The sequence below is a fragment of the Hylobates moloch genome, unplaced genomic scaffold, assembly GCF_009828535.3.
Source record: "Hylobates moloch isolate HMO894 unplaced genomic scaffold, HMol_V3 SCAFFOLD_8, whole genome shotgun sequence".
NCBI classification, from domain to species: domain Eukaryota; kingdom Metazoa; phylum Chordata; class Mammalia; order Primates; family Hylobatidae; genus Hylobates; species Hylobates moloch.
The window spans coordinates 29,504,861-29,576,949 of NW_026652283.1; the positions used below are offsets into that span (position 1 = coordinate 29,504,861).

General features: G+C 37.0%; 1 protein-coding gene across 3 annotated transcripts; it reads right to left on the reverse strand.

Moving 5' to 3' along the window:
* Positions 1-8,147: 8,147 nt before the first annotated feature.
* ALG10 (ALG10 alpha-1,2-glucosyltransferase) lies at positions 8,148-42,073 on the reverse strand. Of its 3 annotated transcripts, XM_032159952.2 has the most exons (4): positions 41,735-42,014; positions 40,342-40,539; positions 8,674-9,075; positions 8,148-8,572 (listed from the first exon to the last, which is right to left on the reverse strand). In XM_032159952.2, exons 1-3 carry the CDS (start codon positions 41,903-41,905, stop codon positions 9,070-9,072), a joined length of 375 nt encoding a protein of 124 aa, XP_032015843.1. In that variant the 5' UTR covers positions 41,906-42,014; the 3' UTR covers positions 8,148-8,572; positions 8,674-9,069. The 3 variants fall into 3 exon arrangements, with proteins under 3 accessions (XP_032015843.1, XP_032015842.1, XP_032015841.1); XM_032159951.2 differs by lacking the exons at positions 8,148-8,572; positions 8,674-9,075; positions 41,735-42,014 and adding exons at positions 32,156-38,635; positions 42,028-42,073; XM_032159950.2 differs by lacking the exons at positions 8,148-8,572; positions 8,674-9,075 and adding an exon at positions 32,156-38,635.
* Between the last annotated feature and the right edge of the window lie 30,016 nt (positions 42,074-72,089).

Consider the following 72,089-nt stretch of genomic DNA (forward strand, 5'->3'; position numbering starts at 1 on the left):
CCTTGTAGTATAGTTTGAAGTCAGGTAGCATGATGCCTCCAGCTTTGTTCTTTTGGCCTAGGATTGACTCGGCGATGGGGGCTCTTTTTTGGTTCCATATGAACTTTAAAGTAGTTTTTTCCAATTCTGTGAAGAAAGTCATTGGTAGCTTGATGGGGATGGCATTGAATCGGTAAATTACCTTGGGCAGTATGGCCATTTTCACAATATTGATTCTTCCTACCCATGAGTGTGGAATGTTCTTCCATTTGCTTGTATCCTCTTTTATTTCATTGAGCAGTGCTTTGTAGTTCTCCTTGAAGAGGTCCTTCATGTCCCTTGTAAGTTGCATTCCCAGGTATTTTATTCTCTTTGAAGCAATTGTGAATGGGAGTTCACTCATGATTTGGCTCTCTGTTTGTCTGTGATTGGTGTACAAGAATGCTTGTAATTTTTGTACATTGATTTTGTATCCTGAGACTTTGCTAAAGTTCCTTATCAGCTTAAGGAGATTTTGGGCTGAGACAATGGGGTTTTCTAGATATACAATCATGTCATCTGCAAACAGGGACAATTTGACTTCCTCTTTTCCTAATTGAATACTCTTTATTTCTTTCTCCTGCCTGATTGCCCTGGCCAGAACTTCCAACACTATGTTGAATAGGAGTGGTGAAAGAGGGCATCCCTGTCTTGTGCCAGTTTTCAAAGGGAATGCTTCCAGTTTTTGTCCATTCAGTATGATATTGGCTGTGGGTTTGTCGTAGATAGCTCTTATTATTTTGAGACACGTCCCATCAATACCGAATTCATTGAGAGTTTTTCTCATGAAAAGTTGTTGAATTTTGTCAAAGGCCTTTTCTGCATCTATTGAGATAATCATGTGGTTTTTGTCTTTGGTTCTGTTTATATGCTGGATTACATTTATTGACTTGCGTATGTTGAACCAGACTTGCATTTCAGAGATGAAGCCCACTTGATCATGATGGATAAGCTTTTTGATGTGCTGCTGGATTCGATTTGCCAGTATTTTACTGAGGATTTTTGCATCAATGTTTGTCAAGGATATTGGTCTGAAATTCTCTTTTTTGGTTGTGTCTCTGCCAGGCTTTGGTATCAGGATGATGCTGGCCTCATAAAATGTGTTAGGGAGGATTCCCTCTTTTTCTATTGATTGGAATAGTTTCAGAAGGAATGGTACCAGTTCCTCCTTGTACCTCTGGTAGAATTCAGCTGTGAATCCATCAGGTCCTGGACTCTTTTTGGTTGGTAAGCTATTGATTATTGCCACAATTTCAGAGCCTGATATTGGTCTATTCAGAGATTCAAATTCTTCCTGGTTTAATCTTGGGAGGGTGTATTTGTTGAGAAATTTATCCATTTCTTCTAGATTTTATAGTTTATTTGTGTAGAGATGTTTGTAGTATTCTCTGATGGTAGATTGTATTTCTGTGGGATCGGTGGTGATATCCCCTTTATCATTTTTTATTGCATCTATTTGATTATTCTCTCTTTTCTTCTTTATTAGTCTTGCTAGCAGTCTACCAGTTTTGTTGATCTTTTCAAAAAACCAGCTCCTGGATTCATTAATTTTTTGAAGGGTTTTTTGTGTCTCTATTTCCTTCAGTTCTGCTCTGATTTTAGTTATTTCTAGCCTTCTGCTAGCTTTTGAATGTGTTTGCTCTTGCTTTTCTAGTTCTTTTAATTGTGATGGTAGGGTGTCAATTTTGGATCTTTCCTGCTTTCTCTTGTGGGCATTTAGTGCTATAAATTTCCCTCTACACACTGCTTTGAATGCGTCCCAGAGATTCTGGTATATTGTGTCTTCGTTCTCATTGGTTTCAAAGAACATCTTTATTTCTGCCTTCATTTCGTTATGTACCCAGTAGTCATTCAGGAGCAGGTTGTTCAGTTTCCATGTAATTGAGCGGTTTTGAGTGAGTTTCTTAATCCTGAGTTCTAGTTTGATTGCACTGTGGTCTGAGAGACAGTTTCTTATAATTTCTGTTCTTTTACATTTGCTGAGGAGAGCTTTACTTCCAACTATGTGGTCCATTTTGGAATAGGTGTAGTGTGGTGCTGAAAAAAATGTATATTCTGTTGATTTGGGGTGGAGAGTTCTGTAGATGTCTATTAGGTCTGCTTGGTGCAGAGCTGAGTTCAATTCCTGGGTATCCTTGTTAACTTCCTGTCTTGTTGATTTGTCTAATGTTGACAGTGGGGTGTTTAAATCTCTCATTATTATTGTGTAGGAGTCTAAGTCTCTTTGTAGGTCACTCAGCACTTGCTTTATGAATCTGGGTGCTCCTGTATTGGGTCCATATATAGTTAAGAGAGTTAGCTCTTCTTGTTGCATTGATCACTTTACCATGATGTAATGGCCTTCTTTGTCTCTTTTGATCTTTGTTGGTTTAAAGTCTATTTTATCAGAGACTAGGATTGCAACCCCTGCCTTTTTTCGTTTTCCATTTGCTTGGTACATCTTCCTCCATCCCTTTATTTTGAGTCTATGTGTGTCTCTGCACATGAGATGGGTTTCCTGAATACAGCACACTGATGGGTCTTAAATCCTTATCCAATTTGCCAGTCTGCGCCTTTCAATTGGAGCATTTAGCCCATTTACATTTAAAATTAATATTGTTGGGTATGAATTTGATCCTGTCATTATGATGTTAGCTGGTTATTTTGCTCGTTAGTTGATGCAGTTTCTTCCTAGCCTCGATGGTCTTTACAATTTGGCATGTTTTTGCAGTGGCTGGTACCGGTTTTTCCTTTCCATGTTTAGTGCTTCCTTCAGGACCTCTTTTAGGGCAGGCCTGGTGGTGACAAAATCTCTCAGCATTTGCTTGTCTGTAAAGGATTTTATTTCTGCTTCACTTATGAACCTTAGTTTGGCTGGATATGAAATTCTGGGTTGAAAATTCTTTTCTTTAAGTATGTTGAATATTGGCCCCCACTCTCTTCTGTCTTGTAGCGTTTCTGCTGAGAGATCCACTGTTAGTCTAATGGGCTTCCTTTTGTGGGTAACCCAACGTTTCTCTCTGGTTGCCCTTAACATTTTTTCCTTCGTTTCAACTTTGGTGAATCTGACAATTATGTTTCTTGGGGTTGCTCTTCTCAAGGAGTATCTTTGTGGTGTTCTCTGTATTTCCTGAATCTGAATGTTGGCCTGCCTTGCTAGATTGGGGAAGTTCTCCTGGATCATATCTTGCAGAGTGTTTTCCAACTTGTTTCCATTTTCCCCGTCGCTTTCAGGTACACCAATAATACATAGGTTTGGTCTTCTCACATAGTCCCATATTTCTTGGAGGCGTCGTTCGTTTCTTTTTATTCTTTTTTCTCTAAACTTCCCTTCTCGCTTCATTTCATTCATTTCATCTTCCATCACTGATACCCTTTCTTCCAGTTGAACTCATCAGCTACTGAGGCTTCTGTATTCTTCACCTGGTTCTCGAAACTTGGCTTTCAGCTCCATCAGCTCTTTTAAGCACTTCTCTGCATTGGTCATTTTAGTTATACATTTGTCTAGTTTTTTTTCAAAGTTTTTAACTTCTTTGCCATTGGTTTGAATTTCCTCCTGTAGCTCAGAGTAGTTTGATCATCTGAAGCCTTCTTCTCTCAACTCGTCAAAGTCATTCTCCATCCAGCTTTGTTCCGTTGCTGGTGAGGAACTGCGTTCCTTTGGAGGTGGAGAGGTGCTCTGCTTTTAGAGTTTCCAGTTTTTCTGCTCTGTTTTCTCCCCATCTTTGTAGTTTTTTCTACTTTTGGTCTCTGATGATGGTGATGTACAGATGGGTTTTTGGTGTGGGTGTCCTTTCTGTTTGTTAGTTTTCCTTCTAACAGACAGGACCCTCAGCTGCAGGTCTGTTGGAGTTTGCTAGAGGTCCACTCCAGACCCTGTTTGCCTGGGTGTCAGCAGCAGTGGCTGCAGAACAGCAGATTTTCGTGAACCGCAAATTCAGCTGTCTGATAGTTCCTCTGGAAGTTTTGTCTCAGAGGAGTACCCGGCCGAGTGAGGTGTCAGGCTGTCCCTACTGGGTGGTGCCTCCCAATTAGGCTGATCGGGGGTCAGGGACCCACTTTAGGAGGCAGTCTGCCTGTTCTCAGATCTCCAGCTGCATGCTGGGAGAACCACTACTCTCTTCAAAGCTGTCAGACAGGGACATTTAATTCTGAGGAGGTTCCTGCTGACTTTTTGTTTGTCTGTGCCCTGCCCCCAGAGGTGGAGCCTACAGAGGCAGGCAGGCCTCCTTGAGCTGTGGTGGGCTCCACCCAGTTCAAGTGTCCTGGCTGCTTTGTTTACCTAAGCAAGCCTGGGCAATGGCGGGCACCCCTCCCCCAGCCTCGCTGCCACCTTGCAGTTTGATCTCAGACTGCTGTGCTAGCAATCAGCGAGACTCCGTGGGCGTAGGGCCCTCCAAGCCAGGTGTGGGACACAATCTCCTGGTGTGCTGTTTTCCAGTCCCGTTGGAAAAGCACAGTATTAGGGTGGGAGTGACCCGATTTTCCAGGTGCCATCTGTTACCCCTTTCTTTGACTAGGAAAGGGAACTCCCTGACCCCTTGTGCTTCCCGAGTGAGAGAATGCCTCACCCTGCTTCGGCTCAGCTCACGCACGGTGCGCTAAACTGTCCTGCACCCACTGTTTGGCACTCCCTAGTGAGATGAACCCGGTACCTCAGATGGAAATGCAGAAATCACCTGTCTTCTACGTCACTCACACTGGGAGCTGTAGACTGGGGCTATTCCTATTCGGCCATCTTGGCTCCACCCGCAAGTTACATTTTATATGTCACATGTGTTTACATTAAGCTAAACATGAGTTCACATTGATATCTTGATATCTTCAGTATATTTCCAAGTCTAATCTTTTATGACACGTATCATTCTAGCCTCCTTTCTTTGCTTATTTCTAACCTTCCATACCAAGAGTGAGAAACATCACTGCCAATTAAGTAAATACATCCCCTGTGTATTTACTTAATTTCTCAATTCCAGTATATATCTTTAGTGGTTTCAGAATTGTTAACCTATAGCTCTGTGAGAAACAACCTTATCTACTAGAATATAATGCTTATATTTTGTCTTTATTCCTACAGACCATATTCATTTCCAAATTCAGAACCATTTTCCCCCACTGTAGTAATACAGTTAGATTCTTTTGTTGCATTCTGAGTTCCATTCTAAGATTCCTGGACCTCCTAAATGACTTTTAAAGATTTTCATACAATAGAGTTAACTATTCGTACTGTAAAATTCTATCGGTTTTGACAAATGCATGGTGTCAGGCAGTCATCATTGTAGTATCATACAAAATCTTTTTCAACATCCTAAAAGCAATCCCTACATTTCACTATTTAACTCTCCTCCTTCCAAACCCTTGGCAAAGACTGATTGGTTTTCCAAGTCCAAATTTTGCCTTTTTCAAAATGTAACATAATTGGCATCCTATAGCACATAACCTTTTCAGACTGGCTTTTTTCATTTGGCAGCATGCATTTAAGATGCATCTGTATCTGTTTATACTTTGATAGCTCATTCCTGTTTTAGCGCTGAATAGCATTACATTATATGAATGTACTTGAATTTGTCTATTTACCTATGTAAAGACATCTTGGTGGTTTTCAGTTTGAGGCCATTATGAATAAAGCTGCTACAAACATTTGTATGTAGGTTTTGTATGACCTTAAGTTTTCAAAGCATTTGGGCAGATATCTAAGAGTGCAGATGCTAGATTATATGGCAAGACTATGCTTAGCTTTGCAAGAAACCACCAGTCTTCCAAAATGGCTCCACCATTTTTTAATCTCACCAGGAATTAATGAGAGTTTGAGTTGCTCTGCATACATGCCATCATTTGGTATTGTCAGTTTTTTTGTATGCTAAACAATCTAATAGGTGTATAGTGTTATCTCGTTGTTTTAATTTGCATTTTCCTACTGACACATGATGTTAAATGTCTATTTGTATGCTTCCTGTCTGCATATCATCTTTGATGACGTTTGTTCAGAACTTTTGCTCACTTTTCAATTGGGCTTTTTTCTTGTTGCTGAGTTTTAAAAGGTTTTTCTGGTATATTTTCGATATAAGTCTTTTATCATATATTTGTGTTGTACATATTTTCTCCCAGTCTATGAATTCTGTTATTGTTTTAACAGTGTCTTTTGCAGAGCAGAAATTTTTAATTTTAATAAGGTTTATTAGATTTTTATTTCATGGATCATACTTTGGTGCTGTATCTAAAAACTCATCAACAAACCCAAGGTCAATTAGATTTTCTCCCAAGTTTCATCCTCCAGAAAATTTATTGTTTTGCATTTTAAATTTAGGTCTCTTTCTTAGTCCATTTGTGCTGCTATAACAAAATACTTGAAGCAGGGCAATTTAGAAAGAAGACAAATTTATTTCTCACAGTTCTGGAGGTGAAGTCCAAGATCAAGGCACCAACAGGTTTGATGTCTGGTAAGGGCTCCATCTTGGCTTCCAAGAAGGTGCCTTGCTGCTGCATCCTCTGGAGGGGTGAAATGCTGTGTCCTCAATGGGTGGCATGAATGGCAGGGCAAGAAAGGAGAAAACTCCCTCTGTCAAGCCCTTTCATAAGGGCACCTTATCCCATTTATGAGGGCAGGGACTTCATGACTCAGTTACCTCTTTAAGTCCACACTTCTTACTACTGTTGCATTAGGAATTAAGTTTCAATATAAATTTTGACAAAAGCATTCAAACTATAGCAGACTCTGATCCATTTTACATTAATTTTTGTGAAAGGCCTGTACATATCTGTTGTAGGAGTGTTTGCTTGTGTGGCTGACTCACGTGGCAGCATTGAATCCCTCTCAATCTCTTTAAGCAGTGAAAAACCTCAGATGAAGGGTTCTACTCTCTGTAATTTAAACTTTAGCACAAAAACATTTTCTTGGGTATAACTCTAGATTTTTTTCAGTGCACATGTCTATGCTAAAATTTAGAGGCACTGGACACTTAAAAAGTTTCTCTATAACTTTACAGAAAGTTTCTGGCTTTCTCAAACTAAGACTAGATACCCCGCAGAAAATGAAACAGAAAATTTGAAATATTCTATATCTTATTTAAAAATTTTCATTTTCCTTGAGCCATGCAAAATTATAAACCAATGTTTATAATTATTTGGGGTTTAATAAAAAATGTTTATTGATCACATTTATAGTTAGTATTCTTAATGATAAAGTGAGATTTTTCTAGATTTATTTAAGATTCTATTTTCAATTTTTTTAAACATTTCCAATTCCAGTTAACTTACACAATTTTTTAAGTAGAAAAAAAGTTTTACTGAATACAGTTAAGATAGTTGGAAGCTGGGGTCCTAATTTCCTCCCTAATTTAGAAAACAAAAGAGATATTGGGGATACATTTAAGAATGAGCCAGGAAAAAAACTCAGACTCTCACTTCTACCGTAGCATTTTCAAGTAAGAAATCATACAGAAAACTGCTATAATATTGGCAACATGGAGTGAGATTATCAGTGAGGGAGGAAAACAGTATTTTTTTAATCAATCAAGAGGAAGTCCCACATGTTCCCAAGTGACACTTTTCATCATACTCCTTTTAATAACCAGAGGATGTACCTTTTAGTGCTGTGGCACCAACTCAGCCCTTTAGTAAATATGGAGCCTACAAATGTCAAGTAAAGAAAGCTGTCAAAATGGAATCAGAATCCTTTGAAAATATTCACCTCTGCAGTGATGTCATTCTAACCGTGCAACGCTTTTAACTTTTTAAAATGTTTCTAAATATTAAGCATGCCAAGCTCTGAATTCTAAGATACAATATCTCAATAGATTCAAATCTTAGTGGATTGGACCTTGACCTGGATATAAGGCTTTCCCTTTTATTAAAACTGAATTTAGACATAAAAGCTTTTTTTTCTCTTTCACTATGGAATAGGAAACTTGACTTACTTAGTGTCTAGAATCAGCTATGACTTTAAGAAACATTTTCTTGCCAGGATGTTGACACCCTTTATTAGTGTCTGCCGAATGGTAGAGAATATATATGAGGGAGAAATCCTCAGAAGATTCTAGCTTGTGGCAAATCTGATAGGAAACAGGTCAAATATCAATCATAGCATTGACAAGGAAGACAACTCTAATTAGCATTTCTATTTATGCTTAATTTTTCAGCATGTTAAGAGAGGGAACATGAAGATGAAACTAACTTCTTGTGCCAAAAAAAAAATCTGTTTTCTGGCAATTTCTGAAAGCATCAACTAAAACAAGAAATTATTAAATATAGATATGTTATTTTATATCATACTTACATAAGTATCAAATTTTGATTAAGGTCACCTTTAATCCATAAAAGAAAAAAAAACTAATATGAATGGGTCAAGAATAATAATAAAATGATAGGGGAGACTCAGGAAAACAATGGATGTTATTATATGATAGTAAGAGAAAATCACTGAGTTAGGATTCCGGAGGACTGATTGTTTGTTTTAGCTTGGCTGCTACATGGCTATTTGATTTTAGGCAAAGTGGTCACTTCATCTCTTGGATTCAATTTCTCCATCTGTTACATGGGGGTCACAGCATCTGAGATCTTTTCCATCTTTCAGTTTCTGTGAATATGTAAGAAGAAATAACACAGGTGAAAACATTTTGAGAAATATAAAATTCTACACAAGAGTAAGGTGTTACTGTCATTGGTGAAATTTCTTACCTAAATACAACAGGGGCAGATTTCACAGCTGTTACTGACAAGTGGGGAGATTCTGCAGGTGGGTCATGTAGACATGCTGCTTCAGGCTGAGCCTTGCAGGAGTGAGGAACTTCACACCCAAATAACTGCTGAGAGGAACAGTGCCAGTGATGGCCTCCATGCCTGGGAGTCTTTACAGCAATGTACACAGGACTAGGATGGCAACATTGCAAAACCTCATAATCTCGTAGCCCCTTCTTGAAAGCAGAAATATAATAGGACAATTTCCATAGCAGAATTTTACTTCCTTTAGCCTCCAAAAAGATAAAAGAATTCCCAGGCATCTCTACAGATTGGCCTTCTTCAACTGGCCTTCTAGCCCTTTAAGAATCAGCATTCTTATGAACATAGGCTTCTTTATTCCTTAAGAAAAAAAGATGAACAAAATGTGATTGGTTATTATTTACTAATGTTAACACATATACACTTCATCTGAGAAGTCTCAGCTCCAAGTGCAGTTGATGAGGGCTGGAAAAGTGGCAAAATGAACACTTGCTTCACTTCAAGTTTCCCTAGGCCCTTCTTCCCTACTGTGCCCACCCCCTTGCCCCCCACAGCTATTTAAAAGATGCCATTTTTATTTATTTATGTACTAACTAAATCGGTAATAAGTTACATGATCATCAAAATGATATAAAAAAATCTCCTATTAAACACTTTACCCTGTCTATCCAATTTATCTCCTGAGCCTTGCAATCAGCCTTTTTAGTTGCTTCTGTATCTATTCAGTGTTTCCCTATGTATATCAATACAACTGTTTGCATGTCTTCTTATTTCTCTCCTTTATCATACAAAAAAGTTGTGTGCCAAATACATTCTTGTGCTCCTTGTCCCCAAACTTTTCTAATATAGCCTGCCATTTATGCACTTGGTAATGTAACGGTCACATGGTTCCATTTATAGTAAGCAGAAAAAGCTGAGTCTGATTCAGTGAAAGGTTATTGCCCTTCTGAGGAGGAAATTAAATCTATGCAGCAATTTTAATTTTAAAGTAAATTCTGGTGCTGTGGCATAGCTGTGACCCTAAGCAACAATCTCATCTCACAGTCTTAGAACATTCTGTTGGCATTTGATGTCCTTAATAGCCCAAAGAAACCACATAAAAGTGCTTTAAAAAAAGACTCGTTGAATTCAATTAAATTTGGAAGAAACTTGGGTGTTTTGCTTTTGTTTCACTTTTGCTTTAGTTTAAAAACTGTGAGGATGAGGAAAGTAGCTTAGATGTTAAAACTTAAGTAATAAACAGACGGGGAGAAGACAGAAGTGTGAAAAACTGTCAATCTATTCATCCATTCATGCATGCAGCAAGAATTCCTGAGCTCCTGCTATACTCCAGAAATGATTCCACATCCTGGGGATACAGTGGTAAAAATGCCAAGCTCATAACAGCTTGATGCCTGTATTCTAGGCTCTAGCATATTCTATTACCCTATACAAAGGCACTATGATCTGCCATCAAAATTATCGCTCTGCCACCTATCTCATCTCCTCATTTCTATCCATCCATCCCTTGATCTACACTCATAACAGCAGCCAGACTTGTTCTGTTAAAAACAAAGGCCAGATGATGTCATCCCTACTCAAAATCCCCCAATAGTTTCTCATCCCCTTTGAGTAAAAGCCAACGTTCTTATAAGGCCTACATGATCTAGCTCTCTTACTGATCAGTGAAACTACATAATAATACATTTAGATGTAAAACATTATAAAGACTATGAAAAATGTAGAGTAATATACAGCAGCATTTCTCTTTCTACTGAGCAATATTAAGTGCTCAGTGTGTACAGATTACTGATGCTACCTCTTTAGATTCCAGGTATGAGAATGGTTATGACTGAGCACTAAGTACAGGTATTGGCTTAAGTAACCATAGATTACCTTTCATAAAAGCATTGACATATTTAATGGAAGTGACAGACAAACATTCATTATTTCTGCTGTACCATTGTCCTATCTATCTATTAAGAAAATATGCAAGAAAGCACAGCAGAAAAAAAAATTTGTTGAAAATAGTAGATTTAGGCAAGGCTGAATTGAAGATCTTTAATTCTTTCCCTTGGAATTTCTCAGAGTTCAGAGACAGTCTCAATAATAAAACAATTCAATACCTTAAATCACATATAAATCAATGCCTTCAAAAATACTGTTTTATTTTGCAAATGAATGGAAATATCCCAACTTTATGTTTCCCAAAACACTGAAAAGAGGATTAAAAAGGTGGTTGGCTGTATTTCTTTCCAAACAGAGTCAGATATTAAATGTTACAGATAACTTTCGGCCAACTGACAGGAAGTCTTTAAAACTATAATAGTTTTATATCCTTCCATGTAACTTTTGGCAAAGCGGATTATACTGCTCGGATTTCCTGACAATATACTAAAAACAAAACCACTCTCAATTCCTTGAAAGAAAATAGTTCATACTATTTACCGTGGCTGCGTTCTGAACTTTAAATGCAAATAGTACGGTTATACCATAGGCACTCAAAAAATCTGTTGAATGAATTACTAACCAAATATATCCAAATAAGTCTTTCTTGCATATTTATTAGTAGAAAGAAAACAAAGAACCAGGACCATCTAGGAGATTTACCTATATTTGGGATAGGAACCTCTCTTCCTCTGGAATTCCTTGCAGTGACATGCATTTAAGTTGTGCTTTAGATCCCATGAAGCAGCATAGGGGTGCAGAAAGAGAAGGCTGGTGGTAGTCAGAGACTCCTGAGCTCATATCATGGCATCCTGTTTGCTGGCTGACAAAGTGATCTTCTGTGTGTTCGTTCTGTGGTTCCATTTTGCTAACTATAAAATTAGCCTAACACAACCTCCTTTACAGAAACATAGTGAGGATTAAAGGAGGTAATATCTGTACAGATCTCATGGTCTTTGCATTTAAGTTCTCTCTCATTGAAATACTCTTTTCTGAACACATTGCTTAGCTGTTTCCTTCTTTTTATATTTTTTCCATAGGTTATTGGGATACAGGCGGTATTTGGTTACATGAGTATGTTCTTTAGTGGTGATTTGTGAGATTTTAGTGCACCCATCATCCAAGTAGTATACATTGCACCCTATTTGTAGTCTTTTATCTCTCGCCCCTCTACCACTCTTCCCCCCAAGTCTCCAAAGTCCATTGTATCATTCTTATGCCTTTGCATCCTCATAGCTTAGCTCCCACATATCAGTGAGAATATACAATATTTGGTTTTCCATTCCTGAGTCACTTAGCTTAGAATAATAGTCTCCAATCTCACCCAAGTTGCTGCAAATGCTGTTAATTCATTATTCTTTTTCTCTGGGAAGATACCCAGTAGTGGGATTGCTGGATCAAATGGTAGTTCTAATTTTAGTTCTTTAAGGAATCTCCCCACTGTTTTCCATAGTGGCTGTACTAGTTTACATTCCCACCAGCAGTGGAGAAGTGTTCCCTGATCACCCCATCCACACCAACAGCTACTGTTTTTTTCGTTTTTTGATTATGTCCATTCTTGCAGGAGTAAGGAGGTATTGCATTGTGGTTTTGATTTGCATTACCCTGATAATTCGTGATGTGGAAGAGTTTTTCATATGTTTTTTGGCCATTTGTATGTCTGAGAAGTGTCTATTCAGGTCCTTTGCCCACTTTTTGATGGGATTGTTTGTTTTCTTCTTACTGATTTGTTTGAGTTCATTGTAGATTCTGGATATTAGTCCTTTGTCAGATATAAAAATTGTGAAGATTTTCTCCCACTCTGTGGGTTGCCTGTTTACTCTGCTGACTGTTCCTTTTGCTGTGCAAAAGGCTCTTTAGTTTAATTAAGTCCCAGCTATTTGTCTTTGTTTTTATTGCATTTGCTTTTGGGTTCTTGGTCATGAAATCCTTGCCTAAGCCAATGTCTAGAAGGGTTTTTCCAATGTTATCTTCTAGAATTTTTAAAATTTCATGTCTTAGATTTAAGCCCTTAATCCATCTTGAGTTGCTTTTTGTATAAGGTGAGAGCTGAGGATCCAGTTTCATTCTCCTACTTCTAGCTAGCCAATTATCCCAGCACCATTTGTTGAAAAGGGTGTCCTTTCCCCACTTACTGTTTTGGTTTGGTTTGTTGAAGATCAGCTGGCTGTAAGTATTTGGGTTTATTTCTGGGTTCACTATTCTATTCCATTGGTCTATGTGCCTATTTTTGTACCAGTACCATGCTGTTTTGGTGACTATGGCCTTGTAGTATAGCTTAAAATCAGGTAGTGTGATGCATCCAGATTTGTTCTTTTTGCGTAGTCTTGCTTTGGCTATGTGGGCTCCTTTTGGTTCTATGTGAATTTTAGAATTGTTTTTTCTATCTCTGTGAAGAATGATGGTGGTATTTTGATGGGGATTGCATTGAATTTGTAGATTGCTTTTGGCAGTATGGTCATTTTCACAATATTGATTCTACCCATCCATGAGCATGGGGTGTGTTTTCATTTGTTTGTGTCATCTATGATTTCTTTCAGCAGTGTTTTGTAGTTTTCCTTGTAGAGGCCTTCCACCTCCCTTGTTAGGTATATTTATAAGTATTTTTATTTTTATTTTTGCAGCTATTTTAAAAGGAGTTGAGTTCTTGATTTGATTCCTACTTGGTCACTGATGGTGTATAGAAGAGCTACTGATTTGTGTACAATAATCTTGTATCCAGAAACTTTGCTAGATTCTTTCATCAGTTCTAGGAGCTTTCTGGAGGAGTCTTTAGGGTTTTCAAGGAAAATGATCATATCATCAGCAAACAGTGACAGTTTGACTTCCTCTTTACTGATTTTGATGCCCTTTATTTCTTTCTCTTGTCTGATTGCTGTGGTTAGGACTTCTAGTACTAAGCTGATGAGGAGTGGTCTGAAAGTAGGCATCCTTGTCTTGTTTCATTTCTCAGAGGGAATGTTTTCAACTTTTCCCCATTCAGTATTATGTTGGCTGTGCGTTTGTCATAGATGGCTTTAATTACATTGAGGTACGTCCCTTGTATGCCGATTTTGCTGAGAGTTTTAATCATAAAGTGATGCTGCATTTTGTCAAATGCTTTTTCTGCATCTATTGAGATGATCACATGATTTTTGTTTTAAATTCTGTTTATGTGGTGTATCACATTTATTGATTTGAGTCTGTTAAACCATCCCTGCATCCCTGGTATGAAATCCACTTGATCATGGTGGATTGTCTTTTTGATATGCTGCTGGATTCGATTAGCTAGTATTTTGTTAAGGATTTTAGCATCTATCTTCATCAGGGATATTGGTCCATAGTTTTCTTTTTTGGTTATGTCATTTCCTGGTTTTGGTATTAGGGTGATGCTGGCTTCACCTAGAATGAATTAGGGAAGGTTCCCTCTTTATCTTGTGGAATAGTGTCAAAAGGATTTTTGCCACTTCTTTCAATGTCTGGTAGAATTCTGCTGTGAATCCATCTGGTCTTGGACTTTTTTTTTGTTGCTAATTTTTAAATTACCATTTCAATCTCACTCCTTGTTATTGGTCTGTTCAGGGTATCTAATTCTTCCTGACTTAAGCTGGAAGGGCTGTTTTTCCAGGAATTTATCCATCTCTTCTAGTTTTTCTAGTTTATCTGCATAAAAATGTTCACAGCAGTCTTGAATGATCTTTTTTATTCCCGTGGTGTCAGTTGTAATTGTTTCCTTTCTTAATGAAGTTATTTGGATTTTGTCTCTTCTTTGCTTGGTTAATCTTGCTAATGGTCTATCAATTTTATTTATCTTTTCAAGGAACCAGCTTTTTGTTTCATTTATCTTTTTTTATGTTTCAATTTCTTGTAGTTCTGCTCTGATCTTTGTTATTCATTGTGCTATTTGTTGCCTGTGTATCTTGGTGTTTTGTTTTTTGTTTTTGCTTTTTAACTTGTATTTTTGTTTTATAGGTCCTGTGTGATTTATGCTTTAAAGAGTTCTCTTTTGATATGTTTCCAGGATTTGTTTCAAGATTTAGAGCTCCTTGTAGCAGTTCTTGTAGTCGTGGCTTGGTAGTGGCGAATTCTCTCAGCATTTGTTTGTCTGAAAAAGACTGTAACTTTCCTTCATGTGATGCTTAGTTTTGCTGGATGCAAAATTCCTGGCTGATAACTGTTTTGTCTGAGGAGGCTGAAGATAGGGCCCCTAATCCCTTCTAGCTTGTAGTGTTTCTGCCGAAAAATCTGCTGTTAATCTGATAGGTTTTCCTTTATAAGTTACCTGGTGCTTCTGTCTCACAGCTCTTAAGATTCTTTTCCTCATCTTAACTTTGGATAACCTGATGACAATCTGCCTAGGTGAAGAACTTTTTGAGACGAATTTCCCAGGTGTTCTTTGTGGTTCTTGTATTTGCATGTCTAGGTCTCTAGTAAGGCTGGGGAAGTTTTCCTCAATTATTCCCCCAAATATATTTTCCAAACTTTTAGATTTCTCTTCTTCCTCAGGAATACTGATTATTTTTAGGTTTGGTCATTTAGCATAATCCCAGACTTCTTGGAGGCTTTGTTCATATTTTCTTATTCTTTTTTCTTTGTCTTTGCTGGATGGGTTAATTTGAAGGCCTTGTGTTTGAGCTCTGAATTTCTTTCTTCTACTTCTTCATTTCTATTGCTGAGACTTTTCAGAGAGCATTTTGCATTTCTATAAGTGTGTCTGTTTCCTGAAGCTTTGATTGTTTTTTTTTCTTTATGCTATTTCCTTGAATATGTCTCCCTTCAATTCTTGTATTGGTACTGGATTTTCTTGCATTGGGCTTCACTTTTCTCTGGTGCCTCCTTGACTAACTTCATAACTAACCTCCTGAATACTTTTTCAGGTATGTCAGGGATTTCTTCTTGGTTTGATCCATTGCTGGTGAGCTAGTGTGATTTTGGGGGGATGTTAAAGAACCTTGTTTTGTTATATTACCAGAGCTGGTTTTCTGGTTCCTTCCCATTTGGGTATGCTCTGTCAGAGGGAAGTTCTAGAGCTGAAGGCTGTTCAGATTCTTTTGTCCCACAGGGTTTTTCCTTGATGTAGTACTCTCCCCCTTTTCCAATGGATGTGGCTTCCTGAGAGCCAAGCTACAGTGATTGTTATCTCTCTTCTGGATCTAGCCACCCAGCAAGTCTACCAGGCTCCGTGCTAGTATTAGGGGTTGTCCACACAGAGTCCTGTGACGTGAACCATCTGTGGGTCTCTCAGCCATTAATACCAGCACTTGTTCCGGTGGAGGTGGCGGGGGGGTAAAATGGACTCTGTGAGGAGTTCTTAGCTTTGGTGGATTAATGATTTATTTTTGTGTTGGTTGGCCTCCTGCCAGGAGGTGGCACTTTCCAGAAAGCATTAGCTGTGGTAGTATGGAGAGGAACAAGTGGTGGGCAGGGCCCTAGAACTCCCAAGAGTATATGCTTTTTGTCTTCAGCTATCAGGGACAGAAGGGAAGACCCATCAGGTGGGGGCAGGACTAGGCATATCTGAGCTCAGACTCTCCATGGGTGGGTCTTGCTGTGGCTGCTGTAGGGGATGGGGGTAAGGTTCCCAAGTCAATGCAGTTGTGTACCTAGGAGGATTATGGCTGCTTCTGCTGAGTCATGCAGGTTGTCAGGGAAGTGGGGGGAAGCTGGTAGTCACAGGCCTCACACAGCTCCCATGCAATCCAAAGGGCTGGTCTCACTCCCACTGTGCCTCCACCTAACAGCATTGAGTCTGTTTCCAGGCAGTGAGCAAGCAGGGCTTGAGAACTTGCCCCAGGCTACCCACCTCCCAGCTATGAAAGCAAGGGCTTTGGTTCTTCCCCTTGCCTGTGAAGTCTGTATGCCAGATTCATGCCCTCCCCTATTGCGGTGATCAGACCCAACACCAGGCCGTGGGGGCTACGAGGTCTGACAGAGTCAAAGGAATGAGACAAGACAAGTTACGAGTACATAGGGTGGGTCCAGGGAGCCAATGCTAGTATGGAGGCTGCAAAGCCCCTGAGCTCTGGGAGCCCACACTCTTTATTGGTAATCAAAGAAGCAGGTGGTGAGGACGTGCAGATATAGGGGTAGACAGGTGAGGACGTGAGGACGTGGGGGTAGAAAGGTAGTGGTACATCAAGTGTAGCTGTGACGGTTTAGCATATGCAGCTCTGGATTATCTCCAAGCCATGAGGGGTTTTATGCCCTGGGCTTAGATTGTGGTGTGGCAGGGCAGCCTTCCACCCTTTGCCACAGAGCTTGGTGTTCCATAGGCCATGAGGGGTTTTAGACCCTGGACCCAGGACATGTTCCAAGACTCTTTTACATTATGTCAGACAAGCAAGCCCTGCCTGAGCCCTTGCACCAATATCCCCTGAATTCTGGCCAGGAGGCTTCTCACTTGGTTCAAATTGTTACAAAGTTCAGCTGGAGACTCCCCTGTGGCATTTTCCCTGCACCTCTGGCCACCCTCCTGAAGGATCCCTGTGGTTCCAGGTAGGAATGGCCTGCTTGGGGACCCAGTGGACTCCCAGGGCCTTTCTTGCTGCTTCCTCTAGCCCTGTATTGTGCTCGGCTCTCTAAATTGACTCAGCTCCAGGTAAGGTCAGAAACTTCTCCTGCAAACTAGACCTTGAGTTTCCCCATGGGGGTGTATGTTTGGGAGTGGAGGATATCCCTTTCCCACTTCTGCAGTTTGGGGACTCACAGTTTTTGGGGTGTCTCCCAGGTTCTGCAGGAACAGTCCACTTCCTTTAGAGGGTCTGTTGGTCCTCTTGGGACCTGCAGTCATTTGTTCTTGCAGTCATTCTGGAGCTAAAATTCCATGATATGAGCCTCTGCATGCTGCTCCATCTATCTGAGTCAGAGCTGCAATCTAGTCCTGCCTCCTGTCTGCCATGATGAACTTTGCTCAAGCAGCTGTTTCCTTTAGGTTTTGACACAAATATTTCCTTCTAAGAGATACCTTCACCTATCTCTCAGGGTCCCCCTCTTGACTTATCTCTATTATATCACCCTTTTAACATTTTCTTCATAGCACTTACTAGTATCTGAAATTACAGGCAGGTGCCACATAATGATGTCGGGGTCATCAATGAGCTTCATGTATGATGGTGGTCCCATAAGATTATAATACAGTATTTTTACAGTACATTTTCTATGTTTAAATACATAAATACTTACCATTGTGTTACAGTTGCCTACAATATTTGGTACAGTAACATGCTGTAAAGGTTTACAGCCTAGGAGCCATAGGCTATACCATATAGCATAGGTGTGTAGTAGGATACACCCTCTAGGTTTGTGTAAATACACTATGATGTTCACAGATGAAATCACCTAACAATGTATTTCTCAAAATGTATCCTCATTGTTAAGTGACACATGACTGAATGCTGTTTCCCTGATTATGATCTGTCTCCTTTACTAGAATGTAACCTCTTTGAAACCAGGAACCTTGTCTACCTAGCTCACTGCTTCATCCCCAGCCTTGAAAAGTAAATGTGCTGTATGGATGAATAACAATTTCTAGCTCACAGGTGTTATTCAATACCTGTCAGTTTACCCTATTTTCCTAGGGCATGGCCAATATTTAAAATAGTTCAGAACATATCACAAGTGATCAATATTTATTGATATTGATCACTGATTATTGATACTTATTGATAAGGAAAAACATAGGAAAAAATTTTGTACTGCAGGAACTTCTAGATTCAGTCCTGAAAACATGTCCTTTAGTATATTTACTTTGATTTTCACAAACCTATACATGTGGCTATTTTTGCTTGCAAAATATGTTCTCATCTGAATGTGAACCCATATGGCACTTCCAACCACCAACTCTATATAAAATTGGATAACAAAGTCTCTGGAGGTTTACGATAAGTAATGTTTTCAGCCAAAAATTCACTTCAGAATGGTTAGTTTTCTTCTTTGTCTTTGTTTACCATGTCTTATGAGTGATGACTAGTTTCAAAAAGACTTTTATTTTACTGTTTGTGAAGGGCAGTAGTCAGAAAAAAAGGAATTGATCTTGGACTTGAAGAAACAGCCCCAGAGGTGAAAGAGATAGTCGTTGACCTGCACAGCCTCTTTCCAGCCTCTTCACAGATAAAAAGAGCTTTCAGAACAAGAAACTTGTATATTCTATGCAGCTCAAATAAAATTAAGAAGCTGAACATCAGCTGACAAACAGTAAAAAATAACTGGGAGCTGACAGGAAAATAAATTCTCGTTTATGAAAATGTAGCTTATTCCAGAACACCAGATTTCAAAAGATACAGAATCCTGTTGCTCCACGATTCAATTTCTCCTACAGTAAGTAACTTTAATTTATAAATTACTATAAGTCATTTGACTGTATATAAGTGTTTTATTTACATCCAATAGTACAAAGTATTTGTGGTATTTCTTTTAAAAATTACAGTAAAATATTCTTTATAAAGTAGATAACTAATGCCCACATATAGAACAAGAAATAACGCAAACCTCAAACATGGCTAATCATAATGAAGGTGGAATGAATCCAACATAAAATTTTGTGGACAGGTCTTTGCTTTACATGATCATTTACTCTCCAGCCAAAATTACATTTAGTCCTTTAATTTTTCCAGCTATCCAAATAAACCTGAGGTTAATTGTTTTCCAACTCCGAGTCGTGAATTGCACACTGTCAAAAATGTACCTATAAATGTATTTCAAATTTACTATCTTTTCAAAGAGGATTAGGTTTTAGTTTTTAAAAACGGTTTCAGAACATGAAGTGCCATTTCCTGGGAGGGGCCTGTGTAGAAACTTAGGAAACCTCCAAACCATGGCAGGTTCACAAGTGCATTTTCCCTGGCGTAGATTTCCCTATACTGAATCCTGGCTCTGCCATTTACTAGCTGTGTGACTGGAAAAGTTATTTCATTATTTAGTTCTTCAATATCTTCATCTGTAAAATGGGTATAATATGGAATTATACCTACTTTATATGATTATCTGTAATAGTTCCTGTGAGGATTAAATTACTTGATCATGGAAACCTCATAGAAAAATATCTGCCATGTAGTAAAATTCAGTAGTATTTCACTTGTATTTAATGATAACAAAGGCTTTTTTGGCTCTGGAATCAGAGTAATCAAAGGTAATGAAAGAAAGAAACTCAGTCCTCATCCTTCTTTCCTTAATGACTGCTAAGCTGATATGAGCATAGGGATCCTGCTGGTCATTATTCCTGACTGAATGGAAGAATCTGCCTGTAGTAGGAGAGGAAAAGCCAACAGGCAAAGAGAAATAAAGACAAGGAAAAACATTCTGAGGGCCAGTTCTAGCCCTGAGGCTCTAGGAAGGGCTTAGAACTTTATAGCTGTTTCTCTGATTCCCCAATGAATTCATTTTCATTTTATTTTGTTGTACTTAAGTTGGGGTTATTTTTCTGTTACTTAGAAGTAACAGGTCATTGCTGGACCATGGGACTAAGTTAGTGACACCTGGAAGAAACAGGCAGAAAGATCACACACTTACTTAAGGCTTGTTAAGCTGTTGGGCCTCAGTCTAACTCCAGAGTCCATTCCACCAGGCCCTTTCCTCAGGACCTTTGACATTGGGAGGGACAGAAAGATGGCATAGGATGAACTCAGGAAAGTGAAGTAGGAAGGGAAGAAACCACAGAAAAAGAAACAGGTTGTCTATGGCTCTGGAATGAATAATTTTTTCCCCCAAAGTGGACTTCAGAATTCTAACAATAATTCCAAATAGAAGACCCCACAATATTCAGAACACAGAAAAATCATTTAAATAAAGGTAGACCCACCCAGGGACTATTTTGGATTCTTACTTATACATAAAACCAACTATTTACTAAGAAGTTCAGTATGTTAATCATTTAAAATGCCCTGAGAGGAAAATTTAAGATTCTGGTGACAGTTGCAATCTACTCTTTTATAACCAAGTTCAAGACTTATGGCTGAGATTATTCTTTTATTCTTGCAGGACTTTGAATCACATAATTTAATGATACATAGCACATCTGAGGCCAATGCCTAAAAGTATCAGAGTTCTCAACTGATGAACCAAAATAATAGTACATGAACTAATGAGGAAAAGTTGAGAATGGGTAAATTCACATATTATAAAGTACATAACATCATGAAGGTGAGCTAAATGTCCAGTTCTCACAACATGGCAGCATAAGAGAGCAGAAATGCCTGCTGTCTAAGCTACCAACTGCTGTCTAATATCAATTCTAATTACAATAAATGAATATTTTTAAAAAGACAGCAAAGTAGGAATCCATGAATCAGTTTCCCCAAAATCCATCTGTGGCTGACTTAAAAAGCAACTACAAATTCTTCCCTCTTCATCCAAGCCCTTTGTTGGTACCCTTGCATGGTGACTTGACTTGGCTATGTGATTTACTTTGTCCAGTGAAACAGTTGCAAACATAAAACAAGCAGCAACTTGAAAACTACTTGTATGTTTTGGTTTGCCCTTTCTTGATCCTCTTGGGACCGCTGACAAGGCTACCATGTTAAAATTTCCAGGCTAGCAAGTTGGACACATATAGTCCAGGCTTCCCAACACCCTCAGTCAATAGGTGGTCACACTCCTTTGCTTTGACATGCAAAATGGTTTAGCTGAACTTGTAGGTGTAACTGAGACCAGCAGAAAATCACACAGTTCAGCCCAGTCCAAATTTCTGACCAACAGAGCTATGAGCTGAATAAATAGTTGTTGTTTTATTTATTTATATGATACAATATTTATATAAATATTGTATTAGTTGTAAATAGTTTAAACTATAATGATGATTGCTATTCAGTTTGTAATTATAAATTTGTTGATATTCACTTTATGTTGTGCTCTATAGGAGCAAAAACAAGATACTGATTTTGAATGTAAAATTCTATAGAATTGCTTAGTAAGGATAATAAACTGCTATACCAAATCATGTATGAGTAAATCAGTGCAAATTAAATCATGTTTTTGAGAAGCACAAGAACTATTTCATTATGTATAAGATTTCCCTATTTTTAATTGGCAACCCACATAAGTGAGTTGACTGTATTTGTCTTCAGGGTCAGACAGTAATGTGGGTAGACGACATCCAATAATGGTCTTGCTTATTTATGTGGATAAAAAAAATCCCTTCCTTGATATCAGCCAAAAAAAAAAAAAAAAAAAAAACAGCAAAAAATCACAATCACACCAAGCAATATAATTATGAAAACGAATGAGAACAAAATAAATGCTAGCTTTTTAATATTATTTGATATGCCTAGATTTGGAAAGATCTAGGTAAAAATTTAGGTATGATGGTCCACAATTTAAAAAGCATCAATATGACATCAAACATTAAATTCAAACTAAACCTCAGTGACTCAGAGCTCGAACATCTTCAGAGAGCAGCTTTGGAACTGACTGCCTGAAGAATTTATCGATATAACTGCAAGACAAAGGATATTGTTTTGAACAGGGTAAATGGCAAAAGAGAAATGAGCCGCAACTACAACTGCTTATGTTGAAAAGAGAAATGTCTTTTTATCTTTAGCCTTGATTTCTTTTCATGTCTTTATTTTTCTATACATATTAATATGTGATATTTTAATTTTAAATAGCATCAGACCGACATTCACTGGTGACGTTTGTCAAATGTTTTATATCAAAGCAAATCACCACCACTATAATTCTAATTATCAAAAATACAAAGTAGAGAATTTTATTTTTACAGCTGGCATACACACACACGTACACATATGGGCATGTGCGTACAAATATATTTCTAAGAAATGTTTATTTAATTTAGGACATTACTTATTTTTAAATGTTAAATGTTTCTAAATAATAAATATATACAAATTTCTAAATAAATATTCTGACATATTTCTATAAAAGGAATATATAATATATTACATATTAAAATCATTACTAATACAAATATTAATAAGTATATTAATAATACAAATAAATACTTGCAAAAAAGCATTAATAATACAAAACATTAATAATACAAATATTGCAATAATTGAATAAATTGATACGGTTTGGTCATGCTAGTGACCATAGAAAGTCTACACATTGGTGAGCCGAGATTGCGCCACTGCACTCCAGCCCGGGAGACAGAGCGAGACTCCATCTCAAAAAAAAAAGAAAGTCTACACATTGATTGGTTAATCTAAATCTTGACTCTCTTCTAATCCATAGCCTCCCCGCTATTTTTCTTTTAGGAAGGCATTCTAGTGGAAAAATATACTGGCCTTTGAGCATTAAGGTAGTTGCATCTCAGGTAAAAGAATAGAAAATAAGTACTCCATACAGTGTTGCTAAACTAAAATTTAGTAGATTTAAATTTAACCAGAGTTTTGTATTTAAATAATAGAAAATTATTCTAGTTTGGTCTCCTTGGGCATCTAGTTATTCGTATTCATTAAGTCAGTCAAAAGCTCTTTCTTGAACATTTGCTATGTTTATATGCTGGCTATATGTGAATGTGACAGACACAGTCTTTGGATTCATGAAGCTTATAGTCCAGTAAGAAATACAGATGAGTAAGTTAGCAACTTGAATGGTGTGATGATGGCTCTAAGTACAGAAAAACATATTCAGTTATGAGGAGGAGAACAATGTCATGAAAAGCTTCCTGACATTATATATCCCTTTATATCTTATCTTTTCATTGCATATTAAGTTATGCATACTGCTACAGCAAACTGCAAATGAAGAGCTTCGGGTACTTGGTAAATAACCATTGATTGGTCCAGTTATTGTATTTTTATGGGAGCCATAAGAAAAAATAGGGAAAATAAAACCACACATATGTACTTGTATTTATTACATTAAAATGTTTCTGGTTGTTATAAAAATGGCATATTGCTATATTGGCTGTATCAATGGATATTGTTCTTGTTCATACCTCCTTATCATGAGAGCAGCTAGAATTGTTTCTAAATAAAGCTGAAGCAACATGAGAATTACAATTTTAATGTAACCTATTCTGCTATGCTGGCCATAACTAAGGACCATCAATTGGCATCTGAGTCAAAGGAAAATATTCATGGGTTATATTGAGTGAGTCCTAGTATGGCTCAGACGGAAGCCTATTGTGTGTGTGTTGTGAGTGGGAACCAGAGTAGACCAATTAGAATCTCTGTGGGTTTCAGTGTGGGGAAGGAGACAGAAGATGAAAAAGAGGGTAGATATTTTGAACCCAAGTTTTATCCCAAGTCTCACTTCTTGATGAGGCTTTGCTATACGTTCCAATGCTAAAAGTTCTGGGGCCCACCAGGGAGAGACTATGCAGATGGAAGCAAAATATCCTCTCCTAACTCATGTTTCTCTACTCTCAATGACTTTCCGTATTTCTTCCTTGCATCGGTAAAATGCCCAACTATTGTAATTCTAAATAATGTACCAAACGTAACATTTATTTTAGAACATCAAATGGAACATTTAGAACATTTTAGAACATCTCTGCTTTGGGAAGACAAGGTCATTAACTGTAATAATTAGCAAGTATACAAAAAAGTGACCAAAATCTGTGTCTTTTCAAGTTAAAGAAGGAACTGACATTTTAAATGATGTAAAAAGCCATTTTAAAACATTCCTGAAAATAGCAACAACGAATGATTCAATTATCTAACACTATTTAACATCATACAAAAATTATGATAAAAGTTAATAAAACTATTTGGTGTATTGCCTCAGTCGTATTAAATAAATCATGCATAACCCTTACACTGTGTGCAATTAACAGCCATTTAATAATTTTTGTATGTATTTTCCTTTCTCATTTGATCTAATAGGTTCACCTTCCTAGGTTCACACAGCATGTTAATGGCAGAACCAGGACTTGAATCTAGGTATTCTGACTCTAGCTCAAGTGTTCTATATTTATAGCTGAATAACTATTTTAGACAAAGACAGTCTATCAAAATTTAGTGTGTAGCAGAAAGTTGGTTGGTTATTTTGTTCAATGTATTTCTCCTTTACTTATTAGAGAAAAGTTATTTCGATAATTACAAAATAGTTATCAATTCGAATATTTTAAAGGTTTTGATCTTGGTTAATTTGCCCTTATCAAATATTAAGCCCCAATTACAAAACCCTTAAAAAATATGAATGCCAAATTCAATTAGAATTTTTTTCTTAGATGCCTGCTAATTATTTCTCATAATAAGCTAGTTTTCTTCCAAAAACTAGACCATTATTTCAATTTGATGCAAATTTGTTCTTCATGGAGGAAAACTGGATTTGGAAGATAGAAAAATTAAGTTAATCCTCTGACATTGTAATGATAAACATTTAACTCAGAATTTACTGAAAAAAAATTAGAGTATATCTAGAGATTCAGATTACATGCAAACAAATTTACAGTCTTCCAAATTGCATTGTCTTTTGAAACTGAGAAAATCTCATTGGATGATCAATAGTTCACAGAATTTTTCATATGTTAATAAAGAGAAAAAATTAACACAAGGAAAGGTCCAGTATAATACCAAACATTACAAAACAGAAAAGTTCTATAGTCTATCAACTTTCTAGCTACACAGAATTCAAACATCAAGCTAGGTGTCAGGTTGCATTATATGTAACTCAAAACCATTTGGAGATTTGGAGAAACTTCCAAACTGCATTCCTTTCAGAAAGCTAAAATCCATGACTATTTTTAAAAATTTACCTTCCATGTCACTCACATTACATAACAAATAGAATCACTTTGCTTTCATTCCTTATCAAGTAACCTGCTCTATAGCACAGCTGTCAGAGAATGGCAGGCTGCTTTTCTAATGGCCTGATTAAGGGAAACAGTATTTCCCATACAGAAGCTTTTGGAAGACTTTTATTACTATACACACATTACTATATTTTTATTACTATATATATATCACTATATATATATATAAAACAAATTCCACATTTATTAAAACTATTTATAAATTCCAGGTTTGACTGGTATTCCAATTGGAAAGAAAGAGAAAATATCAAGGTTTCCACATATTCTTTTTTTTTTTTTTTTTTTTTGAGATGGAGTCTTGCTCTGTCGCCCAGGCTGGAGTGCGGTGGCGCAATCTCCTCTCACTGCAAGCTCCGCCTCCCAGGTTCACGCCATTCTCCTGCCTCAGTCTCCCGAGTAGCTGGGACTACAGGCGCCCACCACCACCCCCGGCTAATTTTTTGTATTTTTAGTAGAGACGAGGTTTCAGTGTTAGCCAGGATGGTCTCAATCTCCTGACCTCGTGATCACCCGCCTCGGCCTCCCAAAGTGCTGGGATTACAGGCGTGAGCCACTGCGCCAGGCCTTACATATTCTTAATTATGGGGAATAGAATGCAGCTATGATTGTCTGCTTCAAGCTTCTAACCACGTTTTCAAAATGCTCAATGACAAAAATAAGCAAATATATTTGCTTAAAGCTAAAAATGTTCAAAGAATGCATTTAAAAAAAAACAATGAAAAAATCACTAGCATCTGTGACATTATGAAGGTAAGCAAAATGGTACCAAGTTCCTGTCAGACTAATAACTGGAAAAGATGTCCAAGAGTGCCACCTTGAGGGAAAATTTAAGACAATGCATTTTGAAAACAAAATTGGCATAAAGGGTTTCAAGGATGCCCATCACAGTTACCCCAACTAAAGAACATCACTGTAAATTCTTATAGTACAAGTGAAGAGATAAGCCTGGTCTTTCAACTCAGATCCTATTATATTCTTCTGTCTTTTCATATCAGTATTCCACATGTGTTTCATTCCAATGTGCCTCCTGGATATTATTTTAATGGAGAAAGTTATTCTTAGTCATTGGTATGTGAAGAAAGGATTCCTTTCTTTTTTCTCCCCTTTCTGGTGGTTCCTGTCTCTGTCTTCAGTCTTCCTACTTACTCTCTTCCTTCTTTTCCTAGCAATACCCCTAAAGTTCTCATGCTCATGGTCCCCAGAAATACTTGTGCTTACATGTGGGCAGGCAGTGTGTGGGTATGTGTGGGGGATATGGTTGGAGAGCTGGAGGGAATAAAATATGACATTCTCATATGCTCTTAAAATATTAATAACCAATTAGCTTTAACGTGTTACTTTTCCTTGCATTTCCTGCACTTCATGATATACATTTCCCTGCATTTCAAAGAACAAAATTTATGACCAAGACAGAGATTTCTAGATGTGGCTAAGTGAAAACTACTGACTTAGATCAAGATCATCCCCTCCCATGGTTCTCCACAGCCCAGGGCCTGTTTATACCTCTGAAACCTTACAATGTATTTGGCCCAAAGACCCAGTGTATACATTACAGACACACACACACACACACACACACACACACACACACACACTTAAGATTCTAGGTCAAGCTAGGTTTCTTCATCTAAATTTGGTTTCTTCACTAGACCTTTAGAGAGTGATAGGGTTGCAAGGAAAATATAAAAATTACATAGAACAGTACTTACTGAGAAAGACTGATAGGGTACCTGTTACAGCTCATGAAACATTTCTCCTAAGACTGCATCTCTCCTCCTGGCTTCAAACCCTTTCAGGCCAAGTATTTTAGGGAGGGCTCCGAAACTCCTCATGTTTCTGATGGACAGCAACCTTCTCTCTGGCTTCTGCATCACTTACAACAGGATCTACAGGAGAGTGGAGGGCCTGTCTCACACAGCCATTCTGGTTTTCACTGAAACCTGCCTATCATCTCTAAGTAACTCTTTTTCTCTCCACACCCATTTATCCGTGGGTCTTTGTGTGGGGCATATGCTTTCCTTGCTCCTCACTGTATACAGCAGAGCACTGTTCTTACTTTCTTCCTAAAAATAACCTGTTCTTTGGATGCACAGGCCATCAGATGATGCAAGTTTAGCAGGAATCAGTATAGCGCCCTGGTTAAGAAGGCATGTTCTGGAGCCACATTTCCTGTCTGTAAACTGTTTCAATTCCCTATGACTTATTTTCCTTGTCAGTAAAAATGGGGATCATAATAGCATTTGCTTTAGGGCATTTCTATGAGGCTTAAATTCATGTTCAAAATTTAGACTGGTGCCTGTCACATAGCGCTTCATAAGTGTTGGCCACTGTCACCACCTGCTTCTCAGCCATATGGTAGTTTACTGTGTAATTTGTTTGCATCACGTTATTCTGCCTGAAATGCTTTCTGCAGTGTCTCCACAGGTTTCCATACAAATAATCTCCAATGTGAATTTCTCCATGAAGTATGTCTTTGTCCCTTCCACCAGATGTGATTTCTATTCTCATGTAAACACCCTAGCTCTTATATTCCTCCTCAGTGATAATCATGTTGTACTTTCCATTACTTAGCCCCCATTAGGTGAGTTCATCTTGTCTGAAGTAGGTCACTTTTGTGTTTCTAGATATCGTTTTTTTCACACAAGGTTCCCTCAAGTTGTCATTGCATTTAATAACAAATACTATGACAGACTTTGTTAGAGGACCATATTAGAAGTTGATATGGTTTGGCTGTGTCCCTAACCAAATCTCATCTTGAATTTTAGCTCCCATAATTCCCAGGTGTTGTGGGAGGGACCAAGTGGGAGGTAACTGAATCATGGGGGCCGGTCTTTCCCATACTGTTCTCCTGGTAGTAAGTCTCACAAGGGCCGATCGTTTTATAAATGGGAGTTGTCCTGCGTAAGCATTCTCTTTACCTGCCACCATGTAAAATGTGACTTTGCTCCTTCACCTTCCACCATGATTGTGAGGCCTCCCCAGCCATGTGGAACTATGAGTCGATTAAACCTCTTTCCTTTATAAATTACCCAGTCTCGGGTATGTCTTTATTGGCAGCATGAGAATGGGCTAATACAGAAGTCCATATTCCAAAAACTTACTCTTGCCACCTAAACTATTTTCAGGAACTCTCTGTTTTAGTTTCTTAAAACCAAAAGTAACACCCACAACTTCCTTATCTAATAAACAGAAAGACTACACATAACACACGTTAACTACAATCAAGACAAGGTTCCTAGGCAGGTCATGGCAGAGGAGCTTTTATTATATTAGCTTTCCAGTAGATTGACTCATTTAAAAAGGGAAAAAAATCTTTCTGGAAACACTGAAGAGTAAACAAAAGGAGGCAGGAACTGGATGGACTCAGTTGAAAGATCTCACTGGGTGAGATCCATGTTTATATGACTTTTCCCTCAGAGGGCATACTCTAGTTAGAAAGGTGCAATATGATTGGTTTGAGCTGTGAAAGGACGGAATTCAGGACTGCTAGAGTGGCTGTAAATTAGGAGAAATCTCAGAAAAGAGGGAGTCACAGAAGAAGGGAATCCCCAAATCTGTGTATAAGTCTTGGGCTGACCTCTGAGCTGCATATGATGGGAGAAACTCGAAGACACCCAATGGGAAAGTAAGAGCTGGAAGTCTGCAGACACAGAGTAGGGACCACTTTCTTTTTTTCACCACAAGACCTAAAGACTGGGCTTGAACCCTGCCAAGTTAGATGTGTTTGGTAAATACTCTGAGCTTCCTACAGATCTAGCCTAAAAAAGAAACCTGAGCCCCCACAAGTTCAGGTGATCAGCCAGTAATTTGACTGCTTTCTATTATTATGAGAATAAAAGGAAGATTATACAGACACCCAGGCTAGTTGTAAGCACACATCACAGGTATTTAAAAACATTTGGTTCTATTTTAAAATGACTAATAAAGCTTAGGATTAGGTAGGTGGTAGGGGAAAATAGCTAACCGGACAGTGTGAGGGAAATACAAAGCTTCTAATACTTGGCTTAGGATAAGAAAATGTGTTAGACATAATACATTATAAAATATTATCAAACATGAATTTATTTAAAAACAAAATAAAAACATGCTATTTGAATAAAATTTTTTATAAAGAATAAGTTGACTGAAAAGCAGTTTTAAATAACATGAACTCACAAATGACTTTTAGAAGCCAAATAAACATTTCCATTTTAGAGAATGGTATGTAATACATAACTTAAAAGCATATAGAACACATATTCATACATTCTTAAAAATTAGAGATTGTTATTCCACAGAGAATTTTTCAAAAATCTAAAGTATGTCCTGTTTAACCAACAATTTGCTTCCAAATGGGAGTCTCTTTTGAGAAGCTAAATATTAATTTTCAAACAACTATTCCTCCATTTGATAACTGGAATCATTCATATTAAAACAAAGGTCTTTATGTCAATGTATATTAATATGGCTGAAGGCTCCAGCCCTGCGTTATTTTGTATTTTACTTCCTTAAATTCATATTTACAACATATATCAATTTGAGGTATGATGACAAAAACAGAAACAAAAGACACAATGGTAGATGAGAATCTATCTCCCTGTGGAAGAGGCAAAATTAGTGTGGACTTCGTTTTTCTGACCTATAAAACTAGGAAGTATAATCACATTATTTGTGACAATTTTTCCTTCTAAAATGCCATGAATTTGAAGGTAGACTTCATGCCTTTCTCCATCATATCAACAGAGTTAAGAATATTGATTTTGGAGTCAGGCTGCCTGGCTATGAATCCCAGCTCAGAGAGTTATTTTGTAATCTTGGAAAAAACACTTCACTACTCTATACTAAGTTTCCCCACGTGTACAGTACTGATCTCATAGAGTTGTTATGAGACTAACATGGGTAAATCACTTTAAAACAGTGGCTGATACAATGTTACACGAGTTTTCAAATGAGATATCATCACTCATTGTTTGTGGGAAAAGATTCTAACTATGTCATATGAATGAAGTATGCCATATGAAAAGATATATCATATGGGAAGATATATTAGGTTAAATCATCTAATATATGATTACAAAACACAAAAGAGAGGTTTTTGTTTTGTTTTGTTTTTACATGTATCTTAGCTTCATACAACTCAGGAAACATTTTAATAACATTATGATAAATAGATATAAATGATTATAAATCTTTGTGGTTAAAAACAATAAAACACTATAAAAGAGTTTAATTCAGACTAATAAAAGTTTAATTACAACACTTGGAAATGTAGCACAATATCTCCACCTAGTGGACACCACCTTAAAAATTTTTACAGATCGTGCTCAGCCTTTTTTTTTTTTATCACTGGGGGAAAACTTCAAATAGAAGTAATTTCACTAATATAGAGGGATAAAAAATATTACTAGTGCTCCAAAACATCATCGCTAAAATATCTTTTAGTAAGTTGTATAACTCGAATGTTTTTCTAAAACAGGGTAATAGAATTAAATAGTAGTTTTGGTTTAGAAACTTAAAATATATCAAAGACAGCATGTAAGTAATCGGAAATACTTGACCATGACTCAGCAATTAATTTTAAAAAAATTAGCTGTAACAAAATTAAGAATTTAAAAATCACAGAGCTTTAAAGACGTCAGATACCTTTAAAAGACATTTTACCTCCTTGCTATCTAACTCTTCTGAAGTATCTTTGATAAATAGAAATCTTACCTCCAATGAATGAGAATCTTAATTTTTTTCTGGGCTTGTTTCCCTAAAAAGACTAAACAATTAGAAAAGTTATGCTTTTCATGATTTGCAATCTAATTGTTGACCTCTGATTTACACTTCAGGCAATACAGAATTAAGTCCAATCTTTCAAATAATTATTCTTCAAGAGAGCTTATCAAGTGATAGAATTTCCACTTATCCAAATTAAACATCCCACATACTTTTAGCCATTTATCTTACAACAAAATTATAAGGAGTTATCATGTTGTTCATGCTCTTTTGAACAGTTTGTAGCATTTTAAAAAATGACTATATCCAGTACAAAAATAACATGCCATGAATGGTCTGGAAACTGCAGAGAGCAAACATGGATTTTCACCTCTCTCTCCATATACTACTTCTTTTCATTAAAAAAATTAATTAATTTAAAAAACACTTTTCATAGTGAGGCAGAATATGATGGTCAAAAACTCACAGGCTTGGGAGTCATACCAATCTATGTTCATTTAGTGACAGTGTGGACTTCGGGCAGATCACCTGACCTGCCTGACCTTCAGTTTCTTCAGCAGTCAAATAGAAATCAACATCTACCTCACAGAAATATAAATGTAGCATCAAATGAGACAATATTTGTAAATCACCTAGTATAATGCCTAAAACATTACAGGTGTTCAATGAATGATGGCAACCATCATTATTTTTCCTCCCTTTCTTTTCCATCTTGTATATGCCGTACACACACACATATGGTTCAACTAAACTGAACTTAAGTTTCACTGTGAAAAACCAATACATTTAATATTTTTCTTGTTGGAAGCTGGCACAGTGGTTCATGGTAAATCCCAGCACTTTGGTAGGCCAAGGTAGGAGGATCACTTGAGGCAGGTGTTCGAGACCAGCCCACGCAACATACTGACACCCTGTCTCAATTCTTACAAAAAAAAAAGAGGAAATTAATACGTATACACACACACATATATACAAATTTGTATATATGTAATATATTGTATATATTACATACATACAATATACATATTATATTATGTATATGATATATTACATATATACAAATTTGTATATATAAATACATATATGTATGTATTTTCTTTTCCTTGTTAGAAAAATACTGTATCTTTTGGTCTGATGGTGATACGCTGAGATAAAATTTAATTAACATTCAATTCATCAAAAACTTATCTCTTAAAAAATGCACAATATACAGATATTATATTGTGACAAAATTTCTTACCCTAGAAATAATTTTTCAAATCCCAAATATTAAATATTAGTGTTGACTCATGGATATATGTTAAAAATATATTCTCAATCTCTATTTTTATTATAATTTTCTCAGTTACACAAGTTTTTGTATATTGGAAATGTCAGTTGTCAACATTAAATACATAAAAACACCCTATATAAAAAATAATTAACAGCTATTCCTAGAGTGGTAAAATGTAGCCCAACTAAAAAAAAACAAAGTATTTCTAATTAGTTGAAATGTCTTTTACCTTTAAATTCTTTAACCTGTTATTGGTTGAAGTTTACTGATTTTTCTTATTTTAAATAAAAAGCAACTATTTTGAAATTATACCCTATTAAAGAAACTTTCCCTTTAAAGTCTTATAACCTCTTAATGGTTGAAAGTTATTTATTTTTCTTATTTTAAATAAACAGTAATTATGTTGAAATCATATCCTATCAAAGAAACAACATATTTACAAGTAAATACATGTATAAGCATTAAATGCTAGCAGGGGTCTCCAATCTTTTGGCTTCCCTGGGCCATATTGGAAGAACTGTCTTGGGCCACACATAAAACACACGAACACTAATGACAGCTGATGATCAAAAAAAAAAAAAATCACAAAAAATCTCATCATGTTTTAGGAAAGTTTACAAATGTGTGTTGGGGCCGCATTCAAAGCCGTCCTGGGCTGCATGCGGCCTGTGGGTTGAACAAACTTTCACTAAAGCAAATAAAAATGTTTAACACTGGGTCAGAAAATTATGCAGAAAAATGTTTAGGATGACTCTTATTATGAAACACGATTTACTTCCTAAAATTAGCCACGGTTATATGGATATTTTTTCTATTCACTTCACTCTATACTAAAAACTTCATTCAGTATATATTTCCTCAATATTTAGCATATGACATACTTATAAATATTATGAGTATATGGCAGGGATGAATCCTTTTTAAAATAAGGTTATACACATACCAATCAGAAACTGACTAGAGTCTGGGCAAATACTATTCTCATCTGAAATGAGGACTAAAGACTAAACCACTTGCCTTATTGATCCCAGAGCCACAACCAAATATAAAAATCTTAACCCCCATGTTAAATGTTTTTTTCTACAAGCCCATGGTTCCTAAGTCATATTTAAATTTCCACTTAAAAATTTTCAAATTTACATCACAATTCTTACTTGCTTCACTTTTTAATGAAATTCCAATTATTTCAAAGATAATAAATGCTTACTAACCTAATAAACACAAAATGTATTTCTTCATATGAATAAATATTTTATTTAAAAGTGAGTCCAAAATAACAGTCCACTATTTAGGTGGTATAAATAAAAATGGTAGATCCCTTCCTCTCTCCTCTCTTCCAACAATTCTAAGGAAAATAATACCAAGCCAAGTGGCAATTAAGTTCAAACTAGAAATGCATTTCATTAAGCTGTGTATTTATTAGAAATAAATTAATTAGGCTATTTATACAAGGTATTTTATGGCTGGCTATGCACATTTCAGAAATATCTCTAAGAAGGCAAAGAAAAGGCCAGACAGCCAAAATACTGTATCTTGCCAAAATGAGATGCTATGTTTAAACTGAGAGATACTATCTTTCCAAATCATTTAAATATAGTCAGACGCAGTTCAAAAGATTTCTGACTATCCATTAATGGAAAACACAAACGTAACAAAATTCACAGCATACCTGAAATCCTACTAATTTACCTAAAGATGACATATCTCTAGAATTTCACAGAAGATAGAGTCAGTTCAAAATGATGTATTACTGAACCTATAACGATTTACGGACTAGATCTGTTTATGACACTTTTCAAAATAGACATACTCACAGACTTTAGTAACGGCAACTGTAGGGCTCCATATGCCCTCGAGCAGGGCAATATTTTTTTTCATAATCACCTTATTTTAATGAATCCAGCTAAGTCTGTTTAAAAATTCATGAAAAAAATATCCACTCAATAACTCTTGAAAACACAAATATAACTAAGAATGTTTCTAAAAGCAAGGATCTAAACACCTAAGAATGGTTTTCTCAGTTGTTTCAAGTGAATGACTTTGAGTTTGGTATCATTTCTTGAACAGCTAAAGGCAAAATGATCTGTTGTGCCAAGTTCTTACATAATCATTTTATCTGTTACCTATTTTGGAAAATTCACCAGCAAATGGCCATCTTTGAACTGCCTAGAAAATTTAACCAAGACATTTATCTTAAATTCAAAAGTATTGATAAGCATTCCTGTTTTAAAATAATAAATAGTTGAAAATAGCACCTTTTAACACATGGCATTCTTTTCTTAAAATGCCAAGTACTGTATTTTATTTATTTTATTAAAAATGTGGAAGATTAATCTGTTTCTCTCTGAATGTAGATTTTCACCAAAACAGCTCTTAAAACAGCAGGGACTCAACACTTAAAAATGAACTAGAACAGCTGGGCACAGTAGCTCACGCTTGTAATCCCAGCACTTTGGGAAGCCGAGGTCAGAAGTTCGAGACAAGCCTGGCCAACATGGTGAAACCTGGTCTCTACTAAAAATAGGAAAAATTAGCCAGGCGTGGTGGCAGGCACCTGTAATCCCAGCTACTCAGGGGGCTGAGGCAGGAGAATTGCTTGAACCCGGGAGGTGGAGGTTTCAGTAAGCCGAGATCACACCATTGCACTCCAGCCTGGGGAACAAGAGCGAGACTTCTCCTCAAAAAAAAAAAAAAAATCTAGAACAGTGATCCCTCCAAAGAGCAGTCTTCTTTAATTACAGGGTAGAATATTTTTCTCAATTTTGCCAGACTAGATCAGAGTGGAAGCTTCTCCTCTCAGAAGTATTCCTAAATACAAAATCCTTGCATTAATATTATCAGACAAAAAGTTATTTGCCCTAAATTATACATTCTTTTTTCAATTTTGACTTCCCGGATTTAGTTCTCCATTATAGTAAATTAATGACAAAAGTAAAATTTCTTTCAGTGTCCTCTCTCATCTAATTTTTAAAAAGTCTGGGTAAAACACGTTTTTCTACAATCACTGTTATAACTAATGCAACTCTATTTTCTGAGTACTAGAGTACGACCAAAAAATGGTCTGTATTTATCATCCAAATTATACTTGTAATTTTCACCTGCAAACAATTTTGTATTTGTAAATGTAGAATCATTACTTAAAACTCAGAGAAGCAAAATTTGACATTGAGGGGAAAGTAATTTGTTCACTTATAGCTACTTTTAAAGTCTGGAAACATAAAATTATGTTAAAAGAAGTGTTCTATTCATAATTCTAAGTTTACATGTCAAATTTAACATGCCCAAATAATACTTTCCTGTAATGGAATGACAACCCAAAAAATACACTCAAAATAATAAACACAAAATTCAAAAAGTAACACAAAATAATCCTACCCCAGCAGTTGTTCCCTAATCTACAAAATAAGGTCAGACCAAAGGATTTCTCAACTTTCAATTCTGAAATTTTTTTAAATAGATAATGGAATCAAACACTAGCACTCCACGTTCACTGCAGACAAGTCACAATAACCAAGTTATTCAATCAACCTAAATGTCCATCAATGGATGAATGGATAAAGAAAATGTGGCATATATACACAATAAAATACTATTCAGCCTTTAAAAAGATAGAAATTGTGTCATTTGCAACAATATGGATGAACCTGGAGGACATTATGGTAAGTGAAATAAGCCAGGCACAGAAAGACAAATACCACATGATCTCACTTACTTGCGTAATCTAAAACAATTAAACTCACAGAAGTAGAGAGAAGAATGATGGTTGCTAGAGGCCGGGGATGTGGGAATGGGGAGATGATAATCAAAAGACACAAAGCCTCAATTAGATAGAAGGAGTATGTTTGACTTTTTTTAGATCTATTATACAACATGGTGAATACAGCTAATAATTAAGCATTGTACATTTCAATACTGTTGAGAGTAAATTTCAAATGTTTTCATCACAAAATATGTCGAATATTTGAGGTGATGGATAGATTAGCTTTATTTAATCGTCCCACATTATATTCGAAAATCATACTGCCACTTTGCATCTCATAAGTATATACAACTATAATTTGATATATAATAAAAAAAATTTTAAAAGGTAGTCTCCTAACAATCATATGAAGATTATCCTAAAATGTCCTTTAGTAACTGTCATGGACTGAAAAGCATCCCACGAACAGACATGTCTACTCAGAACACTTGGAACATGGGTCTTTGTAAACATAATTAAGTGTCTCCAGACACAATCACCCTAGATCAGGGTGGGCCCTACATTCAAAGACACTGTCCTTAAAAGGTAATGAAGAGAAGGGAACAGAGGGAAAGGCCCTGTGAACACAGAGGCAGAGACTGGAGTGAAGATTGCTGTCCGCAATACTTGGACAAGATTTGTCCATAAGCCAAAGAACTCCAAGAATTGCAGACAGCCACAAGATATTAGGAAACAGACATAGAATGTCTGTTTATGGATTCTTCCTTACAGCCTCCAGAAGGAACCAACTCTGCTGACACTTTGATTTTAGACTTCTGGCCTCCAGACTGTGAGGAAAATTGTTGTAAGCACCCAAGTTTGTGGTCATTTGTTATGGCAGCCCTGGGAAGCTAATACAATATGTATTTCAGAAAGAAAATCCCCCTTTTAAAGGATTATAATCAACACAATTTGTCTTTGGCCATCATACATTTCATATTAGGAATTAGTGAAAGAGCTTCATCATTTCTAGATTGTAAACAATAACCAACAATTTGATGCCTAGACAGGCATATATGAGTCTCTATCATTTACTATCTATGCATTTCTATTTTGACTTAGAATTAAAATTATATTTACTGAAATGTTAAGCAACTTTTCAATCAAGAATATCACCTGACCATTTGTAAATATTTGCTAATACATTGTTATTAGGTTGGTAAAAAAGTAATTGTGATTTTGCTATTACTTTCAATGGTAATGAAAGTAACATGATGCATACCCAGTTTTAATGAACTTGTACATACAAAACATTCCCAAGCTTTTTAAGGGGCCAACATTATGAGAGTGATATGAGATATCTGAAAACAATTTTATTTTCCCATTTTTCAGGCTTTTGAAGCACGTCTTAAGCTTTCTCACTTCTCTGCCACTTAATTTCTTACATATGTTTAAAATATATATTAAAAAACTAATGTAATTTGAGGACCACCACTGCACCTAAAAGAAATTCTATGTTTTCCACCTATTCAGTTGTTCTTTGTAGAAATGGTCTAATTATTAAGTCAATTTTCAGTTCAAAATATCGCTGATATTACCACATAAACCTTTGAATGTCCTGACTATTTGGCCACTGAAAGGTCTTGTTCAGAAATATAAAAAAAGTTATGAAATTAACAACTGCATAGCAGCTCAGTTCACAAATGAGTCTGGATGTGGGAGGCAGAGGTATGTTAAGCCTATAAATGACATAAGGTAAAATGAAGTAACGAAATTCCAGCAGTTTCTGAGGAACTATAACAATGAACAAGCATATGAAAAACATTAAATTCCAAAAAATTGACTTTGATTTCAATGAGTCAGCTATACTCCAACCAGCAAATATATAGGCTGGAACTAACAAATATTTCACAGTTTCATATCTTTGAAAAACTCTTTTCCACACATAGAAAGTATAATGTCTATTGTCTGCTAGCAAGTATTTATGAGCATAAGTGAATTTCCAAACTAAAAACACAGAGACTAAGGTAACCACAAAAAACAGAATTCTACGTTTCCAAACTAAGGAAAGAAAAGTCTTAATTTTGCTAGGAGACAGGAGATGAGGAAAGGAAAAAAAGAGAGTAAATGAAAAAAAGTAGAATAGTTGAGGAAAATGAAGACAGGCTTCATGACTACTCCGATCGCCAATAACAATTCCACCATTAACTACTACAAAAGCACAAAACAGAAATCCCAGAACGATGTAGGGCCAAGTCAAATGGAAAAGCATACTCAAGTTTTTAAAGGACATGGAATAAGCCAAAAGAAACTGAAGAATTTTTCTGAATTCAGGAAATGGTCCTTTAATAGGTGGAAGTCTGTCTTCCTTCTTTTGTAGCTCAGTTTTCCAAGCCTCAGTTAACTTTTGTGCAATGACATTTCCTGCACAGAAGACAGCCCAGATGATATTTGTTTGCCGAAACATGAAGCCACAAAATCCAAGGAAAGCTGAAGTTTTATGATTTCCATAAAGACACATCAAATATGCAAAAAGAGTAAAAAACATAGATCCTGCTTCTGTATAATAAAGGAAGTTAAAAAAATAAAGTGTTGGAAATACTGCTAGTGTTAATGTTGACAAGACTCTCTGGATACTTGAGGCAGCCTTGGAGGAAGAAAAAACACAGATAAAATTATTTTCATGATTAAAAAATGCTATTTCTGCTTACCTAATGAAGAAATTTATTTAAAAACTACTCAACTACTCAAGCCTTCTTTAAATAAAATTAATCAATATTAATCTTATCTCTGGCTTTGCAAAAACACAATATACATTTATAAGAACAGTTCCTGGTACTTTTTATGTATATCTATCAGTTTGGAGACCATGTGTATGCCAAATCTTCTATAGCTTAACACAATTTGAATCAGGCAATGATTAGTTAAGGAGTTATTGAGTGCAAGATACCAGCTAAGTTCTATGGGGACTCTGGAGATAAATAGGACACAGTGCTGGCTTCATTTCTCTGAGCTTATGTTTTAGTGCCTTTAGCAAGGATTCACTTAGCCATAATCACCACTTTCCTTTAAGGAAATCCTTCATAACTCTACACAAGGGAGAATGTAAACATGCATATGGTATTTATACTACCATACCCAGACTTACTTTTTCAAGATGAAATTTTCATGATGAAATAACAGGTATTTTTCTGAAAAGTGAGCCAGTCTAAAGTTATATATCTTCTTTTGGCCTTTCTGACATGCTGTTTCAGAATTTGAATGTGTTCTTATGTTCTTGAATTGTATTACTCCACTTAATCTAAATCACCAATCAGACCATGCCATTTCCTTGATTAAAATTAAGGTCTCTCCATTACATGCTAAAGTTCAAAGTCCTCTCTGTGACATATAAGGGCATTCGTGACCTACTTCTCTAGCCTTACATCCCTCTACTTTCTAATCCTGTAATTCCAAGACCAATTCCCCGTACCTCATTGTTCAATGCCTTTCTTCCTTTGCTTATGCTGGTTGTCTCCCCAGGATTAATTCCCCACCCTACACAGCCCTATCCATTCATCAAGACTCAGCTCTGGTACCATCTTCTCTGTGAGGACTTACTGAATGCCACATACTCCCCTCCCTCCCAGAAAAGCAGTAAGTGTTCCCCTGCTCCTTCTCTGTATCCTCATAGCATCTTATGTTTACCACTCTATTATAATTGACACTACTGAAATCATCTCTTAAGGTTAAAAATAATTAATAGAGTTAATATTTACTGAGCCCTTACTATATATCTGGCACTATTCAAAGCATCTTCCATTTATTAAGTTTCTTTGTTCCTTTATAACAGTTCTATAAGGCAGATTCTATTGTTATTCTTATTTAATAGATGAAGACATGGAGCCACTAAGGGTTAACCTGTCCACGGTAACAAAACTGGTTAAGTGGCAGGGAGAGAATTCTAACCCAGGCAGTCTACCTCCGGGGCCTGCACTGTTATCACATCAAAAGTCCTCAGGTAAAGTCTGTTTTCCCTAATGAACATATATGTTTTACAAGAAAAAGACTGCCTCATTTATCTCTGTAGTCTCAGTCCCTAGCACATGGAATAAGCTCAGTAAGTATTCATCGAACTGGTTTGACTCACTTAACAAATATTTACTTTAGATTTTACAAATAAGTTATTCAAGTATTTAAATACGAATTTATTCTAAAATGGAGATGGAGGATTTAAATTTACCTTTACATAATATACAAAAATACAAAGTTACAAAGTGTTAAAGACATTTTTCACCAAATCTCATAAAACTAATTCGTTGTAATTGTGGACCTGATTACACATAAACTTGTATTAAGTATTTTGAAACATACCTTGTTTCTGGGTTGTACCTTGCGGAAAAGCAAATATAGTAAATAGAAGTTGCCAACACTGAAGAGAAGATTAACAAATCTGAGCACCCCAATGGAGCACACAACATGTTCAGACCATCCAAAGATCCAAATGGCAGGTTTGACCACTCCAACTGACACCAGGTACAAGCCAGGTAATGTAGTAATCATGGGATCCCACTTTAAAATGAAAGAAAATGAAGTAAAAGCAAGAGGTAATACGAACAAGACAGACACAAATATGTCAAGTCCAAGTCTCATCTCCAGCAACAATCAGAAATTTTGAGAAGTTATTCTATGACAAGATTAAGTAAGTCCCCGGCAGAACAGGATTAGTTTTTCTTATTTTTTGCCCCCGGGACCAGCTTAGTGATGGTTCAGGTAGCAGCAACCAATAAACAACAACAACTTAAAATCTATTTCTATTTTCCAAGAAATGTTCTTTAAAAGCCTTTATTTTGAGAAATAAACTGCAAATGTTCCAGTTTTTAAAAGCATGGAAACACTGTTTGGGACTCTACGTTTAGGAAAACATTTGGACCACAGGCTCCATGATGACAGCTAACATAAACTGAGACAGAAATTGTGCCAAACCCTCTGTATCAACGTTACAATATGCCCTATAGTAAAGATGATTGTCATTTTGCAGATCAGTAACCTGAATTTCTGAAACTCAGAACATCTCCAAGATCACAAAACTAGTAAATCACAGCACCATGATTTAAGATCAGATCTTTCTCTAAAACAGACTTTATATTTCTAGCCAGTACCCTATATTATGTCACCAGGAAAGCAGGGGATGCTTATTTTGATATTTATATGTACATACTTGCACAGTCAAATATATATTCAAAAATGATGTGACTTGACTGGTTGCCAGTTTATCCAGTTAAAAGTTCACTACAAATAGCCAGGGAAGGAATTTGTGATTATAAATTGTCACTTTTCGGTAGCTGAAGATCCTTCCAGTCTACCCTATCCCACCCCTAAAATGCACAGTGAGGTGCTTGACAGGTGAGCTAAAGGGAAGTTTTCTGATATTTCCAAGGAGCACCCGAATGCCTTTAATCCTAAGACAAGGAAAGACAAAGTGGGATCGATACCGTCAGCTGCCAAGAGGAGCGCTCGGTTCCCCATTAAGTATTCTCCCAGATCACTTCTTCCTGGGGGACAGATCTGCTGTTTATTCATTCATTTAATAAATATTTCACAGATCTCAGCCACAGGAACAAAAGACTATACCCAGTTTCTTTCATGTTCTGAGGCTGGTGGAGGGGTGGAACGGGACGAGTTAAGTCTAAGGATGGGAGGAGGAGCTGAGGACGCTGAGACCTCTCAGGCCTCTCCTGGGGTGGAGACAGGTTGGGGACCTCACCTGGGAAAGGGAGAAATGGCCCTCACAGTAGCGCTGCGCCTGAGGCAGGTGGAAGATCTCGTCCATATAGGGCTCTCGCAGCGCCCGGCTGAAGGCGGAGAAGAGGAGGCAGGATACTAAAAAGGTACAGCTCAAGGCGGCCGAGAAATAGTAACCCTCTAGCTGCGCCATTCCTGCTCCCACAGCCACTGCCCAAGAACCCACTCCTGGAAAATTCTGAGCCCGGAAACCCGAGCTGGAAACGGGCTCGAAATGGGCGCGCTAGGCGGGACTAGCCAGACGGGGCCACATACCGGAAGGCAAAGGATGCTGGGAGAGCGCGGATCCGGAAAGATCGGGTCGCTGTTTCCCGGAGTGACGGGTTTAGATAACGGACCGGATGATTACGCTCTCAATCGCATTGCCTGGGGCGCACAAAGTGTCAAAACTTCCGGAAAGGGCGGGTCTCGGATTTCGCCAGCGCGGGAGGTGCGTGGCTTGCCGCTTAGAAAAAAAAAAAAAAAAAAAAAAAAAAGCCGCTTCTTAGCTTGAATCTTTTTTTCTGCTCATTTCCATCACTTACCAGAAGGTGGCGACGTTTCCCCACGTTTCCAATTCCAAGCCCTAAAATTTACACATTTTTTCCCCTGTTATTTCTGTTTTCTCTCCAGTGATCCGAATTAATTAAACCATCAATTCCAAGACATTTCATTTCATCAATTTCGGAGTGTAGGAAGGGGGCGTTGGTTGTGATAGCAAAGACTGAGACTTTCAGATGAAAACTTAAGAACCAGAGACCCGTCAATGCCGAATGAACTTAAGTGAGAGGAGTGTTTGTTCGTTTGTTTAGGTTAAAAAAGAACTCTTTCAAAATGTGGATACTCTCAGAGGATTTAGTTAAGTTGACATTCCTAGTGCACTCTCATAGCCATATTACCCTGTTGGATTTGGAAAAAATATATATATTTTAGTATTTGGGATGTTTTAGGTGTGCCTGTAAATTTGGTTGTTAATATCTGTAAGGCAGCCTTCTGTTTTTCCTACTAAATCATAAGCGTGAACATCTTAGTGGGTGGCATTATACATCCTTTATGTTTGTAGTCCCCCAAATGGCTTTCACACAGTAGGCACTTAAATTTGTGGACTTTTATAGGCTGTGCAGACATCATTAAATTCCTGTATTCCGGGATTAGGTGCTGGGGGCAGGAGATGAGGTAAATAATTTGAAGAATGCCAAAGATAAATTATGTGTTGTAATTTTGTCTTGAGCATGGTTGGCCATGTTTTGTAGAAAAACTATTTCTCAGATAACCTCAATCAGGTTGCCTTTATCAGGAATATATCAGAATTTAGTCGGGATTTAAGGTTGCAAACCTCAGAGTTCTCAATTGAGCTCTTTTTCGGGGTTAAAACTAATTCAGTATTTCTGAACTTAAGAAAGTTTCTTAAATTAAGCTGACTGCCTTTCCATTCTGTCTCTGCCTGTTTCCTCAATGATAAGAGGAGGTAGTGGTGAATGAGGGCGGGGATGGGAACATTTACATTACTGGAATAAAATCATGTCAGGATCCTACTCTGATGCGATGCTTAGCTTTGTTTTAACCATTATCTCCCATTTTATTATTGAGTCCATGCTGTACGTATCTGTTTAAGTCACTTGTAACACATCTCCAGATGATTCAGTCTTCAAGAGGTTGATGTGATCTACAAGTAATTAGCTCCCGACGTGTTGACCTGCTAAATCGTGTTAGATATACTCTGCAGCTTACTGACCCATCCTAGAAATAGTGGGTAGTTTTTAAAGGGAGTAGAACAAGACTAGACATTTATGCTATCCATTTTTCTTCATAACAATTGCCACCAATAGTTTATGTTAAACATTTGACTCCTATACATGCTGCACACATCCCTTTACATAGAATGGAAAGTTTCAAGGAAATATGGGGTTCTAGAATGGCTAGGGATTTTTATTAATAGTCTACTTGACTTCATTTTATAAAAGAAGCTGATTTTAGAAAAATGAATGATTTACCTAAAATTACAGAAAAAATTAGTGTCAGAACCAAGTGTAGGAATTAGAACATCAGGCCAAGAGTAATAAAATAACTTCATAGCCTTATAGGTTAAAATAACCCACAATGTATACTGAACTGCACGTTTCACTAGTCCCAATAACTTTACATCTACGTTCCACTCTCCTCTGTTTCCATACACCAAGTTGAAATACAAGTTACATCTTTTTAAAAAATGTTCATCTTACAGACTAATTACATCAAAATCTGCTGGGGGATCACTGTGAAAAACTAGATTCTAGAGTGCCATCTCAAATCACTGAATAATAATCTTCATATTTGGAAACGATTGATGTAAAACATATTACCTAAGAATGCTAAGAAGCTCCATGGGCCCAGTAGAGTTCTTCGTAGAGTACTTCACTCGTTTGTTAGTGAGTTACTTTTACTATCTGCAAATTGATGAAGCTGTTGTCACTTTTCTACTCTTAGATTACAACCTCTTTGATAATCTTGAAATGCTTTCCAAAGCTCTGCTCCTAAATCAAGACCTATTAAAATAGCTACCTCTGGGGTTTTAATGAAATAGATTACATTTTATTAGACCTATCATTTAAAACTAGATCAGCATTAATTTCAACTTATATTTTCCGTTCAGAATTCCAACTGCCATTTTCCATAGATGTTTGTGAAAAAGTGTCATTAGGATGAGCAATCCTATTGTCATTGCACATCAACTATTTATTTGTGCTACTTGAATTATGATAAGTTATGGCAGAAAAATGGGCAATTTCTGTTAGGGTTCTAAGGATAGGTTGTTTTAGCAAGAAATAAATCTTTTTTGTTTATAAGCTATTAAGATTTTGACTTTATTTCTCCTGTATAACCTAACTTACTTTGATCAATTAAGATATTCCTAATTTGATGAACTCACATAACATTGCATATACTTAACTGTTTGAAACAGCCATATCTGAACAGTGAATTTCCCCAAAGGCTGTAACTGTAATAACTTTGAAGTATTAGTCCAAGAAACATCCTGCCTCTTATTGCACCCCTTTTCACTTGTGGCTGAATGAAAACATTGGCCACTTGCTAATCATAGTGATGGTTTACTCCTTTCTAGGTGACAATTCGTTCTAGCTACAGCAGAGTACTGCACCCTGGGCCAAAAATCAGGGTGATTTTTAGAGATGATAACCTCTAAAATGCAACTCTACCCCTGAGGTCAATCTTAACATAGCAATTTAAAATCTATATTTTAAAATTAATGAATCAGTTAAAAAAACACACACAATATTTTAGTACAAAAGCATTAGCAAGTATTTTAGCTCTACTGAAAATGTCTTGAAGACATTGTGTAGGGGACTGGTTAAACCTAAGTAACACACACACGGAGAGACTCTTCTAAAAAACAATAATATTTATTTGGGTTTGAGCATCACAGTTAGAATACAATGAACATAGTCAGGGAGGTAAAAGAAGACAAGGAATTTTAAAAGAAAAATGAAGAGGGTTACATAAATTGCTTTGAGACAATTATCCTTGGTTATAAGGACTGGTAGAAAGGGTGGCACCAGTTTGAGGTTGGACAAGCAGTTGCTGGGCAAATGTCCTCACAGAAGTAATTTTTTGTGAGATTGTGGTGGCCTTTGTGCAAAGTTGTGGTTTGTGCAGTCTTTTGTTGTAGTTCCTGTTATCAGGCATACATGCATATACACCCTCCCTTTCTGGTCTTCCTTAGCTACATTTTTCAGGGTTTTTATGCAAGTGGCCCCATTTTGATTCTGGTAACTTTCATAGAACAAATCTTTCTAGTTTGTGGCAGACTTTCCAGTTTTACCCTTGAAAGTCTCAGGCCAGGTAAATTCTGTAGTCTCAGACAAAGAGAGATGGTTGGTGATATGGTTTGGCTATGTCCCCGCCCAAAATCTCACCTTGAATTATAATCCCCATAATCTCCATGATCCCCACGTGTCAACGGAGGACCAGATGGAGGTAACTGAATCCTTGAGGCAGTTTCCCCTGTGCTGTTCTCGTGATACTGAGTGAGTTCTCATCTGATGGTATTGTAAGTGTTTGATAGTTCCTCCTGCATGCATTCTCCTTCCTGCCATCTTGTGAAGAAGTTGCCTTGCTTCCCCTTCGCCTTCCGCCATGATTGTAAGTTTCCTAGGCCTCCCCAGCCATGCTGAACTGTGAGTCAGTTAAACCTCTTTCCTTTATAAATTACCCAGTCTTCAGCAGTTCTTTATAGCAGTGTGAAAAAGGACTAATACACTTGGTCATTTAGAAAGATATACCCTACAACCCAAAGCAAAACTTCCTAAATAAAATACCACAGCATTAGTATCACCTGGGAACCTGTTAGAAGTGCAAATAATTAAGTCTTGCCTTAGACCTACCGGAGGAAAAGAAATCTGATAGCAGAGGGAGCCAAGTAATACATGTTTTAACATTCATTTTGTAATCAATTATGATTCCCTTAGATTCCCAGGTGGACCTGATGGAAATGAAAGTTTGAGAATACTGCTGTCCTCTACATTTCCCTTGCTTTTCTGATCACTCATGCTGCTTTGTCCCCTGGCTTCTCCGATTCTTCATCTCCAGGCTTCACCCTACCAAGAAACAAAGTTCATTGCCAAGGAACATATAGACGATGTTCCTCCTCAGCACCTGAAGAAGAGGAGCTTAAATGCTTACAATTTAATGGCTTTTAGTTACATATATTTCTATTCAGACAGATGTCTTTTCTCTCAAAAAACTATGTGAAGGGGAACTGTGCTTTTTGCTAAAATAAGTAGCTGAAACACCACAGTCCTACAGCTATTGCTGCCAGTTAGATAAGAAACATTCCAGGAAAGGAAACTTCATGAATTCCTTTTCCTTTAAACTGCGTAAAATTTAAGACAATCATAAATTGATTATTAAATGAATTGGGCTATTATACTGATGAAATTACAGTACTATTAAATCAACCAAAGTAAAAAGTTAGAAGAGAAGACATTGAATTAACTTTAATTCTTAAATAATTTTACAGTTTAAGAGACACAGTAATATGATCTTACTAATTTTAAAATTTCAGACGTTAGAGTGAGATTTATGATACAATTGTTATTACGGAAAAAAGGGAGTTTTTGTGAAATATTGAGGAGGGTTTCTGGTTAATTCCCTTTTGGCTTTAGAAGCAGAGTAAAACAAGTGGGCATCCTTAGGCTGAGCATTAGGTACCCTGTACAGGCTAAAAGTTTGGCATACATTCAAAATATTACTCTTTAAACACGTGCATGTTCTCAATTTAGTGAGAATGGAGATCACCTGACTTTTCATTAATTAAATTTAAATGCAGAAACCCTCATAGAGATTTTATTTTCACCAGACAAAGCAGAAACATTGAATCAGTAGTTTCTGATCTCCTGTGGTTCCTGTTCTTTCTAGATTTCCTTTCGTTTTTGCTTCATTTTGGGTTGGTTTTCTGAATGAGGCAACAAACTGTATTAAATGATTTACATTTATTTACTATAATAAAATGAAACACTACACTGTTTTTTACTGCCTCCAAATGTTAATTTCTGTAACTGCCAAATTTCAATGACTGCAAAAATGCGTGAGAAAGATCTCTGCATTTAAAAACTTGCTTTTTAAAAAAAACGTATTTCCACTAGAGGGTGCTGACAACTTCAACAGAGTCAGGACCAATCTGTTACTTTTGCTACCAGTTAGGTTTTAGTTTGTTTACTGATTCCAGTTATGTTTTAGTTTATGTTTACTGATTGTAGTCATGTTTACTGATCAGCACTCAAATATCCACCCAATGCGACTGCCACTCAGGATGGCTATGTTTGTAATTTTTTAAAGTTCATTATTTACAATATTAACAATTCATTACTATTATTTTTGGTAGTGAAAATGTCTTACAATAGTCATGTCAGCATCCAAAAAAATATTGGAAGCAGGTGAGAAACCAGACGCTGATGGAGATACAGGCACACATGGGTTGATTGGCTGCCTCTGGGGAATGAACAACACACTGCACACTTGTCTGGGCCCTTCAATCATGTGAAGAAAAAGCCTTAGTTCTCTGAGGAAGGTGAGATACTTCCACCCCAGGAAGCAGCCAAAGATCCTGGAGAAGGGAGAGAAGTAAAAACCTTTTGCCCTCAATGGAGTGGCAGGAAGGTCTTCAGGCCTCCATCCTTCAGTAATTCAAAGCAGAGGTATGGTGCTCCTAGTGGAGAGGCAGCGAACACTCCCTGGCTCTAAAACTGCCACACATGCAAGGCACAGTTTGGCTCCTGTAGTGGGGAGGAACAGGAGCAACTTGAAAGCCCTCCATTCCCCCACTCAGGTAGGGCGTCAAGCAGGATGTGTCTACCACCGAAGAGGGGCCAGGAGCACTGAACCTACTTCCTCACCTCCGGCTGTGAACCTGGCTGGCCCTGAGTGACAAGCAGTCAACTGCCGTGTTGGGGAGTGAGACAAAGCATGGGGAGAAAAATCCCTCTGAGGTGCAGGCTTGCAAACAGTGCTGAAAGTTGAGGATGGAGCAGGAATACTGAGAGGAAGACTTTTAACATTCAGGGCTCAGCACTTAGCACAAGATAAAAACAGATCTCCACTAGAATTTGAAGTGTGTGTGTGTGTGTGTGTGTGTGTGTGTGTGTCTTGATTACCTAAGCATACATTTTGTAGAGTATATACCTAGGATTGTAATGACTGTCTCATAAATCTGTGCGTTTTCTAGGTTAAATATTAACAATGGGTCTTCCAAAGTGGTTGTACCAATTTATACTTCAAGCAGTATATGAACATTTTTCTTCTTTCATATCTTGATCAACACCTAGTATTGTTAGTTTTTTGTTACCCATTCTGTTGCATGTGTTATGGCATCTCATTGTAGTTTTAATTTGTATTTACCTAATGACGAATGAAAATAAGCTTTTTTCATATGTTTATTGGTCATTTGAATATTCTCATTTATAAAACTTTAATTCAAGTCAATTGTCCAGTTTTTTGTCAAGAAGTCCCTGTCACAACCAATCCCCATGACATGTGATTACCTATGTAAAAAACCTTCACATGTACTCTGAAACCTAAAATAAAAGTTAAAATAATAATAAATAAAAATAAGAAAAAGTCAAGAAATGGCAACATAGGCTTGTTATTTCAGTTTACCAAGGTAACTGTCAAACTATTGAAAATAGTTAAATCTTGGGAAAACAAATTGAAGTTTGGCAAAGATAGTGACCCTTATTTAGAACAATTATAAGCTTATCGCACTTATTTTACCTTTGGAAGAAACACAGATGTTCATTTAAAAGTGTGTTTTGTGGACTGGTGCCTGTTCAGATCCCTGTATTACTATTTTTGAACATATAAGTACAGAAATTAAGAATAAGCTTTTAGAAATTTTTATAGCAGTATGGCAGAGTAATTTTATTTTTGTGGAATTAATACTAAAAATGAGCTTATATTTTATATGTCTGTTTTTTCTTTCACTTTCCTAACAATTCATTTTTGTTATATTTCATAGAATTATTAATCCATGATAGGTTGGAAATTTAGAATAAAACTAGTTATTTACCCTGTGTAGTTTGAGAAATGTTCTATTACCTTGTAACAAATGGAAATGTAACTTAAAAAATGAAATAAAATAAACAACTTTGTACTATGTCCAGAAGATGTGTAAGGTGATATTTTTGACCTGGTAACTTAAAAATTTAATATAATAAATATTTAGCATAGTGTTTTTGTTTGGCCAACATCATTTAGTAGAATGCTCAACACTCAACCTAAACTTAGCCCTTTCTTTTATTTTTGAGAATTCAGTGCTTTCTGAGTGTCAAGAGGGTTACCAAGCAAGCATAAACTAATTTGGCTTTTTGTTATGTGTCAGAACTTTAATTTTTTTTCATGATTATGGGTATTCTTCATTGGTAGAGCACTCTACTTTTCCACCTCTGCAAACACATTATCAGATAGCTCATTGCAGTGAAAGCAAATCTTGGCCAAATTCCTCAGAAAATGGACATGTATTAGTTATAATGAGGCAGAAGCAGCCAATAAATCAGTTTGCAGGTTGGAGTTCCTTCTGTCTGCTATCTGGTATCCTGGCCAACACTTTTATGTATGTCTCATTTCTAAGCAGATGTGATGATAGTCTTACACTACAAATGGCAAACCTTGTAATCAGCTCTTGAACCGAGACTTTTTTATTTCTCTGTTTTTCTCTCTCTCTTTATTTTTTTTTTGAAGTTGAGAGAAATTAAATCAATACTTTTGGCTTTCTACTGCCATGAATCCTGTTATACCATTCCCAACCATTTCCTTAACTTAAACAGCAGTAATACTGGCAATCAAAAACTTGTTTCATAAAAGGTGTATTATTTACTACAACTTAAAATATCTATACAGATACATGTTCTTTTGAAAATTATTTTTATTGAGATATAATTTATGCAGAGTAAAATTCACACATTTTAAGTGCACAGTTCTATGCATAATCCCTCTTGGGTATAAGTGAAAGTCTTGCAGATAGATTTTCTTTAAATCCTAACTAGCCAGATACAAAAGTTGAATCAAATTAATTAATGTGTTAAATGGCTGATCAAAATATTTTTATTCAACTTACCTATTCATAAACCTCTTATTTCTCAATGTAATATAAAATATAACAGCTTTACTGAAAATATTACATGCTTTCATTAATGAAAAATAAGTAATTATCACAAATGCATTTGGGTCAAATGCTTATGCACTTTGTCATCACCTTATGTTCAATGCCACCGACCTAGGCAAAAGGCTGCAAATATAAGAATTTCTGTGGAAGGCTATTTATTTTTTAACTTGATTATTCATAACACCACTATTAATTATCTTTTACTATATAATTAATGTATAATTAATTATATTAATATATTTTAAATAATATATTTTAATACACAATAAATAATATTCTTTACAAACATTACTACCGCAAACAGTAGAAATCAACTGTGTATTACATTCAAGCAGAAGTGTTAAAAGCCACTAAACAATTAGCTCCTTCACTTTTTCCTCTGCCATAAGAATGTCAGGTACTAAATAGGGACTGTATCTTCAGCCTTTGTTCTGAGATGGAAATTCACAGAGTCATAGCAGCCAACCCACAGGTGCCTACAATACTATCAATGAGAAATAAATGTTTGATGTTGTTGCTACTGTAACGTCACTTAATATAGTGCATTTATTACGCTGCTAACATTATTTGCCACGTAGACACCTGGTAGCAAGTAACACACTTGGTGCTTAACACAGTATCAAACATTCAGTAGTCCTTAATAACTACTGAACTATACATTACTCATTGATAACACTTGAATAAATAAAAGAACTGAAAGCTGTCCTAGGATATAATGTCACCTAAGTTTGGGAAGAAGAAAAGTAGTTAAAGTCATTGAGGGCTACTTGAGCAGATGGGAATAGATTGGGTCTTAGGAAACTAGGAACATGGTGAAGCCATTAGCGCAACTCCATGCGTTGTCGTTTGCCTAAGAATCTGTAATTAATTTAGTCTGAAAAACAGTTTGGTGGAGCTTGAGTAATGAGTCTTTTGTTTGACATGCTCCTAGTAAATATTTAATAAATATCTGTTGATCATAATGCCATTTAAAATAACATTTCATAAAAAATATATCCTGACTTATTAAAATAAATAAATAAATCAGAACCTAGGGATACTTCATCAAAGATTATAACATTTCTTTGATTAGCAAGTGAGTAATGTAAAAATTCCATGTTATTAAATCAGGGTCACAGCAACACAAATTTACTTGGTTCATTTATTTGAAGAATACGTTTTAGCTTTATTTATGATAGTTCTAAGTATGCTCACAAATGTATTGCCTTATTTGGAAAATTTAATTCAATCTCTGCTTTGGGAGCTCTTAGTATTATTAATGTGTAAGGATAAATCTGAAACAGACTCATGAAAATGACAGCATTAATAGCATAGGTATTAATACCCGCTTTCCTCTTTCAGCAACTTCAATTCACCATGTATTTGAATTAATACAGAAGTTTATATCCAGAAGAGTTAAAGTTGTTATAAAATCAGTCTCCTTGGAACTGCTATCATTTATCTTTTTCAATATTGCAGGCAGGTACTATTTCAATTATTTGACACATGGAATTTTGGAAGAATAGTAAACTGTAGCACATCTTTTATTTGTGTCTTAGAAAATTTTTCTGGATTCTACAATTGTTCCAAGGCCAAAGAACTTGTCAGTCCCAACTTTACCAATTACTATTAGTGTAAGAAGACTCTGTGACTACATTTTGGTCCTTTATATGATCTCCTGAATTTTATATTGACCTGCTGGTGAAGAATATTCTGATACATTGCAATATTGACTTACTAGTAAATTACTACAAATATAAAAGAGAGACCAAACTTTGTTCACTTTATTGCTATAGGAAGTCAATTTATAGCATTTCATTAAAGAAAAAAACACCATGTGAATCTTTGTTATTGACACAGTCATTCAATAAAATAGGTGATTCGTATATTAACTATAGAAGATTTAAACATTTAAAATTTAAAAATTTGTCTGAAAAATTTCTGAGAAAGTTGATATACCTGAAAAAATACTCATAAGCCAGATGCTTTATCCCTAGTATTAGAGAAAGCTTCACAAAGATGCTCAGGTTTAAAATTTAAAATAATATAATTTAGTTAGATGTCAGAAAAAAGGAGATGTGGGTAGGAGGAGGGAGCATTCCATTTAGAGATATCAGCACAAGAAAAGGTAAAGAGGTATGAAAATGTGAAAGATTTGAAGAAGTGCATTCAAATTTATTTTCAGAAGAAAATTAAAAAGTAGAGAAATAGACAATTTTAAAATCATAGTTTATTTAAATCCCCATAGCAGCCAGTCATCTGTTCTAAATATATCACTTTGTTCAAGGACATCAATATTACTGCATGTTCCAAGATGAGTGAAAAACATACTAACTCTTTAAGAGTCACTGTTTTTCAAGAATATTTATCTATTGCGTATTTTATGGTCCACAGTCATGCCCGTTAATCCCCTCTTTCAAGGTAATTCACATTAAACTAGGTAGCCAAAATGAATGTGGTTAGGTGAAATATTTTTATACACTCTTTTACAAGTACTTGTAGCCTGAATAAAAAAAACTGAATCTTGCCAAAGATGAGGACTGAGACTACTTCTAAATCCACACTTTATTCTGGTTTTGAAGATAAAACTGTGCAAGTGGAAAGCATTGTTTTCCAGCATGAATTAAATTATTGTGGTCTATATTTCCTGATGGGGAGAGTAGGTTCCTGGCAAAATTATGTTACATTTGCATTTTGATAGCATACAGTTTTAGGCTGTTCCCTTCAAATTCAGAGAAATACAAATATATTATATTAGAGTATTCTCAAGAGAAATATAAGTACTGCATTATATTTTACCAGGCACATTCATGGGACTTCCAATACAATCTATAATTTTTGTAAATCAAACAGCCAAGTAATGAAATATGTTATTTTCCAGAAAGTAGGATACATACATCTCTTTCATCATTGATAAGCTTATTTCATTTCTCTAGCATGTAAATCATTAATCTCTTAGAGTTGTGTTTATTACAAAAGGATTTTTTAATACCAACATGTGAAGCTTATATAAGATGAAGGTAAAATATTTAGATTGTTATCAATATAGTCTCAAGAGTAAAAGCTTTAATAAACAAACATGGATTTACAACGCAAACAGCATTGGGATAATTTTTCAAATTACATAATGTTTCATTGTTTGAAAACAAAACAAGAACTACAACACCAAAAAGAGTAAGGGTTCCTTTCCACAGCAAATGCCCTAGTTTAATAAAAGAAAGATTTGATTGTTAACATTAGAATTTGTATATAAATTTGCAGAAACATATTTATTCTCTACAGTGAAGTTAGTAGATATGTAAAGACATTAATTAGTACCAATAACATGTATATTGTGCCTTTGATGTTGTCTTAGTTTCCATAAAATCTGTTATTTTGACAGCGTTCATTTAGCATGATTAATAAATCAAAATATTTTAACCTAATAATTGATGGTCATTATTCATAGAACAACAATAGTTAAAATTTGATTTTTTATTTATGATAAACATGGTGAAATAATTAGCTATGCGAAAAGCATTTATTTTAAATAGGTTCATGTATCTTTTGATAAGCAAAAGATCTACACATTTTATCTCTGTCCCTAGTACATGCATTCCATCACAGAACTTAGTTTGAAAACATAATTTATATACACGGTTTGCCTTTTAAACTGGAATTTCAATCTTTCAACAAGTGTTTTATTAAGCACTAAGCACTAGGGAAAAAAGCAGTTAATACAATAGAAATAACTCCTTTTCTCATGGCCAACCATCTACTACAGTGTTTCCTAAGCAGCAGTTTTTTTAGATGTTGCCTAAAGGTACATAATTCTCTACAAAAATTTTAAAACACAACTTTCCACAATAATTAAAATGTATTTTATGCTGTCTAATATGATAATCACAGCCACATGCGACTAGGGTAGTTGAACAGAGACTTTAATTAACTAATTAATTAATTGATTTTTTTTTTTTTTTTTGAGACAGAGTCTCGCTCTGTCACCCAGGCTGGAGTGCAGTGGCGCGATCTTGGCTCACTGCAAACTCCACCTCCCGGGTTCAGGCCATTCCCCTGCCTCAGCCTCTCTGAGTAGCTGGGACTACAGGCGCCCGCCACCACGCCTGGCTAATTTTTTGTATTTTTAGTAGAGACGGGGTTTCACCGTGGTCTCGATCTCCTGACCTCGTGATCCGCCCGCCTCGGCCTCCCAAAGTGCTGGGATTACAAGCGTGAGCCACCGCGCCCGGCCTAATTCATTTTTTTGAGATGGAGTCTCGCTCCGTTGCCCAGGCTGGAGTGCAATGGCTCCATCTCGGCTCACTGCAACCTCTGCCTTCTGGGTTCAAGCAATTCTTTTGCCTCGGCCTCCCAAGTAGCTGGGACTACAGGCCTGTGCCACCACGCCTGGCTGATTTTTGTATTTTTAGTAGAGAGGGGTTTCACCATATTGGCCAGGCTGATAATTTAATTAAATATTAACTTAAATATTAATTTTTTATATTAACTTCTCTTTAATGGCTAGTGGTTATTGTACTAGAAAATGCAGTGCTAGATGTTCTTAGAGTTGATACTGCAATGCGAACTAGGCACTTGTGTTTGATTTTATGTTTATACCCAGGCTTGTGATGTGTGGAGGCCCAATGATAACATGGCTGACCATCCTATTCATAAATGGTTCCCAATGCATAATTTGAATATTGAAAGATGGTGAGAGCTTTTGGGTATCATAAAACTACAGCAAATATGAACACTGGCCTGGTACAGTGGCTCACGTCTGTAAACCCAGCACTCTGGGAGGCCTAGGTGGGCAGATCGCTTGAGCTCAGGATTTTGAGACCAGCCTGGACAACATGGCAAAACCCCATATTTACCAAAGACATAAAAAATTACCCGGACATGGTGGTGCACCTAGCTACTTGGGAGGCTGATGTGGGAGGACGGCTTGAGCCCAGGAGGTGGAGGTTGCAGTGAGCCGAGATTGCACCACTGCAGTCCAGCCTGGGTGACAGAATGAGACCTCATCTCATCTCAGAATACACTTACACACACACACACACACACACACACACACATAGAGTAAATAAGAATGTCTAACTGGAAAAGTCCAATGGCATAGTAGCAAGTACGCAATTTAAGTTACAAGCATTGCTTAAGTCTATTAATTTGCCTTGTAAATTTGCTTCATATATTTGTTTAGGAATTGTAAACAAAAGCTAACTCAGTTTTATGTTGTATTTATTTAAGTAAAAAAATAATTTAAATATTTTATCAATGCTGAAGAGAACTTTTTTTCTTGAAAAGGGTCATTAGTCCTTACATGTTAGACCTAAAACTATAAAAACCCTAGAAGAAAACCTAGGCAATACCATTCAGGACATAGGCATGGGCAAGGACTTCATGTCTAAAACACCAAAAGCAATGGCAACAAAAGCCAAAATTGACGAATGGGATCTAATTAAACTAAAGAGCTTCTGCACAGCAAAAGAAACTACCATCAGAGTGAACAGGCAACCTACAGAATGGGAGAAAATTTTTGCAACCTACTCATCTGACAAAGGGCTAATATCCAGAATCTACAATGAACTCAAACAAATTTACAAGAAAAAAACAAACAACCCCATCAAAAAGTAGGCGAAGGACATGAACAGACACTTCTCAAAAGAAGACATTTATGCAGCCAAAAAACACATGAAAAAATGCTCGTCATCACTTGCCATCAGAGAAATGCAAATCAAAACTACAATGAGATACCATCTCACACCAGTTAGAATGGCCATCATTAAAAAGTTAGGAAACAACAGGTGCTGGAGAGGATGTGGAGAAATAGGAACACTTTTACACTGTTGGTGGGACTGTAAACTAGTTCAACCATTGTGGAAGTCAGTGTGGCGATTCCTCAGGGATCTAGAACTAGAAATACCATTTGACCCAGCCATCCCATTACTGGGTATATACCCAAAGGACTATAAATCATGCTGCTATAAAGACACATGCACACATATGTTTATTGCGGCACTATTCACTATAGCAAAGACTTGGAACCAACCCAAATGTCCAACAACGATAGACTGGATTAAGAAAATGTGGCACATATACACCATGGAATACTATGCAGCCATAAAAAATGATGATTTCATGTCCTTTGTAGGGACATGGATGAAACTGGAAACCATCATTCTCAGTAAACTATCACAAGGACAAAAAACCAAACACCGCATGTTCTCACTCATAGGTGGGAATTGAACAATGAGAACTCATGGACACAGGAAGGGGAACATCACACTCTGGGGACAGTTGTGGGGTGGGGGAGGGGGGAGGGACAGCATTAGGAGATATACCTAATGCTAAATGACGAGTTAATGGGTGCAGCAAACCAACATGGCACATGGATATATATGTAACAAACCTGCACATTGTGCACATGTACCCTAAAACCTAAAGTATAATAATAAAATTTAAAAAAAGGGTCATTAGTCACTGAAATTTGAGAAATATTAGTCTAGCAAATAAGATGTAGTCACTGTGTTGGCATTATTCAACTAGCTTTGTGGCCTATTTGACTCTCACAATCACTCTATGGGCAGTTATAACTAAGATCACCAATTTATAGCTTTGGAAAGAGGTTACTACTTCAGCAATCTGCTTAAAGTCCTATAGAACAAATAATGATTCAGGGTTTAAATTCACATCCTTTTTATTCCAGAATAGTATATGCAGTATGCTAAGAAGAATAATGGATCCCCAAGCGTGTCTGCCTCCTAATCCCTACAACTGGTGCATGTGTTACCTTAAGTGGCAAAAGATACTTTGCAGATATGGTTAGGTTAAGCATCATGAGCCTGTTCAGTAGGTACAACATAATTACAAGGGATCTTAGAAAATGGAGGAAGGAAGGTCAGAATGAGAGAAGGAGACATGATGATGGAAGCAGAAGTCAGAGTGATTTGAGAAAGGGACCACAGGCCAAGGAAGGCAGGAGGCCTCTAAGGAACTAGGAAGGTTAAGGAAATGGATTCTGCTCTAAAGCCTCCAGAAGGAATACAATACTGCTGACACCTTGATGACATCCTTACAAGGTAGTTTAGGGTCCATTTCATACCCCTTTGTGAGGAGGGACTTGGGGGAGAGTGCAGGGAGGGATGTTGTGATTCATTTAAAACCCCTTTCTTCCAGCATACATCGCAATAAAGGAGCATTCAATTCAGTAACATGTAGGACACTCTCAAGAGGATTTCTGATAAATACATTCTTCTCTCTCATTTAATTTCCAGTGATGTTTTATGGGCAATTAGTTACAGATTGAATATATACACTTTAAAGTGTTTAGTTTATTGATCCCATAATCTGACTCAAAAACAACTTAGGTTTTTATTAGAAAACAGAAGAAAAAAAAATGAAATAGACACATTTGGTCCTGAAAAGAGGCTGGAGAATCTAGGATGTTGTATAGAGACACTTTCTCAGAATTATCCACCAACGATATTGTCACCCTCCTATGCCAACACTGAAAATGGTTGCCATTTTTCAGAAATGAATCATCTCTACTTTGCAAAATAATACAAAATCCTAGAGTGGAAAGTGAAAGAAGACAAACGTAAGGGGTGAATTACTATCTTTTAAAAATAATGCTTTGTAAGACAAAATTTCTTATTTATGTTTTATTGAGGGCCAGGAGGGCATCTTCATCATATCACATAGAATTAGTTCTGCAAATAGTGTAATTACTATGCTTGTCTCATTATGCTGCTATTTTCTGGTTTTCCAGGATAAGGAGAGAAAAATATTGGCTGCCTTTTCACAGATTCCAGATTTTAATTTCTCTCTAGGGTATAATTTGTAAGAATAAAAAATAAATCTGTTGCGCATTGTAAAAATATAGAATCATAAACTAGTTTTACTTAAGTTGAATATATTCATATATACCAATAAGAGAAACAATACTATTAATTGTATTTATGAAAGACCCAAATTTACAAAGCCGAAGAGTATGAGTTTTTTGTCTTTACATAAAACCTACAAAGATTTGTAAAGCAACTGTAGATTACCATTTTACAGCTGAAAAATTTTGAGTCTAGAAAGATCAACATGCCTAAAGCCATGTAGATGGTAAAGTAGTTGAATCTAGGGCTTGAACCCAATACTTGGCATTTTCTTTTGGTTTTGGTTTGCTTTTTTGATTCATTGGTGAGTGATTTGGTAAATGAGATAGGTGCTCCTAACATCTAGGAAGTTGGAATTGTCCATTGGGATAAACAGCTGATTTCATTATAGAAACTTGGGTAGGATATTAGGAAAGGTTAAGAAAGGAAGCCACCGTTTATTGTGCTGGAACTTAGAGGCCATAGATGTAAAAATTTAAACGTTAGTGAAACAATCAGTTCATTACCTAGACTTTATCTTCATAATTACAACCTTCTTTATATTTGAGTACTCTTACATAAATTGCACCTGGCTATTCAATTTTATATTATGGTGATGGGTATATTGTCTAGGTAATGTTTGGTGGTAGGTGCTAGGCACTTCTATATTATCTGATTGAATCCTCATAGCAACACTGAGATACGTATTATTTTACCACTAAAATCTGAGACTCACAGGTTGAATGCCCTTCCTGAAGTTATACAACTGGAGAGTGGCAATCTAACAAACATTCTTTCCACCATGCTATTCCTTGCTACTAAGTTTGAAGGGAGTTACTAACAGTCTTACTCCATGACGAATTCCTACAAATCAAGTAAAAAAAAGACTCTTTGGAGAGGGCATGTATCATTTCTTTTCCATAAAAGTTGCCCTTCCTGAGTGATAGTTAGTTACATGTGAATGATTTCTTTAAAAGACAGTGAGCATCTTTGCCTCGTTCCAGTTCTCAAGGGGAATGGTTTCAGCCTTTACCCATTCAGTATGATATTAGTTGTGAGTTTGTCATAGATTGCTCTTATTATGTTGCGGTATATTTCTTTGATGCCTGGTCTGTTGAGGGTTTTTAATCATGAAATGATGTTACATTTTACTGAAAGCTTTTTCTGCATCTATTGGGATGATCACATGGCTTTTGCTTTTAATCCTGTTTATGTGGTGAATCACCTTTATTGATTTGCCTATCTTGAACCCACCTTGCATTGCAGGAAGGAAGCCTACTTGATCATGGTGAATTAACTTTTTGATGTGCTGCTGGATTCAATTTGCTAGTATTTTATTAAGATTTTTGCACTTATATTCACCAGGGGTATTAGCCTGAAGTTTTCTTTGTTGTATCTCTGTCAGATTTCGGTATTAGGCTGATGAGGTAGGGAGGAGTTCCTCCTTTTTGATTTTTCGGAATAGTCTCAGTAGGATTGAAACCAGTTATTTGTCTTTCTGGTAGAATTTGGCTGTGAATTCATCTGATCCAGGGTCTTTTTGGATTGGTAGGGTTTTTTTTTTTTTATTACCAATTCAATTTCAGAGCTCGATATTGGTCTATGCAGAGTTGCAATCGCTTCCTGATTCAATCTTGGGAGACTGTGGATTTCCAGGTATTTATCCATTTCCTCCATATCTTCTTATTTGTGTGCATAGAGTTTCTCATAGCATTCTCTAAGGAGCTTTTGTATGTCTGTGTGATTAGTTGTAATGTCATCTCTGTCACTTCTGATTGTACTTATTTGGATCTTTTTTATCTTCATCTAGCTAGCAATCTATTAATCTTATTTATTTATTTTTTGAATAACCAACTGTTGGTTTCACTGATGTTTTGTATGGATTTTTGCATCTCAATTTCATTAAAGTTCCTCTCTAATTTTGATTATTTTTTATCTTCTGCTAGCTTTGGAGTTGGTTTGTTCTTTTGTTTTCTAGTTCTTTTAGGTACAAGGTTAGATTAATAATTTTAGATCTTTCTAACTTCCTGATGAAGGTGTTTAGGGCTATGAACTTTCCTCTTAATATTGCCTTGGCTGCATCCCAGAAATTTTGGTAACTTATGTCCCTATTTTCATTAATTTCAATTTTTAAAAAAATTTCTGCCTTAATTTTGATGTTCACCTAGAAGTTATTCAGAAACAAGTTGTTCAATTTCCAGCCTGTGGTCAATCTTAGAACATGGTCTATGTCCAGATGATAAGAATATATGTTCTGTGGTTTTTGGGTAGAGTGTTCTGTAGATGTCTATTAGGTCCAACTGGTCAAGTGTCAAGTGTAAGTCCAGAGTTTCTTTGTTAGTTTCCTGCCTTGATGATCTGTTTAATGCTTTCAGTATGGTGTTAAAGTTCCCCACTATTATTGTGTGGTTGCCTAAGTCTTTTTGTAGACCAGGAAGAACTTATTTGATGACTCTAGGTGCTCCAATGTTGGATAGTCAATGAAATAGAAAACAATCTTAAAGGCATCTAGAGAAAAGGGTCAATTTATATATGGAGGGAAAACCATCAGGTTAGCAGCAGACTAAATTAACATAGTTAAGCCTTCTTTTTGGATTGTACCATTTATCTTTATGCAATGTCCTTCATTGTTCTTAATTTTCATTAAAGTCTAAAGTCAATATTAAGGGGTTTTCTGTTCTAGAAGTTCAGTTTAGCTCTGTATTAAAATGTTTTATCTAACTTAAGAATAGCTATTCCTGTTTTTTGTTGTTGTTGTTGTTGTTGTTATTGTTTTCTTTTTGCCTGGTTGATATTTCTCCATTATTTTACTTTGAGCCTGTGAGTGTCATCACATCTGAGATGGGTCTCTTGAAGACAACAGATGGTAGGGTTTGTCTTTTTTATCCAGCCTGCTACTCTATGTTCTTAAATGGGGCATTTAGCTCATTTACATGCAAGGTTGATAATTACATCTGTGATTTTAATCCTGTCATCATGTTGTTTGCTAGTTGTTAGGTAGACTTGATTGTGTAGTTGATTTAGCATAACTGTAGGCTATGTGCTTGTGTGTTTTTGTGGTAGTAGGTGTCATTCTTTTGACCCCATGTTTAGCATTCTCTTAGGAACCTCCCATAAGGCTGATCTAGTTGTAATGTATTCCTTCAGCATTTGCTTGTCTGAGAAAGATTTTATTCCTCCTTTATGCATAAAGCTTAGTGAGGCAGGATACAAAATTCTTGGTTGGAATTTCTTTTCTTTTAGGACACTAAACGTAGGCTCCCAGTCTCTTCTGGCTGAGAGGTCTGCTACTAACCTGAGAGTGTTCCCTTTCTAGATAACTTGACCCTTCTTTCTAGCTGCATTTAAGAATTTTTTCTTTTGCATTGACCTTGGTTAATCAGTTGACTATGTGCCTTGTATAATACCTAGACTGGATTCTCTGTATTTCTTGGATAAGCATATCAACCTCTCTAGTGAGATTAGGGGAATTTTTGTGGACTATATCCACAAGTATATTTTCCAAGCCACATATTCTCTCTTCTTCTCTCTCAGAAATGCCAATGGATTGTAGGTTTGCTCCCTTCATATAACCCCACATTTTGTGGAGGCTTTTTCATTTTTCTTAATTCTTCTTTTTTAAAATTTTTGTCCCACTGAGTTTAGCCAAAGAACTGATCTTCGGACTCTGAGATTTTTTTCCTCAGCATGGTCTATTCTGCTGTTAATACTTCCTAGTGTATTATGAAGTCTTTGTAGTGAGTTTTTCAGCTCTGGAAGTTCTGTTAGGTTCTTTCTTAAATTTGCTATTTCATCTTTCAACTCTTAGATCATTTTACTGGATTCTTTAGTTTCCTCAAATCAGGTTTCTACTTTCTCCTAAATCAGTGAGTTTCCTTACCATCCAAATTCTGAATTCTATATCTGTCATTTCAGTTGTTTCAGAATGGTTATGAACTATTGCTGGGGAGCTATTATATTTGTTTGGGGGTAAGGGGGCTGATATGCTTTGGCTGTGTCCCCACCCAAATCTCATCTTGAATTGTAGTTCTTATAATTCCCATGTGTTGTGTGAGGGACCTGGTGGGAGATAATTGAATTGTGGGGGCAGTTTCCTCCATACTATTCTCATGATAGTGTGTAAGTATCATGAGATCTGATGCTTTTGTAAGGGGGAACCCCTTTTGCTTGGGTCTCATTTCTCTCTTTGCTTGCTTCCAAGTAAAATGGGCCTTTGTTCTTCCCTTGCCTTCCACCATGATTGTGAGACCTCTCCAGCTACGTGGAAAGGAGGTCCATTAAACCTCCTTTTCTTTATAAATTACCCAGTCTTGGGTATGTCTTTATCAGCAGCATGAGAACAGACTAATACAGTAAATTGGGACTAGGAGTAGGGTGCTGCTGTAAAGATACCCACAGATATGGAAGCGACTTTGGAACTGGGTAACAGGCAGAGATTGGAACACTTTGGAGGCTCAGAAGAAGATAGAAAAATCTGAGAAAGTTTGGAACTTCCTAGAGACTTGGAGGGCTCAAATGACAGGAAAATTTGGGAAAGTTTGGAACTTCCTAGAAACTTGCTGAATGGCTTTGACCAAAATGTTGATAATGATATGGACAATGAAATCCAGGCCAAGATGATCTCAGATCTTCATCTGAGATGAGGAATTTGTTGGGAACTGGAGTAAAGATGACTCTTCCTATGATTTAGCAAAGAAACTGGTGGCATTATGCCCCTGCCCTAGAGATCTTTGAAAATTTGAACTTGAGGGAGATGATTTAGGATATCTAGTGGAAGAAATTTCTAAGCAACAAAACATTCAAGAGGTGACTTGGGTGCTATTAAAAGCATTCAGTTTTAAAAGGAAACCAGAGCATAAAAGTTCAGAAAATTTGTAGCTTGATGATGGGATAGAAAAGAAAAACCCATTTTCTGAGGAGAAATTCAAGCCAGCTACAGAAATTTGCATAAGTAATGAGGAATCAAATATTAATCCCCAAAACTGTCTCCAGGGCATGTCAGAGGTCTTCAGGGAAGCCTCTCCCATCACAGGTCCAGAGGCCTAGGAGGAAAAACTGGTTTCATGGGCCAGGCCCAGGGCCACCCTTCTCTCTGAAGTCTGCTTCAGCCATTGCTGCTCCAGCCATTGCTAAAAGGGGCCAAGGTACAGTTTGGGCTGCTGCTTCAGAGGTTGCAAGCCCTAAGCCTTGGCAGCTTCCACATGGCATTGAGCCTGTGGGTGCATGGAAGTCATGAATTGAGGTTTGGGAACCTCTGCCTGAATTTCAGAGAATGTATAGAAACGCCTGGATGCCCAGGCAGAAGTTTGCTGCAGGGGCAGGGCCCTCATGAAGAACCTCTGCTAGGGCAGTGTGGAAGAGAAATGTGGGGTCAGAGCCCCCACACAGAGTCCCTACTGGGACACCACCTAGTGGAGCTGTGGGAAGAGGGCCACTGTCCTCTGGACCCCAGAATGGTAGATCCACCGACTGCTTGCACCATGTACCTGGAAAAACCACAGACACTCAACGCCAGCCTGTGAAAGCAGCCAGGAGGTAGGCTATACCCTGCAAAGCCATAGGGCAGAGCTGCTCAGACCATGGGTACCCACCTCTTGCATCAGCATGACCTGGATTTGAGACATGGAGTCAAAGGAGATCATTTTGGAGCTTTAAGATTTGACTGCCCTGCTGGATTTCAGACCTGCATGGGGCTGGTAGCTCCTTTGTTGTGGTCAATTTATCCCATTTGAAACAGCTCTATTTACTCAATGCCTGTACCCCCATTGTATGTAGGAAGTAACTAACTTGCTTTTTATTTTACAGGCTCATAGGTGGAAGGGACTTGCCTTGTCTCAGAAGAGACTTTGGACTGTGAACTTTTGAGTTAATGCTGAAATGAGTTAAGACTTTGAGGGACCATTGGAAAGGCATGACTGGTTTTGAAATGTGAGGACATGAGATTTGGGAGGGGCCAGAGGCAGAATGTCCCCACCCAAATCTCATTCTGAATTGTAGCTCCCATAATTCCCATGTGTTGTGGGAGGGGCCTGGTGGGAGATAACTGGATCATGGGGGCAGTTTCCTCCATACTGTTCTTGATAGTGAATGGTAGTGAATAAGTCTCAGAAGATCTGATGGTTTTATAAGGGAAAAACCCCTTTTGCTTGGTTCTCATTTCTCTCTTTGCCTGGTTCTCATTTCTCTCTTTGCCTGCTGCCATGAAAGACATGCCTTTGTTCTTCCCTCACCTTCTGCCATTATTGTGAGGCCTTTTCATCCATGTGGAACGTGAGGCCATTAAACCTCCTTTTCTTTATAAAGTACCCAGTCTTGGATATGTCTTTATAGCAGCTTGAGAACAGACTAATACAGGGGCTCTGGCTTTTTGTACCGACAGAATTCTTATGTTAATTCTTTCTCACTGGGGAGAGTTAGTGTTCTTTTAACTGTGGTCTAAGTTGAGTATAGTCAGTTGGCTTTGCTTCTGGATGTTTTCAGAGGGCCAGATGCTCTGTATAGGATTTTTATGTGTGAGTGAATTAGTGTGCCTGGTTTCACAGGTGTCCATATTATCAGAAAAAATTTTTGGTGTTGTAGTTTGAACTGTAATCCGATAGATGACACTTAGGAATAATGAACCATGGCTAGATTAATTCCCAGCCTGTGGGCTCTTTTGTACTTCCTCACATTAGCAAGCATCCTTGGCAGTGGGGTAGTAGGGGAGAGAGATAGCCCCCTCACCAGGTTTGCTCCTGGGCCTTGGGGAAGTCCCCTCCAGATAGCTGGTGCTGCTCCTGCATTTCTTCTGTCAGATGTTCTGAGCTATGGTGGCACCTTGGGCAGAGACTGTGGCAGGGAGATATGCCACACTGTCTTTGGATCAGCCCTATGGAGGGAGGCATGCACTGCACCTACCCTACCCAGAAGCCCATGCCTCTTGTTTCTCTCATTGCTCCGAGGGATAGGTCTTCTCCCCTGCTTGAGTATCAGCCACAGATCTTGGCTCTGTACTCCTGAGTTGTGCACTGCAGCCCTGGGGGCAGTGGGACATCTTGGGGTTCAGGTTCCAGTTCCGACTCTCCTGGGGGATCTTATATGCTCCTGGGTCACCAGAAAAGCACTCAGGTGCAGCAACATATTCAGGCTGGGCTGTGGGGGCTGCACTGTGCACCCACTCCTGCACCTCCCCTGCAGGATGACTAGGCATGGACCCTGGGAGGGACCAGCAGGCATGAAGCCTTGTAGAGCAGATGTGTCTCAGTCTCACAGGGAAGCTAGCCCCACTGTCTCCTGGCTTGGAGATCAGCTGGGGCTCTGCCTCCTGGAGGAGAATGGGGATCTCTGAGGAATTGGCATCTATGGCCATTGTCTGCTGGACCTGCCTGGCTCACAAAAGCTCCCAGGTCCCTTGCTGTCCAAAGGGCTGGCTCTGCCTGTTCCCCAGGGAAATCCGCTGCCAGCTCACACATCCATGGGGGATACAAGATTCCCTGTAGCTAGGATCTTAGAAGTCTGCTGCAAGCATAATGCATCCCTCAGTTCCCTCACTCACCCCTTTCCCAGGTGCCATTTGGGGCCAGGAACTAACCCTGGCATGTGGACACCCCACACAGGGTTCTCACCTTCCTCCCTCTTCAACCTGGTCTTCAGCATTGCCTCTCCATCCACTCTTACTGTTTTATCTCCAAAGATCTGCCCAAATTATGATGCTTTACTCAATAATTTGGTCTCTCTTGGTGGGAGTGGTGCTTCTTGACTGCATCTAGTTGGCCATCCTGTGCCCTATCCCCTCATGTGAATGATTTTTTTTCCTGTGATACAAATTGGTAATAACAGAACATTTTAAGGGAGCACTGCTAAAGTTTCAGGAAAACCTTTGCAACAGTGGGCAAATGAAGGACATACAGTGACTCTGGTAGAGATAACCCCAAGGCCAGCCAGTGAACAAGGAAACCATTACCAATAAGGCAATGAGTGCCAGTTATGCTGACAAACACTGCTGACATAGGGGAGTTGGAAAACAAAGTTTTGTTCCTAAGAAAGGTACACATTACAGCATAACACTCTTATTATAGCATTAAAGAAGGTTGAGGATAAGTATACTTAAAACCACTGTGCCAAAAAAGAATGTTCCAGACTCTTTGGGATGCATCTCATTTTGATTCCTCTAAAGTAGTGCACATGGATTCTTTTTCTGTGCATTGCTTGAAAGTAAAGGTGACAGTCACATGAAGTGAAGCATAAGTTGTCTGTTTTGTTCTTTCATGTATTCTGAACATATATATCAGTTTCTGGCACACAGTAGGCTCTCAATAAGTATTTGCTGAATGAATGAATGAATGAATCAATAGATCACTGCATGTGAGCGGTCTTCAGTAATCACACACTTAGCAGTGCATTTATTTAACACATAAATATAGCATCTACTTTTAGTACAAATGGAAAAGACTTCAGGAACAATTTGGTCTAACCTCCCCATTTTGTAAATGAAAATGAGGTCCTAAGAAAAGACACGGTTTAACCAAGGTTACACAGAAGCTGGAAATCCAGGCAAAAATAGAGAAAAGGATTATCAGCTACCAGTTCAGGTTTTGTCCTCCCCTACTTCCTTCTGTATCTATAATGTAAATAAGCAACATCTATAATTTGATCAAAGGAGACCTCTAGAAAAGAAGCAGCAATTGATTGTTGTATACATATTTAAAACTTAAGCCAATCTTGGGTCGTCCATTTTTCTTCTAAAGCTTAGGCTCAATGACTGCTACTGTCCCTTCTGTCTCTATGCTTCTTCATTTAAGTGCCACATCAATGTATGGGAACGGGCTTTGATTACACATGTATGTGCTTATCCTTTCCTTTTTTAACAGAGTGGGATGATGTAGATTGTCTTGATTTTTGAAACAAAATTGGGATTTACAGAAGGTGAAATGGATAATTTAAGATTACACTTGCAAGTACAAGACTTATTGCTAGAGACTGAAAGCTCACTTCTTTCTCTCAGAGGTAGCTGGATGCTGTTGAGCAGAGTTGTGGGCTGTACATATTCCTGTGTGGTATTTAGCAGGTTTGTCTGATCTGATTTGTAGAAACTAGTGTGCAGAGTGGAAGGGGTGACTACCTCCCCAGAAGGTAGAATACTAATGAGTTTCTTTGTTATGTTACTTCATATACATTCAGGCTGATTTTCAAGTTTTATTAGATCATGCAATTTTGGAGAATGTATCAAAAGGTGGTTAAGAAGGTGGGTTTTGCACTTAGACAAGCGTGGACTTGAACCATATCTCTAACACATCTTTAGCATACATGTGTAAAATGAAGAAAATAATATGAACAAGCAAATAATAAATAAACAAGTATTTATTACTTTTAAATAAAGTAATATTCACCAAGTGCTTAGCATAATACCTCTTCCATATGCCATCTTTTTTTGAATTATTATTGTTCAAATTTTCTGTTTTGTAAGTGAGAAAAATTGGAAAATCAGGGAGCCACCTCATGCACATGACTAGAGACTCAAAGACTCAGAACTAGTTTTCTGGTTCCATAGATTTCAGCCCGTTGTTATCATTGTTTGAGGTTGCATCAACTCAAGGTGGGTGAGGAACAGGTGGAAGTGTATTGTCAGAGTCTTTCCTTCCCTTTTACTTCTGTGTACCTGGTTCTTTAGGGAAAGAGAAAACCTTGCTGACTCTGGCCCTTCAGTATCGCCCATCTCTCCCGCCCTGCCTACGCTGAGTTAAAGAGTTAAAGACCGTGAGTGGGACATTACTATGGACTCCTACAATTGAGGAATTAGTATGTGGCCAATTTCTCCTTCATTCTATAATTCATAGAATAGAAAAACAGTACAGCATTGAATAAGGGGGGAAAATGTTTTCCTTAATGAATATATTCATGGGTTTATGAATTTGGCCACTTTAGGTGGAAGGGAGGCATAGTGTACAATTGAATATCCCATGGCATTATTTATTCAAGATAAAACTAAAATTATTGTTACCACCTTCTTGTCACATGGGGAAAACACGGACATAACGGAATTATGCTTATTGCTTACATAAGGAAAGATACTATAATAGCACCAGATCCATGAACATGTGAGGCATATCATCAGACAGATTCATAAAAGATAGTCCAGCATTTGTTTTACATGTTCAAAGAGTACTTGTGAGCTGGGCACAGTAGTTCACGCCTGCAATCTCAACACTTTGAGAGGCTGAGGAGAGAGACACTTGAGGCCAGGAGTTTGAGACCAGCCTGGTCAACATAGTGACACCCGACCTCTATAAGAAATAAAAAGTATTAGCCAGATGAGGCAGTGTGTGCCTGTAGTTCTGGCTACTCGGGAGGCTGAGGCAGGCAAATCACTTCAGCCCAGGAGTTAGAGAATGCAGTGAACTATGATCATCCCACTGTACTCCAGCCCAGGAAATAGAATGAGATCTCATCTCTAAAACAAACAAACAAACAAAAAGAAAAACAACTTGTGGCCGCACTGCTATGGCCTAGAACCAAATTCTAATTCAGGCTATGCCATTAACCAACTATGAGCTTTAGCAAGTCAACAAACCACCCCAGGCCTTCATTTCCATATCTGTATAATTCGACCTCTGAACTACATGATTGTTAAAATCTCTTTCCATTCTAAAAGGTGCTTGGTCAACAGTGAACTAGATTCTACTGCAGTTTCTTCTAGGTTCTTCAATTTAATTTCAATTTCACAAGCATTTTTGAGTACTATATTAGGTACTAAAGTTATAAAGATGAAAACAAATAAATGACCCATGGTTGTAGAGGAGACAGACATATAAACAAATAGCTATAATTTATTGAGTAATAAGTATAATAAGAAAAGAACATATGAAGTATAGCACCATGATCAAATATGGATTGATTCAGGAAAAGTAGCAGATGGCCAGGAGGAAGTGATATTTAACCTGGACTTAGAAGGATGAATAGGAGTTTACTATAAAAAAAATACGGAGAAAGGCAGAAGGAATAGGTCACACAAAACCGACAAAGATATAAAATTGCCTGAAACATTCGTAAAACAACAGATAGTTCAATATTACAGGTGTTTAGCACTATAAGAGGGACCAGTATGCAAGTCAAGAGATGAGTTGTGACAGGTTAGCTAGAATAAAATGGTGAAGAGCCTTGTAACACAGACTTCAAAGGATAGTTTTTATCTTGTAGTTTTCGGAGAATCCAATTTTAATGACTATTTTTATGCCTTTTAATACAAAATGTACTGTGTAGAAAGCTTGACATGTCATATGTAGGTGCAAATGCAGCCTTCGTGATTCTACATGTGTAACTGAGTATGCACATATAGATTTGGTGTCTTGTTCAGCCTCACATCCTGTTAAATATTTTGTTTAGTAGCTGAAGGGACAGGAAACACATATAGAAGATACTCTGGCCACTAAGTTAGTTTATTGCCTTCTCCTAGGGCTCTATAACAGCTACTGACTTTGATTTTCTAGGAAGCTTTCTGGAAACTGTTAACAAAGATACTGGGCATGTCATATATATATAAAATATAATATATACTATATTTTATATATACTATATTATATATAGTATATCATATATATTAAATAGAATACATTATATAATATAATGTTATACTATAATATAACTATATAGTGTATATATATATATATATATATATTAGCATGGGCAGGACTGTATTCCTCTCTAAGATGCTCTTTGTTAGATTGGGGCACAAACATCTCAGTTAATCTGTTTCACTGGAAATTAGGAATGCAGCACAGCCTCCCTAGGGGACTCAGCTTCAGGCCAGTCAGGGCACAAATAAAATGCCTTAAGTGCATGTTTTCTTGGGATCAAAGTCTCCTAGCCCTTGGGCAAAAATAACCAACCCATCTGCTCCAGGAAGACATGAACCAGCAAGTTGGAGAAGCAGCATTTCATGCTTAGACTCAGGTCAGTGGATGAAGGTCATTTCTGAAACAAAACAATATTTTACACCTACGGCTCAGCTTCAAAAGACAAAGAAAAATTTTTGTTCATTACATATATTACAACATCCTAAATGTTTTCTGTGCCAAAATAGAAGCAGAAAAGGAAAATGATTCATATATGTTTTAGTCAAAGCCTATCTTAAAAGTGCACACCTGGGCACATAACAGATATTCACAAAATGATAGTTATGATGACCATGAGGATGTTTGTCACTGGTGTTTCTCATCCTTTTTTCCTTGCATTCCTCAGACTGCCACCTCCTTACTTTCTCTATGGGCAAAATTTGCCATCCTATCACCTTGTTTCCTTTAATCTAAGTGTATGTATCTCATTCATGGCTGCTGTAGTCCCTATGGGGTGCCCGAATAGGTAATATAGGTCTAAACATGCATAATATACCATCAGCTGCAGACCAGCTTTTTCTCAGGGTATTACAAAGAAATAATAATTGTGGGGATTTCAAACCCAATGCCATGTCAGCAGGATGTGTTGTAATAGACTAGAACTTTGCTACTGAGATTGTACTCCGTGGAAGGACACCAATAATATCACTAGTAAGTGCAATAAAATTCAGAAGTTCAGCCCCACCCTAGAAGACTGAAGGTGATTCCTATGCACATAAAACTTTGGTAAGTACTCCTTTAGATTTTAGGCATCAAGGGCACCTGGCCCAAAGTAGGCACTTGGTTTGTGTTTATTTTCTACCCTGACAGGTTTGGAGGACCTTCTGAGCTCTTGAAACCCTACTACCCCTTCCAGCACCGATGGCACGCTGCAGATAACTTTTCTGATTAGGTATTCTGATTAGGTAAAAGAAAAATTAAAAGGAACACTCAGAGAACCTCTGCTTGGATTCATGACTGAGGTTTGTGGCATTCGGGGGACTCAAAGTTTTTTTAAGAAATCTTTCAAGTGAGTCTGACATTGCATCTGATTAATGTTTTTTTATTCCAGAGGATAACAGGCTGTTTATCTAGGACCTATAAACTACATTTTGTGCTCCTTCAGGCAGGTTGGCCATGACAAAAAAGTGTGGAATAGCATTTTGTGTTCAGGAAACTAATATGATTCCATGAGCTTGGTGGAGAGTAGAGAATCAAGGCTGAGAAAAATATCAGGAACAGGACCATGGTAGAGTGAATATACTAGGCAGGGTGTTTGTTTGGAGGATCCTGGTGGAGGGGCCAGGGGGTGGGCAGATCATGTGACTTTTAGGAAAATATTTTCATACCACAAAAGGTCAGTTAGCAAAATATTTTCATAGTCAAGATAAAACACAGTTAATTACTTTTAAATTCTGGTGAGGGAAGTAAGATGGAGAGGAATAGATGTTTTAAGATATCATGAGAAGGTAGAGTTGAAAGGTATTAGTGACAGATGTGGATGTAGTGGTTTTGGAAGAGGAAGAGTCAAGATGACTCCCAGGTTTCAGCATTGCTTAAAATGATGTTGCCATTTTCTAAAATAAGGCCTACAAGTGAAGAAATCAGTTTTCGAGGAAAGGTAATTTCAGCTTTGTCCATTTCTGGTGCAGCACTTCTAGGGTACATCCTTATAAAACAATTTAGTGATTGAATATATGTGTCTAGGTGCAATATAAGGGTGGGGCTGATTTTGCATATGTCCTGTAGATGAAATGGACTCAATCAATCTTTAGTCTTTCTTCTAAATCACTGGACTACTTCTCTACCCAGGGGCCACTTCATTACCTCCTCCAATGTTCTGCTTGCCAAGAGTATGGCACATTGGGTTCTATTCCTTAGAAATGGAATAAATAACTCTTCTTTTTCTTAGGTGTTTGACGTTGGAATAGTGACTTTAATTTTGAGGTCCAAGGTCTTCATCCTTAAACTGTGTTATGAGGATCAAACATAAATATGTTGGACAGAGTATGTAGC

Coding starts and splice junctions, on each gene's coding strand:
- ALG10 (XM_032159950.2), bottom strand. CDS start 41,905: ATGGCGCAGCTAGAGGGTTACTATTTCTCGGCCGCCTTGAGCTGTACC. Junction 40,540..41,734: donor GCCATTTCTCCCTTTCCCAG/GTGAGGTCCCCA, acceptor TTCATTTTAAAG/TGGGATCCCATGATTACTAC. Junction 38,636..40,341: donor AGGTACAACCCAGAAACAAG/GTATGTTTCAAA, acceptor TCTTCCTCCAAG/GCTGCCTCAAGTATCCAGAG.